Source organism: Adiantum capillus-veneris, chromosome 17, assembly GCF_014529385.1.
Source record: "Adiantum capillus-veneris isolate H3 chromosome 17, ASM1452938v2, whole genome shotgun sequence".
Lineage (NCBI taxonomy): Eukaryota > Viridiplantae > Streptophyta > Polypodiopsida > Polypodiales > Pteridaceae > Adiantum > Adiantum capillus-veneris.
This window is the reverse complement of record NC_140947.1, coordinates 152,542,143-152,614,231: the sequence shown is the minus strand read 5'-3', so window position 1 is coordinate 152,614,231 and position 72,089 is coordinate 152,542,143.

Genomic DNA, 72,089 nt, shown 5'->3' with positions numbered 1-72,089 from the left:
GGTGATGGTTCTAAACTCGTATAATTCCCATCATAAATTGGCTTCAAAAGAGGGAATTGATACAATATAGTTTATTTATATAGATGAAAAGGAGTGTTCAATTAGCAATTGCAATGGCCAAGAAGATTTGTCAATAAAATCTAGCACAGAGAATTCTTACGATCTAATATGTTTAAGTTCTGCTAATCTAGCTAATGGCTTTGATACCAAACGAAGCTATGTTGGATACATTAGTGATTATTCATAACTTACACATAGTTAATATAGAGATAATCTAGTGACTCATTGAGAGCTCAATATAAAAAGAGGATGGTTTCAAAAATAGACTTGATTTATGATGCAAAAAGTTGTACAAGAATTGTCTGTTTTGTAGAGCTAGATACGATCTCTAGGTAAGCCCAAAGTGAGATCATAATATACTTATCTACCACATGGGATGTTGATTAGGATTCATATATCTTTCACATGGGTTTTACACATATGGCTAGGATGATGATAAGGAGAGAAGGTTCACACATCAGTTGAAGGTGCAAAAAAGCTCACACCCTATTATCATTACCTTGAATAGCTTTGAGGACATCGGTTACTTGGCTGGAGATTTGTGTTCATCAACAATGATCACCAAAGCATAGAAATGGATTACAACCCAAGGTTGCAATATGAGGCAAAGATATGGAGGTCACTTTGAAAGAATATAATTTTGAGAGCAAGTAAAGAAAAGGAAGAGATAATGAAGTGGCAAACATCCTAAGTAGGAAATCCGTTCTTTGGATTGTCTCCATGCCAAGCAAATCTCTATCCAACTCCCAATGGATGAATTCTTACAATGGATCATCCAAATTATGTCCTCAAAAAGATGTTCAAAAAAGGAGAAGAGGATTGTACATGGATATTATTATCAGTCTTGGATGCATACTTACTTTGCTGACTTTAAATTTATATTTTCAATCACAAGGAAATCATAGAGTTTTTTTTTCAATGCAATATATATATTGAAATTTTTGGAAATAACTCAAAATTGTCTCTCTAAGGTGATCCATGCATTGTAGTGTATGGAGTGGTGCAATTATCATGATATTGCGCAAATTTATCATAGAGTGAAGTGAACAAGACACCAAGCTTGCTCATCTTTAGCTGTATATTGTATCAAGCTTTGCCTTGTTTGTACTCTTCGCCCTTGTCCAGTGGCTTAACGATAGACCACAACTCTTTCGCATTAAGTAAACCTTTAGTTTTTTCTGCCAAGTGTGAAATCCTTGGCCGTTGAATTCTGGATATTTTTATCCCCCCCCCCAAATGATGGTGTTCCTTTGCACGTAGAGAGAGAGAGAGAGAGAGAGAGAGAGAGAGAGAGAGAGAGAGAGAGGTCTTGCCAATTTGATTAACACTGTCTAATTTTCATGTGCAAGTTACATCAAGCTAAAAGTATCACCATTTGCGATAGATATAGCATATATTATTTGAAAGTTCAAGAGAAATGAACCTAAATTTTATGATGGTAAATACTTATTTAAAGCTCTTATTGCTTGATGTTCAAAGTTTATCCCCTTCTTGGCTGCCATAAAGAATTCACATTCAAATATCTGATAGTTTAATCAATGGTAGTGTGGAAATAGGCGCTTGGACTAAGTGCTTATGTGTTGTTTTACAAAGAAGTGGAAAGTTTGCATTTTGAGAAGGAGGGCCTCGATGATATATTTATAAAAGCAAGCAAGGTGGAAAATTACCTTTACCAAGTAGAATGTATCTCTAGATGTAGTAATAAAAACAAGAATTAAAGATCCTTTTCACTAGATGATGTGGCTATAAGGACATACCATTTAAGAGATTGTCAGACATGGTAGGTGGAAGCTAGCCATGGATTGCACGTGGCATGGAGTATGAAAGAGGTTGATTATGTTGGGAAACTAGCAAGTAATCTAGTCAAAACAATTACGTGCATGTTGGGAGTCAAGGTGGGCTGCATGCAAGGTTTTGAGCTAGTTGCTAAGATTGGTAGCATAAGTAATAGATGGAGAGCTGGGACAATGCTATAGATCTTTTGGAGCAAGAGTTGCAGTACACAAAAAGAACAATTGGAGTGGGACTCAATGGTCAGAGCATCAGGTGTTGTACGTGCTTATTGCAAATAGTGAGGCCGAAGAAACAGAAGGGGAGATAATGCGTATGTCACGATTTGATGCAATGAATGAGGACTATGTGGAGACCAAGCTAGACAACAAACCTTCCATCTTTGATTGGGATGAGTAACTTGGATAATTTTGAAAGCAATTGCTGGTAAATCAAGAGTGTCAAGCTATTGACAACCTGGGCATAGTTAAAGAGCTTGCACATGTATGTGTGTGTGTGTGTGTGTGTGTGTGTGTGTGTGTGTGTGTGAGTGATTGATTGATGACACTATGCTTTGACAAGATATGGTTGTCTTTTAGCCATATTTTTTTCTAAGAGTGGTCTCCTATCACCAAAGTGCCCAAATGATTTTTGGTTCCAATCATCTCCAAAATCTAGAGATTAAGAAATCAATTGAAAGCTATTCTAAAGGGCTTAACGCGCACACAATCACTAATCAAAACATAGATTTTTTGTTTTCTAATGCAGAGAGAGAGAGAGAGAGAGAGAGAGAGAGAGAGAGAGGTCTTACCAATTTAATCGACACTGTCTAATTTTCATGTGCAAGTTCCATCAAGCTAAAGTATCACCATTTGTAATAGATATAGCATATATTTTTTGAAAGCTCAAGAGAAATAAATGTAAATCTTACGATGGTAAACACTTATTTAAAGCTCTTATTGCTTGATGTTCAAAGTTTATCCGCATCTTGGCTGCCATAAAGAATTCACATTCAAATATTTTATGGTTTAATCAATGGTAGTGTGGAAATGGGCGCTTGGACTAAGTGCTTATGTGTTGTTTTACGAGAAAGTGGAAAGTTTGCATTTTGAGAAGGAGGGCCTTGATGATATATTTATAAAAGCAAGCAAGGTGAAAAATTAGCCTTACCAAGTAGAAATGTGTCACTAGATGTAGTAATAGGAACAAGGATCAAAGAGTCTTTTCACTAGATGATGTGGCTATAAGGACATACCATTTAAGAGATGGTGAGACATGGCAGGTGCGAGCTAGTCAAGTATTGCACGTGGCATGGAGTATGAAAGAGGTTGATTATGTTGGGCAACTAGCTCGTAATCTAGTCAAAATAATTACGTGCATGTTGGGAGTCACGCAAGGCTTTGAGCTGGTTCCTAAATTGGTAGCATAAGTAATACATGGAGAGCTGGGAAACTGCTATAGAGCTTGTGGAGCAAGAGTTGTAGTACACAAAAAGAACAATTGGAGTGGGACCCAATGGCCAAAGCGTCAGGTGTTGTGCGTGCTTATTGCAAATAGCAAGGCCAAATAAATACAATGGGATATAGTGCACACGTCACGATTTGATGCAATCAATGAGGACTATGGTGGAGCCCTATCTAGACAGCAAAACTTCCAAGTTAAATTGGGGTGAGGCACTTGGGTAAGTTTTCATAGCAATTGATGGTAAATCAAGAGTGTCAAGCTATTGACAACCTGGGCATAGTTAAAGAGCTTGCACATGTGTGTGTGTGTGTGTGTGTGTGTGTGTGTGTGTGTGTGTGTGTGTGAATATTAATTGATGAAGCTATGCTTTGACAAGATATGGTTTTCTTTTAGTCAATTTCTTTCCCTAAGAGTGGTCACCCATTAGCAATATGCCCAAGTGTACACACACACACACACACACACACACACACACACACACACACATCAATGTATGAGAAAATGATTTTTGGTTCCAATCATCTCTAAAAACTAGAGATTAATATATCAGTTGAAGGCTATTCCAAAGGGCTAAACATACACACAATCACTAATTGAAACAAAGTTTTTTTTTATTTTCTTATGCAAACAAGCAAAATTCACCCCAAAATTGATCTCATTAATGAGCGAGAAATACTTAATTGCTCTCTCAAGAACGTGTAAATATATGACATTAATGCAATTTCATCTTCTTAATCAATCTTTTGTGGGTCATGGTTCTAAACTCTTACATATCCCATTCATAAATCCGCTTCAAAAGAAGGAAATTATACAATATAGTTTAATTATATAGATGCAAAAGAGTGTTGAATTAGCAATTGCAATGGCCAAGAAGATTTGTCAACAAAATCTTCCACAGAGAATTTTTAGAATCTAATTAGATTAAGGTGTGCTAATCTAGCCAATGGCTTTCATACCAAATGAAGGTATGGTGGATACATTAGTGATTTTTCATAATTTACACAGAGTTAATGTATAGATAATCTAGTGACTCATTGAGAGCTCAATATACAAAGAGGATGGTTTCAAAAATAGACTTAATTTATGATGCAAAATGTTCTACAACAAATATCTATTTTGTAGAGCTAGATACGATCTCTAGTTAAGCACGAGTGACATCATAATATTCTTATCTGCCACATGCGATGTTGACTAGGATTCGTATATCTTTCACATGGGTTTTACACACATGGCTAGGATGATGATATGGAGAGAAGGTTCATACATGAATTGAAGGTGCAACAAAGCTCAGACCCTATTATCATTACCTTGAGTAGCTTTGGGGACACCGGTTACTTGGCTGGAGATTTGTGCTCGTCAACAATGATCACCAAAGCATAAAAATGCATTATAACCCAAGGTGACCTTAACATGAGGCAAAGGATATAGAGGTAACTTTGAAAGAATACAATTTTGAGAGCACGTAAATAAAAGGAAAAGATAATGTAGTGGCAAACATCCTAAGTAAGAAATCCATTCTTGGGATTGTCTCCATGCCAAGCAAACCTCTAGCCAACTCCCAATGCATGAATTCTTACAATGGACCATCCAAATTATGTCCTTAGAAAGATGTTCCAAAAAGGAAAAGAGGATTGTACATGGGTATTATTATCACTCTTGGATACATGCCTACTTTACCGACTTTGAATTTTTCATTTCAAACACAAGGAAATCATAGAGTTTTATATTCAATGCTATATATTTATTTATTTATTTATTTACTTTTTTGGAATTCTCGTAAATAACTCAAAAATGCCTCTCTCAGGTGATACATACATTGTAGTGTATGCAGTGGTGCAATTGTCATGATATTGCAAAAATTTATCGTGGAGTGAAGTAAACAAGACACCGAGCTTGCTCATCTTTAGCTGCATGTTGTATCCAGCTTTGCCTTGTTTGTACTCTTCACCCTGATCTAGTGGCTTAACGATAGACGAGAACTCCTTTTGCATTAAGTAAACCTTTAGTTTTTCTACCAAGTGAGAAACCCTTGGCCATTGAATTTTGGATATTTTTATCTCCCCCCCCCCCCCCCCCCCCCCCCCCCCCCCCCCCCCCCCCCTTGCCCCTCCCAATGATGGTGTTTCTTTGTATGTAGAGAGAGAGAGAGAGAGAGAGAGAGAGAGAGAGAGAGAGAGAGAGAGGTCTTGCCAATTTGATTGACACTGTCTAATTTTCATGTGCAAGTTACATCAAGCTAAAAGTATCACCATGTGTGATGGATATAGCATATATTTTTTCAAAGCTCAAGAGAAATGAACACAAATTTTACGATGGTAAACACTTATTTGAAGCTCTTATTGCTTGATGTTCAAAGTTTATCCCCTTCTTGGCTGCCATAAAGAATTCACATTCAAATATTTGATGGTTTAGTCAATGGTAGTGTGGAAATGAGCGCTTGGATTAAGTGCTTATATGTTGTTTTACGAGGAGGTGGAAAGTTTGCATTTTGAGAAGGAGGGCCTTGATGATATATTTATAAAAGCAAGCAAGGTGAAAAATTAGCCTTACCAAGTAGAAATGTGTCACTAGATGTAGTAATATGAGCAAGGATCAAAGAGCCTTTTCACTAGATGATGTGGCTATAAGGACATACCAGTTAAGAGATGGTCAGGACATGGTAGGTGCAAGCTAGCCATGGATTGCACATGGCATGGAGTATGAAAGAGGTTGATTATGTTGGGCAACTAGCAAGTAATCTAGTCAAAACAATTACGTGCATGTTGGGAGTCAAGGTGCGCTGCACACAAGGCTTTATCTGGTTGCTAATTGAATGATTGGAGTGGGACCCAATGGTCAGAGCATCAAGTGTTGTGCGTGCTTATTGCAATTAGCTAGGCCAAATAAGTACAAGGGGAGATAATGCGCATGTCACGATTTGATGCAATCAATGAGGACTATGGGGGAGCCTAAGCTAGACAACAAAACTTCATGTTTGATAGGGGTGAGTAACTTGGGTAAGTTTGCATAGCAATCGCTGGTAAATCAAGAGTGTCAAGCTATTGACAACTTGGGTATAGTTAAAGAGCTGGCACATGTGTGTGTGTGTGTGTGTGAGTAAGTGATTTATGAGGCTATGCTTTGACAAGATATGGTTATCTTTTAGCCAATTTTTTTTCTAAGAGTGGTCTCCCATCACCAAAGTGCTTAAGTGCAGCCACACACACACACAGATCAATGTATGAGAAAATGATTTTTGGTTCGAATCATCTCCAAAAACTAGAGCTCAATAAATTAGTTGAAAGCTATTTCAAAGGGCTAAAGCGCACACAATCACTAATTGAAACAAAGATTTTTGATTTTCTAATGCAATCAAGAAAATTCATCCCAAATTTGATCTTATTAATGAGCGAGAAATACTTATTTGCTCTCTTAAGAACGTGTAAATCTAAGCAATTAATGCAATTTCATCTTCTTAATCAATCATTTGTGGGTGGGTTCTAAACTCGTACATATCCCATCATAAATTGGCTTCAAAAGAGGAAAATTTTATAATGTAGTTTATTATATAGATGCAAAGGAGTGTTGAATTATCAATTGCAATGCCAAGAAGATTTGTCAATGAAATCTAGCACAAAGAATTCTTAGGATCTAATTAGATTAAGGTGTGCTAATCCAGCTAATGCCTTTGATACTGAATGAATCTATGGTGGATACATTAGTGATTTTTCATAACTTACACATAGTTAATGTAGACATCACCAAAGCATAAAAATGGATTATAACCCAAGGTGACCTCAACATGAGGCAAAGGATATGGAGGTCACTTTGAAAGACACAATTTTAAGAGGAAGTAAATAAAAGAAAAAGATAATGTAGTGGCAAACATCCTAAGTAGGAAATCCGTTCTTGGGATAGTCTCCATACCAAGCAAACCTCTAGGCAACTCCCAATGGATGAATTCTTATAATGGATCATCCACATTATGTCCTCAGAAAGATGTTCAGAAAAGGAGAAGAGAATTGTACATGGATATTATTATCACTCTTGGATACATGCCTACTTTACCGACTTTGAATTTATCTTTTCAATCGCAAGGAAATTATAGAGATTTATTTTCAATGCTATATATATATTGAAATTCTCAGAAATAACTCAAAAATGCCTCTCTAAGGTGATGCATGCATTGTAGTGTATGCAGTGGTGCAATTGTCATGATATTGCACAAATTTATCATGGAGTGAAGTGAACAAGACACCGAGCTTGCTCATCTTTAGCTACATGTTGTATCAAGCATTGCCATATTTGTACTCTTCGCTCTTATCTAGCAGCTTAATGATAGACCATAACTCCTTTTGCATTAAGTAAACCTTTAGTTTTTCTGCCAAGTGTGAAACCCTTGGCCGTTGAATTGTGGATATTTTTATCTCTCCCCCCCGCCCCCCCCCAACCGCCAAATGATGGTGTTCCTTCGTATATAGAAAGAGCAAGAGAGAGAGAGAGAGAGAGAGAGAGAGAGAGAGAGAGAGAGAGAGAGAGAGAGAGAGAGAGAGAGGAAGGGCTTGCCAATTTGATTGACACTATCTAATTTTTATGTGCAAGTTACATCAAGCTAAAAGTATAAGATAAATCATTTATTTTTTGAAAGCTCAAGAGAAATGAACATAAATTTTACGATGGTAAACACTTATTTGAAGCTCTTATTGCTTGATGTTCAAAGTTTATCCCCTTCTTGGCCGCCTTAAAGATTCACATTCAAATATTTGATGGCTTAATCAATGGTAGTGTGGAAATGGGCGCTTGGACTAAGTGCTTATGTGTTGTTTTATGAGGAAGTGGAAAGTTTGCATTTTGAGAAGGAGGGACTAGATGATATATTTATAAAAGCAAGCGAGGTGGAAAATTAGCCTTACCAAGTAGAAATGTGTCGCTAGATGTAGTAATAGGAACAAAGGTCAAAGAGCCTTTTCACTAGATGATGTGGCTATAAGCACATACCAGTTAAGAGATGGTCAGACATGGCAGGTACAAGCTAACCATGGATTGCACGTGGCATGGAGTGTGAAAGAGGTTGATTATATTGGGCAACTATCAAGTAATCTAGTTAAAACAATTAAGTGCATATTGGGAGTCAAGGTGGGTGCGCAAGGCTTTGAGTTGGTTGCTAAATGGTAGCATAAGTAATAGATGGAGAGCTAGGACAATGCTATACAGCTTGTGGAGCAAGAGTTGCCATCCACAAAAAGAACGATTGGAGTGGGACCCAATGGTCAAAGCATCAGGTGTTGTGCGTGCTTATTGCAAATAGTGAGGCCAAATAAAGACAATGAGAGATAGTGCGCCTGTCATGATTTGATGCAATTAATGAGGACTATGGTGGAGCTCAAGTAAGACAACAAAACTTCCAAGCTAAATTGGGGTGAGGCACTTGGGTAAGTTCGCATAGCAATGGCTGGTAAATCAAGAGCTTAAAGAGCTTGCACATGTGTGTGTGTGTGTGTGTGTGTGTATGTGATTGATTGATGAGGCTATGCTTTGACAAGATATGGTTGTCTTTTAGCCAATATCCCCCCCTAAGAGTAGTCTCCCATTACCAAAGTGCCCAAGTGCAGACACACACACACACACACATCAATGTATGAGATGGTTCCAATCATCTCCAAAAACTAGAGATTAAGAAATCAGTATAACATTATCCAAAGGGGTAAACTCACACATAGTCACTAATTGAAACAAAGATTTTTTATTTTCTAGTGAAATCAAGCAAAATTTACCCCAAATTGATCTTATTAATGAGCAAAAACTACTTAATTACTCTCTCAAGAACGTGTAAATATATGACATTAATGCAATTTCATCTTCTTAATCAATCGTTTGTGGGCGATGGTTCTAAACTCCTACATATCCCATCATAAATCGGCTTCAAAAGAGGGAAATTATACAATATAGTTTAATTATATAGATGCAAAGGAGTGTTGAAATAGCAATTGCAATGGCCAAGAAGATTTGTCAATGAAATCTAGCACAGTTTATTCTTAGGATCTAATTAGATTAAAGTGTGCTAATCTAGCTAGTCGAGCTTTGATACCAAATGAAACTATGGTGGATACATTAGTGATTTTTCATAACTTACACATAGTTAATGTAGAGATAATCTAATGACTCATTGAGAGTCCAATATACAAAGAGAATGGTTTCAAAAATATACTTGATTTACGATGCAAAAAGTTGTACATCAAATGTCTGTTTTGTAGAGATAGATACGATCTCTAGGTAAGCACAAACTGACATCATAATATTCTTATCTGCCACATGGGATGTTGACTAGGATTCGTATATCTTTCACATGGGTTTTACACACATGGTTAGGATGATGATATGGAGAGAAGGTTCATCATGAGTTGAAGGTGCAACAAAGCTCCCAACCTCTTCTCATTACCTTGAATAGCTTTAGAGACACCTGTTACTTGGCTGGAGATTTGTGCTCATCAACAATGATCAGCAAAGCATAAAAATGGATTATAATCCAAGGTGACCTCAACATGAGGCAAAGGTTATGAAGGTCACTTTGAAAGAATACAATTTTGAGAGCAAGTAAATAAAAGGAAAAGATAATGTAGTGGCAAACATCCTAAGTAGGAAATCCGTTCTTGGGATTGTCTCCCTGCCAAGAAAACCTCTAGCCAACTCCCAATTGATGAATTCTTACACTCGATCATCCAAATTATGTCCTAAGAAAGATGCTCAAAAAAGGAGAAGAGGATTGTACATGGATATTATTATCACTCTTGGATACATGCCTATCTTTACCAACTTTGAATTTATCTTTTCAATCACAAGGAAATCATAGAGTTTTATTTTCAATGCAATATATATATATTGAAATTCTTGAAAATAACTCAAAAATGTCTCTCTAAGGTAATCCATCATTGTAGTTTTAGCTAGAGAGAGTAATCACCAACATTATCATAGTGGTAGTGTGTGTGTGTGTGTGTGTGTGTGTTTGTGTGTGTGTGTGTAGGATGAAATCAACCAACAAAGCATAAAAAAGAAAATCGTCCGTAGGTTAAAATAGTGCAAAAAATGTATATTCATTATGTATAACTTGGGCAATGTAGAATCAAGGAAGAAAAAACTCCCATTAAACCACTTGCATGCAAGATATGGTAAGTCCGCCAAATGTTACCTTCCACCATAATAGCCAACAATAGAAAGAGAGTTAGAAATGGTAGGTAGGTGTCATCAATGAAGGAAACTTGTTATCGATGTCCACCATAGCTTAAGGCAAGCAATTTAAAGAGGAGGTAGTCCTATGGTGAAGGCCCAGACCTGATTGGAAAGCTCCATATTGAGCTGGTTAGGGAAGGCCCAGACCTGATTGGGGAGCTCCATATTGAGCTGGTTAGGGAAGTATGGTCCAATCAAAAAGTCTTGCAAGCTCAAGCTCTCAATATCCCACATTGCAACCTTCATATATATCAGTAGATTTTCCATTTTAAAAAAGTAGGTGAGAGTGGTTTACTCATGCAAAGTGGGGTGGTGGGAGTATGGGGCGACGTGGGAGAGGTGGTAGGGTCTCCTTCTTTGATATAGCCTTGACTCAATACCCGCCATGCAAGGATGTATGCCAACGTAGTGGTCTAGGGGAAGTGTGTGGAGGTGATTTGTAGTACTTCCTACCTTGGCGGACAAGTATCACCCTTATGATGTCAAAGCCACTCACTTTAGCCTTAGATTTTGAACGAAAACAAATCCAATGTAATTAGGTATGTGTAGGAAAAACCCTCCCCTTTTCACTTGGTCAATTATGTTTGTAGGAGAGTCCACTAATGGGGGCACTAGGCCCCCATTAGGGACCGAGTGCCCACCTTTTGAGGCATAAGTTGACCTTTTTTAAGTTTATACATGATTGAAGGTTTTCTGTGGCTTTGAAGTATTTGTAGATGATTCTCCATAATATAATTCTGTCAAAGCCATTCTAACAAAAGGCTTGTACAAGGCTTTTTCTATCAAAGCAGGCTTGTTCTACAGAGTGGTTACAAAAGATAATGGGTTTGATTTGGGATAATATGACTTTGTGAGACCAGTTAGAAGGTCTATTGCTGCCTCTGTGGATAAATTTTAGAACATGGGAAGGCACCACCATACTTTTGTCTATCCTCAATCTATGCAGTTCCCCATGATGTATATCAACCTTCATGCTGAAAAAAGTTGTGCTGATACCTTTGTCTTCGTTAAAAATGGTGTTGCTATCATCTATGGAGAGGCAAGGAGGATAAATGGGGTTGGTGATAGTGAAATACCTAGGCTGCTCATTGTTAACCCAAAAAATATCATCAAAGAACCTGAAGGGAGTTTTGAGTTGGAGAAGGTGATGCCAATGAAGAGGGTATTTTAGGATTGAGTTGATGTAGTTGTATTTCAATACATGTAGGTAGAGGTTACACCAAATGGGAGAGCATGCAAGTCCCATGGGGATCCCATTAATCTGCCTGTAGACCTTCCCATTACATTGGATGTACATATTGTTTATCAGCTAGGAGTTCAGTTGTAGGACCCTTCTCTTGTCGAAGGATAACTGGGTTTTGTAAGGTTGTTGCACCAATTTCCACTTGCACACTTACTTGGGAAATTTTTAAATGAGATGAAGGGTACCTGCTGATCAAAGAAATAGCTAATGAGGGAGTTTTCATGATGGTAATGATTCCAATATTACCCTGATGGGGAATGTTTCCATAGCATTCCTTTACATCATCCGAAGATATAGAGGTTACTTCTCTTCGTAGATTTAAGATAACCTCATATAGTGAGTCTACAACCCACCAAGATTGTAGCTTGATATTGCAACATAACAGGGCTTTTTGTTTAAGTGAGTGTGCCCTATATTCTAGGCATGGGATACATGTTTTGAGAATACATGCTAAGAGTGACAAAACCTTCGAAAAACAACAATTAGACCCACATGTGATCCACCTAAAGGCTTTTAATGGGCTTTATAAATAGCCATTAGGTAGGGTAAAGGAGAGAGGTTTTTTAATTGAGATTTGGTGAGGAAATCACCAATTGTTTGCAAAATGTCATTTTTGGGTATATTAATGGGCATAAAATCTGATTTTGCTAGCCTCTTCTTGGCTTCTTGAGTCATGAATGCTTTTTAGGGCCTCAATACGTTGATCCATAGGGGCAATCATTTTTGTAGAGTGTTTAGATGGCAGTGTGGTTTCACAATATGCCTAAAATAGGTTTTTAACCCTATCCTCCTGAAGATGGGGAGGTAGGGATAAACTGCCACTCTTAATTATGTTGGAAAAACACATCTAGAGTTCACTTATGGTATTATGTTTGCACAAAGGTTGGGAAGGGATATGATTAAACCCTTTCATGAGAATGTTTCTCATATTCTGATCATCAATGTACTTGAGATCAAAAAAATAGTACATGCTTTAGACTGATCAAATAATCAGGGGTAGCCTCATTGGACTGACATGGAGGTAGTTTAGTATTAGAAAAGTTTAGTATTAGAAAAAACTTCCTTAGCATTGCATATGTGTAGTTTAATAGAGTCCATAAAGGACCAAAGAAAACATAGGTTGTCCCATAGCTCATTAGTTGGAATATCTAATCCATACAAAAAAGGCAAGGATAGACCTTACATCCATAAAGGCGTTTCTATAGGTAAGATGCCTGAAGTCACGACCCTTGGAGGGCTGATTTGATACTAGACAAAATCTACTAACTTTATCCTCGGTAACATCTTGCAATCATTAGAAATACATCAAATTCTTGACACTAGAAACACATCCTGGGGTAATAGCAGAGCAAGCACGAAAAGTAGCAGTAGGGGTAGGGGTAAAACAAGGAGGTGTAGGGGATGGTCTGGTAGCTTGTGCTACAGGGTGGCTTAGAGTCAGAACTGGCAGAGGATTAAGGTGAGAACACTGAGTTACAAGGAGGGGTAATGGGTGGCTGGGTTAAGTATCTAGGGTTTTGACCCTTCCTTGATCTTCCTCTCCCTTGGTCAACCCATCCTGTCTTGCCATGCCTAGAGTCAGAACTAGACTCTCTGGCAAGTAACACCGCTTTTTGAAGGAAGGCTTCTATCTCATTATTCGGAGCATCAAGTGGGGCTTGTTGGGATAAGGTAGCTTGTTTGATGTATACTTTAAGCCTTTCCCTGTACATATGGTGAATGAGAAGTGCTTTGATTCCTTCTTGTCCTTCAGTAGACACCCATTTGAGGAATTTTAGGGTGGACTTCTTCAAAGAGTCAGCTAGAAAAAATGAAGTAACTTTAAACGTTATTAGCCATAGACCATGATCAAACCAAAGAACGTTGTCGTCTCTGCATTGATCTCCTTCACCATTGAGATCACAACCACATTTGATGAAGGGGTGGTGAATGTTCCATAGCTGCGTAGTATAGCTACGATCCCTCCCGGTTAGGGATATTACACCTTTAACTCCTAAGACAAACCCAAGATTGATGGAGCATTGTTGTGTCTCAAAATGCGCCATGGTAAAGGGACATCCAATAAGATAGGGCTCAATGATATTTGAAGAATTCGTCATGAGGATTTGCTGCAGGCCAATTCTTGTTGCCTCTTTATCTTTATCATTGAGAAGGGTAAGTAGGAATTTCTCATTGATCGGGGCAAGTAGGGCATAATTGCCAAAACCCCAAACTTTTTGATGATTTCCATGTAGCATAGGTTCCAACCGTCAATTTGGAATGAAAGGGTCAGTATATGTTTCCATAGGTTTTGAAGATTTTTCCAAGGCTTCCCCTGCTACAATGAATTCCTCCTTGCTGCTACTTGCCTCTCCTTATCCAATTTGTCAGGTATTAGGTTGCTCATGGGGTTAGAGGGTGGTGAGAGGGTGAACATGGGGGCACTCTGCAACATGCCTTTCTTCCTTTGTCTTACCAAAGGGTCATTCCTAAGCTTCTTCCCATGCATCTCCATAAATCTTCTCATGATAGAAGGTGATCCTTCCCACCATTCCCTCCTTTCTCTGGTATCCTCATTAATGATGTTGGGAATAATGGCGCTAATTTCTCTGACTTTATCAATAGCCAGTGTCGGGTTCTCCTTGGATAATGCATAGATACAAAGACAGGCGGGTACGTCAAGAGTAGAGAGAAGCATACTCTCAAAACCTGCACACCAGTAGTGAGACATGCCAAATCATGCTCAATGATACTAGTGTGGAAGAGAGGGTCTCTGATACAGAGAAGAAGGCCTTATATGAAGGATGCAACAATCAATAATTGCTCAGAATAGCCCTGTCTTATAAGATCCCCATGCCAAGAAGTAGCTACATCTTGTAATAGGAAAATTAAAGGTTATGCAAGCTCAAAATTTTAACAAAGGATCTTGGTCAGCTTTGAAGGCTGCCAAGATCATTAGTGTGTGTAGGATGAATTCAACCATCAGAGCATAAAAAGACAATCATCCATATGTTAAAAGAGTCCAGAAAATGTATATTCATCATGTATAACTTGGGCAATGTACAATCAAGGAAGAAAAAACTCCCATTAAACCACTTGCATGCAAGATCTGGTAAGTCCTCCAAATGTTACCTGCCATCATCACATCCGACAACAGAAAGAGCGTTAGAAGTGGTAGGAAAGTGTCATCAATGAAGGTCACTTGTTATTGATGTCCACCATAGCTTAAGGCAAGAAATTTAAAGAGGAGGTAGTCCTATGATGAAGGCCCAGGCCTGATTGGGGACCTCCATATTAAGCTCGTTAGGGAAGTACGGTCCAATAAAAAAGTCTTGCAAACTCAAGCTCTCAATATCCCACACTGTCACCTTCATATGGATCTGTAGATTTTCCATTTTGAAAAAGTAGACGAGAGTGGTTTACTCACACAGAGTGGGGTGGTGGGAGTATGGGGCGATGTGGGAGAGGTGGTAGGATCTCCTTCTTTGTTATAGCCCTGACTCAATACCCGCCATGCAAGGATGTATGCCAATGTAGTGGTCTAGTGGAAGTGTGTGGAGGTGATTTGTAGTACTTCCCACCTGGCGGACAAGTATCACCCTTATGATGTCAAAGCCACTCACTTTAGCTTTAGATTTTATAGGAAAAAAAATCCAATGTAATTAGGTATGTGTAGGAAAACCCTCCTCTTTTCACTAGGTCAATTATGTTTGTAGGAGAGTCCACTAATGTGTTTGTGTGTGTGTATGTGTGCGTGCGCGCGTGCACACACACCCAATCCCATGCACCATCCTCGATGTAGACAATAGGCCCACACTCAATGGGCCTTCTATCTCATCAAGCTAATGAGAGAACCACAATTGATCCTAATTCTTGGCTAATTATTATGCTTGATTACAAGAGTGATAGTGTGAAAGAGATCGAATCTATTCAATCCATTACGGTAGTATTTAGTGATCAACTGATGAATCTCTTAAAGATGTCAAATGAAGAGTATAAAATGAGATGAAGCATTTCCAAAGAACTATTGTTGGTTCCTTTTTGTTTGGACAAATTTTGCAGAAAAGAAGTTTAACTTATCTCATGTCTAAATAAGTATGAGGTTAAAATCCCAAGAGAAGGGACAATAGTTAGATAGATAGAAAAATTAAGAATTAAAATACTCCCCAAGGCAATTTTTAATACATGGGTGGATTCAGTTTTTAGATGTCATGCTAGATATGGGTAGGTTCAATTTATAGCATGTCATGCTAGATATGAGGAAACTCATTTTGGAAGGTTCTCAAATTGAGAAGGAGCAGTAGATTTCTGGGTATCCTTGCAAGCCATTTTTTTAGGAACCTTTTATATTCTAAAAACCTAGATACAAGCTGCACATGATAGGTGAGGGAGAGAAACCCATCAAGATTCCTTTACATTGTTTAAAGCAATGTCCTCCAAAATGAATGAAGCAGTTTTCTAGAATCCAAGAGATGGTTTTTCCTAATTCGACTTCATCAAAGTGTTTTGGTGGTTAAGCACTTGGTTTTTTAACCCATTTAGGTTTTTCTACCAGTGAGATTTAAAAATATTCTATCTTCTTTCTCTTGTCAAAGTGGAATTTACACATCTCAAGCAGAATGTTGATAATACCAAATTTCTCAATTAAAGGGATGTTTCCATAGCAAATTAACTAGCATCCAAGTCAATTATCAAGGCATAAATATATGAAAGATTTTTTATACCAAGTTTGAAAATAATCTTGATATAATTCTTAACAATCTAGAAAGAAATTGTAAAAATTCTTCATAGTTTATTTTTCTTACACAAATGAGTTCTCAGAGAGAATTAGATTGAGAGTGTTTGTAATATGACCAATCATAGTAGTATAGATGCCATTGAATGCATTTAAAATCCATCTAAATTTGTGTTTATGACATTTGTACATTAAAAAGGACTAATAACATAGTGGTTTCCAGAGACCATCCTATATTGCTTCAGCATTCTTGAATGGAAGAAGAGATGATAATAGGGGATAGTTCATAAGGAACAAATTCATTCCTAATGCATCTATTATGTGCTACTTATTGAGTAATTCTGTTTATAAATAATGGTAGCATTATTAGAAACTTTGTCAAGGCCTCCAATAAACCATTCTTGTGAAATTTTTTGAAGTTATCCTCCAATCTCTTGATTAATCCAGGAGCTAATAGATGAGAGCCATTAGGGAAGTAAGTGCATAACCTTGTTAAAGAAGCACTCTCTTAAAACTCTGTAAAGGTTCATTGTAACATAAGATTGTGGTTGGAGTGAGCTGACCAGGTCAATCAAACAACTTAACAAGGCCTATAGGATATACAAGATGAGGATTCCTTGGATAAATTGGTATATGATTTATGTCTTTGGCTAAAAGTCTCCTTGCTTCAAGGTTATATATTATTTTCAAATCACAAGTAAGCACATGTTTTCCAAAGTCATTACAAGTCCACAAAATTTTGTAAATGTACTCTAAGTGCAATAGAACCCAGAATCATTTCTACAAAAATATATTCATTACATTGTCAAGGTGTTCATGTTGAACAAAAACAACATCAAAACATTCACTCAAAATAGTTTTGGGAGGAAGCCAATCAAAAAGGTTCTTATTCAAAAGACAATGGACAAAATTCATATCATTGTGTCGCATTTCACTAAATATTTATCTTCCTTCCATGTGGCTCCAAAACTACATACAATCAAACATCGCTCCCCATACCTATAGTAAAACTTCTTGTGTTCTCTCTACTATTACTAGTAGAAGATCTAAGAGTCAAGAAGGAAGTAAAGAACCATTGGGAGATGTAAGATAAATGAATCTTTTCAATGAGAGTGTTGCTTCTTCATCAAAAAAATGGTTTAAGCATACTAGTAGCCATCTTGATGCCTTTGTCATTGAATCCCCTATATGTGGTGAGATTAGTTCTAGGCTTATCAGACTTGACTTTCTTAGGAATGTTCAGCATGATGTTTATGAAGCTATATGTAGTGAGATCAGTTCTAGGCTTATTAGACTTGAGTTTCTTAGGAATGTCCTGCATGAGGTTTCTAAAGCTATTGAATGCTTACCTAAGTAATAATTAGAAATTGAGCTTTGACCTCCAAATGGTCAAAAGCATACAATATTGCATGGTCAAACCTTATGATACTAGACTCAAATGAAGCTTTGGGGTCCAAAAGTATATATGCATACTTAAGGTAAGGTGTATAGACATTCCACATAGACTTAGTGTGATAATATGGTTGTCCTTGAAAAATTCCATAGCACCTTTCGTTCTACTGTAAACCGCAACCAAATTAAATAGGGTCTAGAAATTTTAGATTTAATAGGGCTTTGATGAGTTCTCCTTTATCAAGGAAATGAACTCCTTTGAGTACTTTGAGCCTACAATCTTCCACCATAGAGACAGGTAAGTTAGCTTAAAAATCCAAGTCTCACTCAGAATGGTAGTAGACACTAAAATTTGACCTTATTCTATCTAAAAGATAGAAACGAACACCTCGAAAACCTTACGGACCATTTGCAAAAAGGTAGCTTCAGTTAAAATGCAAAGGCTATCTTAGAATTCTTTCACTGCTTCAAGGATACTTTTTCCTCTATAAAAGAGTCCACTCTTTTGGCTTTAATGTTTCATCAAATTTTAGTAGGAAAAAATATTCAGTAAATGACAAAAGAAGGCCACAACAACATAGTGAGACTATCAAGACACAAAGTCTTTAATTGAAAGAAATTCCTGTACAACCAAAATTTCAATTTTATAGGTCATATAGGTCAAATATTTGCAGCAAGAAATCAATACAATAGAGCTAAGAATTTATCTAACCATAATCACAACAATCCTAAGTATAAAAATTAGCCATCTTTTTAGAAATATGAAAAATTCTCTCACTGCCAAAACCAACGACTTAATTAAGATGTAAAGGAACCAAGAACAAAGAGGACAACATTCCAAGGCTAGAATCCATGTTACATAACCAAATGATTGGTGATATTTGGCATGAAAAAAAACAAGGACGTGGCAAAGAAAATCCACAAAAATTCATCTTGATCGTGATATGGAACACTTATCGGGACAAATGGTCTAGAATTCAAGGCTATTCATTAGGTTTAGTGTGAAGTCAAGAGGGAACTAGAGGCAACAATTGCAAAAACGAGAGATTCAATTCTAAGATCCCATCAACAATAAGCCCCCAAGAGTTAACGTAGCCACATACCAAAATATTTTCATTTAAATAGAATTTAACATCTATGCATAGCCATGATGACTTATCAATAATGGAGCATCATGGGCTTCAAAGTGGAGTTTTTACATGATCTTCTTGCGATTAGAAAGATTGAAAGTTAGTAAAGTAGGCACGTATCCAAGAGTGATAATAATATTCGTGTACATCTTTCTTAGGCAATAATCAGGATGATCCATTGTAAGAATTCATCCATTGGGAGTTGGCTAGAGGTTTTTAATGAAGGGTTAAGTCTCATAGTGGAGGCTCAAATACTTTGAAGCTCTCTTTTTTTAATAGGTCAAGAACTAATTAAGTAACCCAGTGTGTGTGTGTTTATCATTGCCATAAAAAACCACCCCCACAGGTCCCGATCCAAGGGGTAGGTCTATGTGTGGTCCCCTTTTTTTAATTTAAGCTAAAAGAAAACCAAGAGTACTAAAGTAACACCGTGTGTGTGTGTGTGTGTGTGTGTGTGTGTGTGTGTGTGTGTGTGTACCCTCTCTAACCTAGGCGCCATACACAATGGGTTGGTAGTAGGCCCATTGTATGGGCCTACTACCTTATTAGAGAAATGAGATTCTCTTGTTTAAAGTGTAACCCATGCAAACTATGTGGGTAAGAGCCTGTGTAATAGTGTTGCAGATCTGGTTTCTATTAACTCGTTAAGGCAATGCTTTTTGATTAGTAGATTAACCTCCCTCCAGGCAAGAAAAGAGTTAGAGGAAGAATAGAAAATTAAGTGTAGCAGGCTGACACATGAGCTAATAGCAGCTTTGTGAGGTCTATTGCTATTCTGGTGAATTTCACAAGTGGTAGTTTCAGGAGATCCCTTTTCCAAACAAACCGTCATACCCACCGACAGATATGATATGAAGGAAGATAGAAAGTTTAAGGAATTGGTTTAATGTGCAAAAGGCCCCATGAAGTGTGATGATCTTATGGAGAGATGTGGGTTCAATTTTAAGGCAGTGAGGTATGTCATCCATATATCTATAGGTATGTATGAACTGTGAAAGCTTATTTTTGTATGATTCCATGGTTTTGAGACACCACTTGTATTCAAAGAAAGCAATGTAAATATTACACATAAGTGGAGAGCATGAGAATCCTATGGGGATGCCTAGGCATTAGTTAAAGCATAGACCGCTGAAAACTATAGTGCAGTTACAAAGCAACAAGGAGATGTAAAAGCAAAGCTTAGCTTCATTAAAATGTAAGGAGTGTGAGTTACTTTTATCCACCTGGGTTTTTTGGAAAGAGAGATGTAAAAAAGTTTCTTCTTTCTAGCATTGGAGAAAGCCATTTTAATCACTTTGGCAAGAATAGTCTTAGGACCAAGATCCCCTTCCAGGGGAACGTTTTTGTAACATTGTGTAATGTTTGCAGTAAAAATTGTGGAAGATTTACTGAGGAAAGAGAGACTTCTATAGAGTTTTTTGCACGCCAAAAGGGATTGTACTGAATATGTAAGAAGTCCTGACATATTTTTTGTTTAGTGGCACAAATAAGCTCAAATTCGGTTAGTATAAGGTCAAGTCATAACGTAATATCCTTGGTGATATCAGTAAAAATACTATTGGAGGCATCAGATATCCATTTGAACTTATGGATATGAATTTTATAAGTGGAAAATAATACATGTAACTTAGTGTTCAGAATGGGGTAGCTAGATTCCCTAAGTGTTTTGCAATATTATTGGTAACTGTTTGTAGTGGAGATTTAATACTATAGAATTCCTTTCCAGATACTCAATTGCGAGCGGCCTTCCACGCAAGATATTTGCATAAAATAGTGGGATAATTAGAGCTTTTGTCAAGCTCGACAACAAACCATTTATTAGAGAATTTTAGAAAACCAAAAGCTAGCTAAGATGTAAGCCAGGATTCATCAGAGGATAACCTTTTTTTAGGTAGTTGTGATACTTTTTGAAGGAAGCATTCCTTCACAACTTCCCTTAAGTCCTGTAGGACTGTCATCTCTAGTTGGAGAGCACTGACAAGGTCAGTGAGGCAACTTAGTAAAGCTGATAGAGCAAGGTAGGGGTTTTTGGAAAAGTTAGGTATATGATTGAATCTTTTGGCCAAAATTCTACGTATTTTAGTATTTTCAATAATGCTAAGATCACAAGTACAAATATGGTTACCATAAGCCTCAAAATTCTTGCAAAAGGTGATAAATTAAAAGCATGTACAATGGGAAACAAAATCCTACTGAAGAAAGTCATTACTGTAAATTAACTTCTTTATGGCTTGTTGATACTTCCAATCCTATACGTATATTGATTGCCAAAAAACAGATCAAATCACTCACAAAAAAGAGTTTTTGGTTGGTTTCAATCGAGGAGTACATTGTGAAAGAGACAGTATAGTGTATGTAGATGAATCCATTGTCCTGATCCACTTTGTCGAGAGTTCTTCTTCCGCAAGGACTTGTAGTAATCTACAATATCACCAAGGTTTAAATTTCAGGGAATTTTTTGATGGAGAAAAACTTGCCTCTACCCCTTGTGTAGCTACGAACTTTCCCCCGGTTAGAGGATGAGCTAGGTGTTAGAAAGGAAGTGAAGGAGTTGGGGGCAATCAAAGTGTTGGATCTTTTGAGAGTAGGGGAGTCATCCTCATCAATACAGGTTTTTAACTACTGATGATCTTAACACCTTTAAAGTAAATTTCAGGTTCATCAGAGCTAAAGGCAATCTGTGCAATTACAATTTGCTTAGCAAGAGCAAATGAGGGAGAGGTAAAAATCCACAGGTTTTTCTTGGAAGAGTAAGTCCAGATGGTTGAGAATAAACCAAATGGTATGATCTAACCACATGATACTGGATTCACAAGAGGCTTTAGGGTCAAGAAATCTGCAGCACATTAACATAAGATCGAAAGACATTCCAAATGGATTCAGTATAAAAATTCAGATTACTCTTGACAAATTCCATGTTTCCTTTAGTACGGATGTAGAGGTCAGTATTGGAGGGGCATTTGAAGTGGTCAATGAGATTGAGATTGAAGGGCGCTTTGATAAGCTCCCCTTTGTCCAAAAATTGCCGTCCTTTTAGAATCTTGAGTCTGGAATCTTCCAGTAGAGGCAGGGAGGTTAGCAAGGTAAACCCAAGTTTCACTCAAAATGGGCGCTAAGAAAGCTTTTTTGGGCAAGTTCCACCGCTGATGGTCAACCCCAAGGAATTCAATTTCAATTTGTCTAACAAATAAGATAAGAAAAACTTTGGATATTTTAGGCACCATCTCTAGGAGGTTAGAGTCATTGAGGGAGCAAAAATCACTCTGAAATTTCTTAACTGTTTCAAGGACTGCACTATCCAGACAAAAGATTCCATCAGTTTGTGGAATAGTTGGAGTAGCCGGTGTATAGACAAAGAGAGATTAAGACCACATAACTTCCTTAGAAGGTTAGATAGATTAGCACCAAAGGAAGAAAATAGAGCAAGCTCTTGCTGGTATTGTGAGGAGAGTAGGAGAAGTTAGGCTATGTATTGGGGAATTAAATTCACCCCTTCCAATGGAGTCTTTATCCAGAGTAGCCAAAATTTTGACCCAATCATTAAAAGACTGCATATGTAAGACATATAATTTTTTGTCAGAGGAAAGAGCCGAATCATATATTAGTTGAAAAGCATCCAAACTACTAAAATATCTGAGTACAAGAGATGTGGCCACTGAGAGGGGCTTGTGAGAGAGCAAGAGTCTGCAATTTTTCAAAAAAGTGTGGTGAGGTTCACTTATACTTACCATAGTAAGTAATACAATCTTTGGCCTTCGTAAAGAGGAAGGGTCTAGTTCTAACTGCCAAAGGATTCTTTGGTTTACGGTCCTTAGGGTATAGCTTAATATGTTCAAGGATCTTTGCATGATTCTCAGGGTTGTGTATAGTGCTTATGCAGGTTGTTTTTCTATAGGGTATATGCAGTCCTGAAAAAAGAACAATATAAACATAAATAAAAGTAGAAACAATAACTGTAGTTTTTGGACGTGCAAGCCTTAAACCAGCAAAGTCAAAGACTATAGTAGCCGTGAGCAGGGGACTAGAAATAGAGTCTACAAAGGACCACCTAACACCAGTTAAGGGATTACAGACTGTGGGTCCAACTAGAACTCAACTTTGAAAAAAATTTAGGTCTGGGCCTTCACCATAGGACTACCTCCTCTTTAAATTGCTTGCCTTAAGCTATGGTGGACATCGATAACAAGTTTCCTTCATTGATGACACCTACCTACCATTTCTAACTCTCTTTCTATTGTTGGCTATTATGGTGGAAGGTAACATTTGGCGGACTTACCATATCTTGCATGCAAGTGGTTTAATGGGAGTTTTTTTCCTTCTTGATTCTACATTGCCCAAGTTATACATAATGAATATACATTTTTTGCACTATTTTAACCTACGGACGATTTTCTTTTTTATGCTTTGTTGGTTGATTTCATCCTACACACACACACACAAACACACACACACACCACACACCACACTACCACTATGATAATGTTGGTGATTACTCTCTCTAGCTAAAACTACAATGATGGATTACCTTAGAGAGACATTTTTGAGTTATTTTCAAGAATTTCAATATATATATATTGCATTGAAAATAAAACTCTATGATTTCCTTGTGATTGAAAAGATAAATTCAAAGTTGGTAAAGATAGGCATGTATCCAAGAGTGATAATAATATCCATGTACAATCCTCTTCTCCTTTTTTGAGCATCTTTCTTAGGACATAATTTGGATGATCGAGTGTAAGAATTCATCAATTGGGAGTTGGCTAGAGGTTTTCTTGGCAGGGAGACAATCCCAAGAACGGATTTCCTACTTAGGATGTTTGCCACTACATTATCTTTTCCTTTTATTTACTTGCTCTCAAAATTGTATTCTTTCAAAGTGACCTTCATAACCTTTGCCTCATGTTGAGGTCACCTTGGATTATAATCCATTTTTATGCTTTGCTGATCATTGTTGATGAGCACAAATCTCCAGCCAAGTAACAGGTGTCTCTAAAGCTATTCAAGGTAATGAGAAGAGGTTGGGAGCTTTGTTGCACCTTCAACTCATGATGAACCTTCTCTCCATATCATCATCCTAACCATGTGTGTAAAACCCATGTGAAAGATATACGAATCCTAGTCAACATCCCATGTGGCAGATAAGAATATTATGATGTCAGTTTGTGCTTACCTAGAGATCGTATCTATCTCTACAAAACAGACATTTGATGTACAACTTTTTGCATCGTAAATCAAGTATATTTTTGAAACCATTCTCTTTGTATATTGGACTCTCAATGAGTCATTAGATTATCTCTACATTAACTATGTGTAAGTTATGAAAAATCACTAATGTATCCACCATAGTTTCATTTGGTATCAAAGCTCGACTAGCTAGATTAGCACACTTTAATCTAATTAGATCCTAAGAATAAACTGTGCTAGATTTCATTGACAAATCTTCTTGGCCATTGCAATTGCTATTTCAACACTCCTTTGCATCTATATAATTAAACTATATTGTATAATTTCCCTCTTTTGAAGCCGATTTATGATGGGATATGTAGGAGTTTAGAACCATCGCCCACAAACGATTGATTAAGAAGATGAAATTGCATTAATGTCATATATTTACACGTTCTTGAGAGAGTAATTAATAGTAGTTTTTGCTCATTAATAAGATCAATTTGGGGTAAATTTTGCTTGATTTCACTAGAAAATAAAAAATCTTTGTTTCAATTAGTGACTATGTGTGAGTTTACCCCTTTGGATAATGTTATACTGATTTCTTAATCTCTAGTTTTTGGAGATGATTGGAACCATCTCATACATTGATGTGTGTGTGTGTGTGTGTCTGCACTTGGGCACTTTGGTAATGGGAGACTACTCTTAGGGGGGGATATTGGCTAAAAGACAACCATATCTTGTCAAAGCATAGCCTCATCAATCAATCACATACACACACACACACACACACACACATGTGCAAGCTCTTTAAGCTCTTGATTTACCAGCCATTGCTATGCGAACTTACCCAAGTGCCTCACCCCAATTTAGCTTGGAAGTTTTGTTGTCTTACTTGAGCTCCACCATAGTCCTCATTAATTGCATCAAATCATGACAGGCGCACTATCTCTCATTGTCTTTATTTGGCCTCACTATTTGCAATAAGCACGCACAACACCTGATGCTTTGACCATTGGGTCCCACTCCAATCGTTCTTTTTGTGGATGGCAACTCTTGCTCCACAAGCTGTATAGCATTGTCCTAGCTCTCCATCTATTACTTATGCTACCATTTAGCAACCAACTCAAAGCCTTGCGCACCCACCTTGACTCCCAATATGCACTTAATTGTTTTAACTAGATTACTTGATAGTTGCCCATATAATCAACCTCTTTCACACTCCATGCCACGTGCAATCCATGGTTAGCTTGTACCTGCCATGTCTGACCATCTCTTAACTGGTATGTGCTTATAGCCACATCATCTAGTGAAAAGGCTCTTTGACCTTTGTTCCTATTACTACATCTAGCGACACATTTCTACTTGGTAAGGCTAATTTTCCACCTCGCTTGCTTTTATAAATATATCATCTAGTCCCTCCTTCTCAAAATGCAAACTTTCCACTTCCTCATAAAACAACACATAAGCACTTAGTCCAAGCGCCCATTTCCACACTACCATTGATTAAGCCATCAAATATTTGAATGTGAATCTTTAAGGCGGCCAAGAAGGGGATAAACTTTGAACATCAAGCAATAAGAGCTTCAAATAAGTGTTTACCATCGTAAAATTTATGTTCATTTCTCTTGAGCTTTCAAAAAATAAATGATTTATCTTATACTTTTAGCTTGATGTAACTTGCACATAAAAATTAGATAGTGTCAATCAAATTGGCAAGCCCTTCCTCTCTCTCTCTCTCTCTCTCTCTCTCTCTCTCTCTCTCTTCTCTCTCTCTCTCTCTCTCTCTTGCTCTTTCTATATACGAAGGAACACCATCATTTGGCGGTTGGGGGGGGCGGGGGGGAGAGATAAAAATATCCACAATTCAACGGGCAAGGGTTTCACACTTGGCAGAAAAACTAAAGGTTTACTTAATGCAAAAGGAGTTATGGTCTATCATTAAGCTGCTAGATAAGAGCGAAGAGTACAAATATGGCAATGCTTGATACAACATGTAGCTAAAGATGAGCAAGCTCGGTGTCTTGTTCACTTCACTCCATGATAAATTTGTGCAATATCATGACAATTGCACCACTGCATACACTACAATGCATGCATCACCTTAGAGAGGCATTTTTGAGTTATTTCTGAGAATTTCAATATATATATAGCATTGAAAATAAATCTCTATAATTTCCTTGCGATTGAAAAGATAAATTCAAAGTCGGTAAAGTAGGCATGTACCAAGAGTGATAATAATATCCATGTACAATTCTCTTCTCCTTTTCTGAACATCTTTCTGAGGACATAATGTGGATGATCCATTATAAGAATTCATCCATTGGGAGTTGCCTAGAGGTTTGCTTGGTATGGAGACTATCCCAAGAACGGATTTCCTACTTAGGATGTTTGCCACTACATTATCTTTTTCTTTTATTTACTTCCTCTTAAAATTGTGTCTTTCAAAGTGACCTCCATATCCTTTGCCTCATGTTGAGGTCACCTTGGGTTATAATCCATTTTTATGCTTTGGTGATGTCTACATTAACTATGTGTAAGTTATGAAAAATCACTAATGTATCCACCATAGATTCATTCAGTATCAAAGGCATTAGCTGGATTAGCACACCTTAATCTAATTAGATCCTAAGAATTCTTTGTGCTAGATTTCATTGACAAATCTTCTTGGCATTGCAATTGATAATTCAACACTCCTTTGCATCTATATAATAAACTACATTATAAAATTTTCCTCTTTTGAAGCCAATTTATGATGGGATATGTACGAGTTTAGAACCCACCCACAAATGATTGATTAAGAAGATGAAATTGCATTAATTGCTTAGATTTACACGTTCTTAAGAGAGCAAATAAGTATTTCTCGCTCATTAATAAGATCAAATTTGGGATGAATTTTCTTGATTGCATTAGAAAATCAAAAATCTTTGTTTCAATTAGTGATTGTGTGCGCTTTAGCCCTTTGAAATAGCTTTCAACTAATTTATTGAGCTCTAGTTTTTGGAGATGATTCGAACCAAAAATCATTTTCTCATACATTGATCTGTGTGTGTGTGTGGCTGCACTTAAGCACTTTGGTGATGGGAGACCACTCTTAGAAAAAAAAATTGGCTAAAAGATAACCATATCTTGTCAAAGCATAGCCTCATAAATCACTTACTCACACACACACACACACACATGTGCCAGCTCTTTAACTATACCCAAGTTGTCAATAGCTTGACACTCTTGATTTACCAGCGATTGCTATGCAAACTTACCCAAGTTACTCACCCTATCAAACATGAAGTTTTGTTGTCTAGCTTAGGCTCCCCATAGTCCTCATTGATTGCATCAAATCGTGACATGCGCATTATCCCCTTGTACTTATTTGGCCTAGCTAATTGCAATAAGCACGCACAACACTTGATGCTCTGACCATTGGGTCCCACTCCAATCATTCAATTAGCAACCAGATAAAGCCTTGTGTGCAGCGCACCTTGACTCCCAACATGCACGTAATTGTTTTGACTAGATTACTTGCTAGTTGCCCAACATAATCAACCTCTTTCATACTCCATGCCATGTGCAATCCATGGCTAGCTTGCACCTACCATGTCCTGACCATCTCTTAACTGGTATGTCCTTATAGCCACATCATCTAGTGAAAAGGCTCTTTGATCCTTGCTCATATTACTACATCTAGTGACACATTTCTACTTGGTAAGGCTAATTTTTCACCTTGCTTGCTTTTATAAATATATCATCAAGGCCCTCCTTCTCAAAATGCAAACTTTCCACCTCCTCGTTAAAACAACATATAAGCACTTAATCCAAGCGCTCATTTCCACACTACCATTGACTAAACCATCAAATATTTGAATGTGAATTCTTTATGGCAGCCAAGAAGGGGATAAACTTTGAACATCAAGCAATAAGAGCTTCAAATAAGTGTTTACCATCGTAAAATTTGTGTTCATTTCTCTTGAGCTTTGAAAAAATATATGCTATATCCATCACACATGGTGATACTTTTAGCTTGATGTAACTTGCACATGAAAATTAGACAGTGTCAATCAAATTGGCAAGACCTCTCTCTCTCTCTCTCTCTCTCTCTCTCTCCTCTCTCTCTCTCTCTACATACAAAGAAACACCATCATTGGGAGGGGCAAGGGGGGGGGGGGGGGGGGGGGGGGGGGGGGGGGGGGGGGGGGGGGGTGGGAGATAAAAATATCCAAAATTCAATGGCCAAGGGTTTCTCACTTGGTAGAAAAAACTAAAGGTTTACTTAATGCAAAAGGAGTTCTCGTCTATCGTTAAGCCACTAGATCAGGGTGAAGAGTACAAACAAGGCAAAGCTGGATACAACATGCAGCTAAAGATGAGCAAGCTCGGTGTCTTGTTTACTTCACTCCACGATAAATTTTTGCAATATCATGACAATTGCACCACTGCATACACTACAATGTATGTATCACCTGAGAGAGGCATTTTTGAGTTATTTACGAGAATTCCAAAAAAGTAAATAAATAAATAAATAAATATATAGCATTGAATATAAAACTCTATGATTTCCTTGTGTTTGAAATGAAAAATTCAAAGTCGGTAAAGTAGGCATGTATCCAAGAGTGATAATAATACCATGTACAATCCTCTTTTCCTTTTTGGAACATCTTTCTAAGGACATAATTTGGATGGTCCATTGTAAGAATTCATGCATTGGGAGTTGGCTAGAGGTTTGCTTGGCATGGAGACAATCCCAAGAATGGATTTCTTACTTAGGATGTTTGCCACTACATTATCTTTTCCTTTTATTTACGTGCTCTCAAAATTGTATTCTTTCAAAGTTACCTCTATATCCTTTGCCTCATGTTAAGGTCACCTTGGGTTATAATGCATTTTTATGCTTTGGTGATCATTGTTGACGAGCACAAATCTCCAGCCAAGTAACCGGTGTCCCCAAAGCTACTCAGGGTAATGATAATAGGGTCTGAGCTTTGTTGCACCTTCAATTCATGTATGAACCTTCTCTCCATATCATCATCCTAGCCATGTGTGTAAAAACCATGTGAAAGATATACGAATCCTAGTCAACATCGCATGTGGCAGATAAGAATATTATGATGTCACTCGTGCTTAACTAGAGATCGTATCTAGCTCTACAAAATAGATATTTGTTGTAGAACATTTTGCATCATAAATTAAGTCTATTTTTGAACCATCCTCTTTGTATATTGAGCTCTCAATGAGTCACTAGATTATCTATACATTAACTCTGTGTAAATTATGAAAAATCACTAATGTATCCACCATACCTTCATTTGGTATGAAAGCCATTGGCTAGATTAGCACACCTTAATCTAATTAGATTCTAAAAATTCTCTGTGGAAGATTTTGTTGACAAATCTTCTTGGCCATTGCAATTGCTAATTCAACACTCTTTTGCATCTATATAATTAAACTATATTGTATAATTTCCTTCTTTTGAAGCGGATTTATGAATGGGATATGTAAGAGTTTAGAACCATGACCCACAAAAGATTGATTAAGAAGATGAAATTGCATTAATGTCATATATTTACACGTTCTTGAGAGAGCAATTAAGTATTTCTCGCTCATTAATGAGATCAATTTTGGGGTGAATTTTGCTTGTTTGCATAAGAAAATAAAAAAAAACTTTGTTTCAATTAGTGATTGTGTGTATGTTTAGCCCTTTGGAATAGCCTTCAACTGATATATTAATCTCTAGTTTTTAGAGATGATTGGAACAAAAATCATTTTCTCATACATTGATGTGTGTGTGTGTGTGTGTGTGTGTGTGTGTGTGTGTGTGTGTTACACTTGGGCATATTGCTAATGGGTGACCACTCTTAGGGAAAGAAATTGACTAAAAGAAAACCATATCTTGTCAAAGCATAGCTTCATCAATTTATATTTCACACACACACACACACACACACACACACACACACACACACACACATGTGCAAGCTCTTTAACTATGCCCAGGTTGTCAATAGCTTGACACTCTTGATTTACCATCAATTGCTATGAAAACTTACCCAAGTGCCTCACCCAATTTAACTTGGAAGTTTTGCTGTCTAGATAGGGCTCCACCATAGTCCTCATTGATTGCATCAAATCGTGACGTGTGCACTATATCCCATTGTATTTATTTGGCCTTGCTATTTGCAATAAGCACGCACAACACCTGACGCTTTGGCCATTGGGTCCCACTCCAATTGTTCTTTTTGTGTACTAAACTCTTGCTCCACAAGCTCTATAGCAGTTTCCCAGCTCTCCATGTATTACTTATGCTACCAATTTAGGAACCAGCTCAAAGCCTTGCGTGACTCCCAACATGCACGTAATTATTTTGACTAGATTACGAGCTAGTTGCCCAACATAATCAACCTCTTTCATACTCCATGCCACGTGCAATACTTGACTAGCTCGCACCTGCCATGTCTCACCATCTCTTAAATGGTATGTCCTTATAGCCACATCATCTAGTGAAAAGACTCTTTGATCTTGTTCCTATTACTACATCTAGTGACACATTTCTACTTGGTAAGGCTAATTTTTCACCTTGCTTGCTTTTATAAATATATCATCAAGGCCCTCCTTCTCAAAATGCAAACTTTCCACTTTCTCGTAAAACAACACATAAGCACTTAGTCCAAGCGCCCATTTCCACACTACCATTGATTAAACCATAAAATATTTGAATGTGAATTCTTTATGGCAGCCAAGATGCGGATAAACTTTGAACATCAAGCAATAAGAGCTTTAAATAAGTGTTTACCATCGTAAGATTTACATTTATTTCTCTTGAGCTTTCAAAAAATATATGCTATATCTATTACAAATGGTGATACTTTAGCTTGGATGGAACTTGCACATGAAAATTAGACAGTGTCGATTAAATTGGTAAGACCTCTCTATCTCTCTCTCTCTCTCTCTCTCTCTCTCTCTCTGCATTAGAAAAAAAAAATCTATGTTTTGATTAGTGATTGTGTGCGCGTTTAAGCCCTTTAGAATAGCTTTCAATTGATTTCTTAATCTCTAGATTTTGGAGATGATTGGAACCAAAAATCATTTGGGCACTTTGGTGATAGGAGACCACTCTTAGAAAAAAATATGGCTAAAAGACAACCATATCTTGTCAAAGCATAGTGTCATCAATCAATCACTCACACACACACACACACACACACACACACACACACACCACACATACATGTGCAAGCTCTTTAACTATGCCCAGGTTGTCAATAGCTTGACACTCTTGATTTACCAGCAATTGCTTTCAAAATTATCCAAGTTACTCATCCCAATCAAAGATGGAAGGTTTGTTGTCTAGCTTGGTCTCCACATAGTCCTCATTCATTGCATCAAATCGTGACATACGCATTATCTCCCCTTCTGTTTCTTCGGCCTCACTATTTGCAATAAGCACGTACAACACCTGATGCTCTGACATTGAGTCCCACTCCAATTGTTCTTTTTGTGTACTGCAACTCTTGCTCCAAAAGATCTATAGCATTGTCCCAGCTCTCCATCTATTACTTATGCTACCAATCTTAGCAACTAGCTCAAAACCTTGCATGCAGCCACCTTGACTCCCAACATGCACGTAATTGTTTTGACTAGATTACTTGCTAGTTTCCCAACATAATCAACCTCTTTCATACTCCATGCCACGTGCAATCCATGGCTAGCTTCCACCTACCATGTCTGACAATCTCTTAAATGGTATGTCCTTATAGCCACATCATCTAGTGAAAAGGATCTTTAATTCTTGTTTTTATTACTACATCTAGAGATACATTCTACTTGGTAAAGGTAATTTTCCACCTTGCTTGCTTTTATAAATATATCATCGAGGCCCTCCTTCTCAAAATGCAAACTTTCCACTTCTTTGTAAAACAACACATAAGCACTTAGTCCAAGCGCCTATTTCCACACTACCATTGATTAAACTATCAGATATTTGAATGTGAATTCTTTATGGCAGCCAAGAAGGGGATAAACTTTGAACATCAAGCAATAAGAGCTTTAAATAAGTATTTACCATCATAAAATTTAGGTTCATTTCTCTTGAACTTTCAAATAATATATGCTATATCTATCGCAAATGGTGATACTTTTAGCTTGATGTAACTTGCACATGAAAATTAGACAGTGTTAATCAAATTGGCAAGACCTCTCTCTCTCTCTCTCTCTCTCTCTCTCTCTCTCTCTCTCTCTCTCTACGTGCAAAGGAACACCATCATTTGGGGGGGGGGATAAAAATATCCAGAATTCAACGGCCAAGGATTTCACACTTGGCAGAAAAAAACTAAAGGTTTACTTAATGCGAAAGAGTTGTGGTCTATCGTTAAGCCACTGGACAAGGGCGAAGAGTACAAACAAGGCAAAGCTTGATACAATATACAGCTAAAGATGAGCAAGCTTGGTGTCTTGTTCACTTCACTCTATGATAAATTTGCGCAATATCATGATAATTGCACCACTCCATACACTACAATGCATGGATCACCTTAGAGAGACAATTTTGAGTTATTTCCAAAAATTTCAATATATATATTGCATTGAAAAAAAAAACTCTATGATTTCCTTGTGATTGAAAATATAAATTTAAAGTCAGCAAAGTAAGTATGCATCCAAGACTGATAATAATATCCATGTACAATCCTCTTCTCCTTTTTTGAACATCTTTTTGAGGACATTATTTGGATGATCCATTGTAAGAATTCATCCATTGGGAGTTGGATAGAGATTTGCTTGGCATGGAGACAATCCAAAGAACGGATTTCCTACTTAGGATGTTTGCCACTTCATTATCTCTTCCTTTTCTTTACTTGCTCTCAAAATTATATTCTTTCAAAGTGACCTCCATATCTTTGCCTCATATTGCAACCTTGGGTTGTAATCCATTTCTATGCTTTGGTGATCATTGTTGATGAACACAAATCTCCAGCCAAGTAACGATGTGTCTCAAAGCTATTCAGGTAATGATAATAGGGTGTGAGCTTTTTTGCACCTTCAACTGATGTGTGAACCTTCTCTCCTTATCATCATCCTAGCCATATGTGTAAAACCCTGTGAAAGATATATGAATCCTAATCAACATCCCATGTGGTAGATAAGTATATTATGATCTCACTTTGGGCTTACCTAGAGATCGTATCTAGCTCTACAAAACAGACAATTCTTGTACAACTTTTTGCATCATAAATCAAGTCTATTTTTGAAACCATCCTCTTTTTATATTGAGCTCTCAATGAGTCACTAGATTATCTCTATATTAACTATGTGTAAGTTATGAATAATCACTAATGTATCCACATAGCTTCGTTTGGTATCAAAGCCATTAGCTAGATTAGCAGAACTTAAACATATTAGATCGTAAGAATTCTCTGTGCTAGATTTTATTGACAAATCTTCTTGGCCATTGCAATTGCTAATTGAACACTCCTTTTCATCTATATAAATAAACTATATTGTATCAATTCCCTCTTTTGAAGCCAATTTATGATGGGAATTATACGAGTTTAGAACATCACACAAAAGATTGTTTATAAAGATGAAATTGCATTAATTGCACACATTTACACGTTCTTGAGAGAAAAATTAAGTATTTTCTCTCATTAATAAGATCAATTTTGGGGTGAATTTTGCTTGATTGCATTAGAAAATAAAAAATCTTTGTTTCAATTAGTGGATTGTGTGTGCATTTAGCCTTTGGAATAGCTTTCAACTGATTTCTTAATCTCTAGATTTTGAAAGGTTCAATCATTTTCTCATACATTGATGTGTGTGTGTGTGGTGTGTGTGTGCACTTGGGCACTTTGGTGATGGGAGACCACTCTTAGGGAAAAAATTGGCTAAAAGACAACCATATCTTGTCAAAGCATAGCCTCATCAATTAATCACTCACACACACACGCGCGCACACCACACACACACACACGCACACACACACTGTGCAAGCTCTTTAATTATACCCACATTGTCAATAGCTTGTCACTCTTTATTTACTAGCCATTGTGATGCAAACTTACCAAGTGCCTCACCCTAATTTAACTTGGAAGTTTTGCTGTCTATCTTGGCCTTCACCATAGTCCTCATTGATTGCATCAAATCGTGATATGTGCACTATCTCCCGTTATATTCATTTGGCCTCACTATTTGCAATAAGCACGCACAACACCTGATGCTCTGACCATTGGGTCCCACTCCAATCATTCTTTTTGTGTATTGCAACTCTTGTTCACAAGCTCTATAGCATTGTCCCATCTCTCCATGTATTACTTATGCTACCAATTTAGCAATCAACTCAAAGCCTTGCATGCATCCACCTTGATTCCCAACATGCACCTAATTATTTTGACTAGATTACTTGCTAGTTGCTCAACACAATCAACCTCTTTCATACTCCATGCCACATGCAATCCTTGGCTAGCTTGCACTGCCATGTCTGACCATCTCTTAAATGGTATGTCCTTATTGCCACATCATCTAGTGAAAAGACTCTTTGATCCTTGTTTCTATTACTACATTTAGTGACACATTTCTACTTGGTAAGGCTAATTTTCCAACTCGCTTGCTTTTATAACTATATCATCGAGGCCCTCCTTCTCAAAAATGCAAACTTTCCACTTCATCATTAAACAATGCATAAGCACTTAGTTCAAGCACCCATTTCACACTACTATTGATTAACCATCAAATAATTGAATGTGAATTCTTTATGGCAACCAAGAAGGGGATAAACTTTGAACACAAGCAATAAGAGCTTTAAATAAGTATTTACTATTATAAAATTTACATTCATTTCTCTTGAACTTTCAAATATTATATGCTATATCTATGACACATGGTGATAATTTTAGCTCGATGTAACTTGCACATGAAAATTAGATAGCGTCAATCAAATTGGTAAGACCTTCTCTCTCTCTCTCTCTCTCTCTCTCTCTCTCTCTCTCTCTTCTCTCTACACATGCAAAGGAACACCATCATTGGGGGGGGGGGGGATAAAAATATCCACAATTCAATGGCCAAGGATTTCACACTTGGAGAAAAGACTAAAGGTTTACTTAATGCGAAACAGTTGTGGTCTATTCGTTAAGCGCTAGACAAGGGCGAAGAGTACAAACAAGGCAAAAAAGCTTGATACAATATATAGCTAAAGATGAGCAAGCTCGGTGTGTTGTTCACTTCACTCCATGATAAATTTGTGCAATATCATGAAATTGCACCACTCCATACACTAGAAGCATGGATCACCTTAGACACTACAATGCATGGATCACCTTAGAGAGGCATTTTTGAGTTATTTCTGAGAACTTCAATATATGTATTGCATTGAAAAAACAACTCCATTATTTCCTTGCAATTGAAAATATAAATTTAAAGTCAGTAAAGTAGGCATGTATCCAAGAGTGATAATAATATCCATCTACAATCCTCTTCTCTTTTTCGAACATATTTCTGAGGACATAATTGGATGATCCATTGTCAGAATTCATCCATTGGGAGTTGGCTAGAGGTTTTCTTGGCATGAAGACAATCCCAAGAATGGATTTCCTACTTAGGATGTTTGCCACTCATTATCTTTTCCTTTTATTTACTTGCTCTCAAAATGGTATTCTTTTAGTGACCTCTATATCATTTGCCTCATGTTGCGGTCACTAGCATCCGGCCAACCTGGGCCTCCTTTCCCCTTGCACCTTGCATGGAGCAGGCCTTCGAGCAGAGCGCTCCCTCGTAGTTCTTGCTTATTTGATAACAAGGCGGACAGTGAAGGTCTAAAATGGCCTCCTTATACATGTGGGCCTCAAGGATAATAAATAGCAAATCTATACCAAATAAATAGAAAAGGCACATCTTATATATCTATATTAAAATGAGAGGATATGTTGCCATGTGGCTGCAACTCCTTGCAAGATCTGCAACCATCTCTCGACAGTCACAAAGGTGGAATCAAGTGAGCAACTGACATGGAATTCAGTGAGCATTGCTTGGGCAGCGATCGTGTCAGACTGCAGGCAAGAAGAACACTATGAGGACACTCGCAAATGGGCAAATGGCTTGCCACGTGGGCATTGGCATGTAACAACGGCAAGCTTTCTTGAGGTAATATTTCTTAAATTACGGGTGCGCACATGTTAGTCAGGAGTGAACCCCCACAGCCCAAGAGCTCGGATGCTTCAAATTCCTCCAAATCCCTTTGTTTCGTTTAGGATCTCTTCAAGCAATTGGTGCTCCAACCCATGGCTTGCAAACACTCAAGCCTCTCAAGCTACAAGGAATGCAACCTATAACACCTTTCTCCATGTTGCTTGTTTCTTAGACGCGGCCAATGAAGCCTGTCACAATGCCCAAGACATCCCTGATGATGGCTAGCACACAAAAAGTGGGCCAACAATCACATTTCACCATGCCCACTATCTGAGCCGCTCAGCTCGCTGCCATGGAACCTACTGGCAATTGACAGCAAGTGCATCAAGTTATCCATGGACGCTTTCCAAGTGTACTAATTGCTAAGCAGACCCTGAGCCTGATTACTAAAAAGTGAGTGTGTGTGATCAAGCTTGCAGTTCCACCTACTCTCTCAGCTAGGTCCCTTTTTCTAACAATGTTGCAGGCTATACTCGCAATGCTGCTCAGCCAAGTCGACAGCAAGCAATCAGGAGAGAGAAGTGATCAAGCCTTAGGTTTTCACCCTTAGCCAACTCCCTTTCTCTAACAACATCGTGGGATGTAATGATGGTGCTGCTCAGCCAGGTCGACAACAACTAGGTGATCATCCTCCTTCGGTGCCCACTCTTACAAAACCCTAATGGGACGAAGGGTACAATCTTCTTCTTCTTCTCCCTTCTCTCTCTCTCTCTCTCTCTCTCTCTCTCTCTCTCTCTCTCTCTCTCTCTCAGTCAAAAAGAGAGAGAGAGAGAGAGAGAGAGAGAGAGAGAGAGGTCCAGAGTGGTACTTTGAAATTTCCATGATGCTATCAGGCTGTTAGCAATGCAGATGACTGAGAGAGAGAGAGAGAGAGAGAGAGAGAGAGAGAGGTCCAGAGTGGTACTGTGAAATTTCCATGATGCTATCAGGCTGTTAGCAATGCAGATGATATAGGGTAAATAAATAAATGTCGAAGTGGACATGAGGATAGAAAAGCTTATGATGGTGCAGCTGCGGGCAACCCACCTCCCCAGCACTTTGACATGGAAGCCAGCATTTGAGAAGATTGGAGTGTACAGGGGAGGCATCATACCTGTGGAGTACCGTCGGGTGCCCTGTGCCAAGAAGGGTGGCATCCACTTCACCATGAATGGTCATGCCTACTTTAATATGGTGCTCAGTACAAATGTGGGAGGAGTGGATGATGTTCACTCCATCTCTGTCAAGGGCTTGCGCACGGGATGGAAAGCCATGACCAAAAACTAAGGCCAGAATTGGCAGAGCAATGTGCAGCTGGACGGCTAGAGCCTCTCCTTCTAGATCACCACCAGTGACGGCTGCACCCTCATCTCCTACGACGTGGCACCCGCGGATGGCTCTTTGGCCAAACCTTTAGCGGCGAGCAATTCTAGCTTTAATATTTGGTCACCCAAATTAGTAGGCTAGCTACTTCATTTTGGATTGGGAGCACAACAATATTCTACACTACACTCTATATATATACTGCTAGGGGACCTGTGCTAACATCTCATCCCCATCTGGCAAGCTGAGGTTGCACCCAATTATGTTTACCCAAGGGCTGCCCACAAGCCAGATTGTTGATAAAGCCATCCCCCCAAGCAGACAGCTCAATGTCAAGGGAAAGGCATTGGGGAATATTGCCACGAGTGCAAGTCATGGTTTGATGAGCCTTTGGCTTCAATCACACTCCTCATCTAGCTCTGTTGATAACCTATTTGAAAATTTGATGAGGCAAGCATTTCGGAACGATCTGCAAATAAATATAGATATCTCTCATGACCAATGCAATGCAGAATACGATGTCTACAAGAGTTGGTTAATGTGACGTAGCTCCAAGGAGATGTAGTAGCATTGCAGCAGAAGTCAAGTAGTAAATCATGCAGGTGCAATTAGGAAGCTAATCATTGCACTACAAAATTGCAAAAACTTTCTTCTAAAAGATCTTCTCACAATCAATCCACCATAGAACGTATGATAAGGCCTACGATAGAATTGAAGGGGAGTTCATACTTCAAAGTCTATATGATATGGGTTTGGACAGATTCTTTTTTACTTTTTTTTTTGGAATACATCAGCTAGAATTTCATTTAATGGTACTCTTACAGATGTTATTCCATTGCATAAATCCATAAGACAAGGGTTCCCACTTTCTCCTTTGCTCTATGCTATCTCATCTAATGCCTTGGATTGGCTTGTTAAAGATGTTATGCAGTAGGGCAAACTCACTGCCATAGACGTACTAGGCTCTATGAAGCAAATGTGCCTCCAAAAGTTTGTTGATCATACCAATGCATTTTTGTGAGGAATGATGTACATGCAATGGAGAATTCTAGGGCTTGTCTCATTGTCTTGCAAGTGCCTCGATTATTTACCATGCTAAAAGTCTGGTTTGATGGAGCTCTCTTCTAAAATATCTTCTCACAAACAATCGGCCACATAACGTATGATAAGGCCTATGATAGAATTGAGTGGAAGTTCATACTTCAAAGTCTATATGATATGGGCTTGGACAGATTCTTTTTCACATTCTTTTTGAGAATGCATTAGCTAGAATTTCAGGTAATGGTACTCTTGCAGATGTTATTCCATTGCATAAATCCATAAGACAAGGGTTCCCACTTTCTCCTATGCTCTATGCTATCAAAGATGTTATGCATTAGGGCCAACTCACTGCCATAGACGTACTTGGCTCTATGAAGCAAATGTGCCTCCAAAATTTTGTTGATCATACTAATGCAATTGTGAGAAATGATGTACATGTAGTGGAGAATTTTAGGGCTTGCCTCCCTTTCTTGCAAGTGGCTCGATTATTAACCATGCTCAAAGTTTGGCTGGGGCTGTCTGCTTTGTCTAAGCCAGTTTTCACCAAAAGACTTAAACTGTTGCGTTGGGAAGAAAAAACATACCCATGCTACCTGCTGACTGGTGTTTTAGGTCAAGCAATTATTTGATAGTTTATAATCTAGGTTCTTTTTCATGTGCCATATCCGTACGACAGGCTAGTCATCAGCATTGATAGAGTCATGCTGTTAATATCCACTTTCTAGCAAGACAATTTGAATGATTTGAAGATCCAGACCAATTAAAATTGTTCGGAGAGGTCTAAAGATTAAAATAGGTAAGAGGAGTTTTGGTTACGACTTGAAAAGTAATAATGGTCTTCCAAGGATCTCCTATCCTGTTCTGTGTGTGTGTGTGTGTGTGTGTGTGTGTGTGTGTGTGTGTGTGTGTGTGTGTGTGTGTGTGTGTGTGCACGAGAGAGAGAGAGAGAGAGAGAGAGAGAGAGAGAGAGAGAGAGAGAGAGAGAGGATCCTGCAAGGAAGTGTTCACCAAAACCTTTTGTAGGAACAAAATGAAAAAAAGAACATTGAATATCTTAACAAAAAAATTGGATTTTTACCGAGTTTTATACTAAAATCCTCCAAATTTAGCAAGTTTCCTTCAGTGCCACCCTCAAAACTAGCCTGGAATTTTTAATTTTAGCCCTTTAAAATACAATTAAGGCCATGTTTTTAATGAATTTTTTGCCAATGAGAGTGATATTCTTTCTCATTTGAGAGAGAGAGAGAGAGAGAGAGAGAGATCTAAGCATCTTCTCTCACTTAGCAATGTTCTTTCTGATGGATACCATGTTATCTTGAGCAGACACAAGCTTAAAATGGACTAAATTTGCTGCAAGCATATTAGTATGTAAAGTCACTGCAGCGACCTTCCCTCTTGTTGACACTATCATTCCTGATTCAAGAGAACCTCTAGCCAACTCCCAATGGATGAATTCTTACAATGGATCATCCAAATTATCTCCTCAAAAAGATGTTCAAAAAAGGAGAAAAGGATTGTACATGGATATTATTATCACTCTTGGATACATACCTACTTAATTGACTTTGAATTTATCTTTTTAATGGCAAGGAAATCATAGAGTTTTATTTTCAATGCAATATATATATTGAAATTATTGGAAATAACTCAAAAATGCCTCTGTAAGGTGATCCATGCATTGTAGTGTATGCAGTGGTGCAATTGTAATGATATTGCACAAATTTATCATGGAGTGAAGTGAACAAGACACCGCGCTTGCTCATCTTTAGCTGCATATTGTATCAAGCTTTGTCTTGTTTGTACTCTTCGCCCTTACCATGTGTGATAGATATAGCATATAATATTTGAAAGTTCAAGCGAAACGAACGTAAATTTTACGACAGTAAACACTTATTTGAAGGTCTTATTGCTTGATGTTCAAAGTTTATCTCCTTCTTGACTGTCATAAAGAATTCACATTCAAATATTTGATGGTTGAATCAGTGGTAGTGTGGAAATGGGCGCTTGGACTAAGTGGTTATGTTGTTTTACGAGGAAATGCAAAGTTTGCGTTTTGAGAAGAAGGGCCTTGATGATATATTAGCCTTACCAAGTAGAAATGTGTCAGTAGATATAGGAATAGGAACAAGGATCAAAGAGCCTTTTCACTAGATGATCTGGCTATATAAGGACATACCATTTAAGAGATGGTCAGACCTGGCAGGTGCAAGCTAGCCATGGATTGCACGTGGTGCATGGAGTATGAAAGAGGTTGATTATGTTGGACAACTAGCAAGTAATCTAGTCAAAACAATTACGCACATATTGGGAGTCAAGGTGGGTTGCACGCAAGGCTTTGAGCTGATTGCTAAATTGCTAGCATAAGTAATACATGGAGAGCTGGGACAATGCTATAGAGCATGTGGAGCAAGAGTTGCAGTACACAAAAAGAACAATTCGAGTGGGACCCAATGGTCAGACCATCAGGTGTTGTGCGTGGTTATTGCAAATAGCAAGACCAAATAAATACAAGCGGAGATAGTGCGCATGTCACGATTCGATGCAATCAATGAGGACTATGGTGGAGCCCAAGCTAGATACCAAAATTTAAAGTTAAATTGGTGTGAGTAACTTGGGTAAGTTTGCATAGCAATGGCTGGTAAATCAAGAGTGTCAAGATATTGACAACCTAGGTATAATTAAAGAGCTTCCACATGTATGTGTGTTTGTGTGTGTGTGTGTGTGATTGATTGATTGATGAGGCTATGCTTTGACAAGATATGGTTGTCTTTTAGCCAATTTTTTTTCCCTAAGAGTGGTCTCCCATCACCAAAGTGCCCAAGTGCAGACACATAGACACACACATCAATGCATGAGAAAATAATTTTTGGTTCCAATTATCTTCAAAAACTAGAGATTTAGAAATTAGTTTGAAAGCTATTCCTAAGAGCTAAACGCACACACAATCACTAATTGAAACAAAGATTGTTTATTTACTAATGCAATCAAGCAAAATTCACCCCAAAATTGATCTTATTAATGAGTGAAAAAGAGTTTATTGATCTCTCAAAACGTGCAAATGTGTGCAATTAATGCAATTTCATCTTCTTAATCAATGTTTTGTGGGTGATGGTTCCAATCTCCTACATATCCCATCATAGACTGGCTTTAAAAGAGAGAAATTATACAAGGTAGTTTAATTATATAGATGCAAAGAGTTGTTGAATTAGAAATTGCAATGGCCAAGAAGATTTATCAATGAAATCTAGCACAGAGAATTCTTAGGATCTAATTAGACTAAGGTGTGATAATCTAGCTAATGGCTTTGATACTAAATGACTCATTGAGAGTTCAATATACAAAGAGGAAGGTTTCAAAAATAGACTTGATTTACGATGCAAAAAGTTGTACAACAAATGTTTGATTTGTAGAGCTAGATACGATCTCTAGGTAAGCACAAAGTGAGATCATAATATTCTTTTCTGTCACATGGGATGTTGACTAGGATTTGTATATCTTTCACATGGGTTTTACACGCATCGCTAGGATGATAATATGGAGAGAAGGTTCACACATGAGTTGAAGGTGCAACAAAGCTCACACCCTATTATCATTACCTTGAATAGATTTGGAGACACCGGTTACTTGTGGCTGGAGATTTCTGCTCATCAAAAATGATCACCAAGTAAGGATATGGAGGTCACTTTGAAAGGACATGGATGGTTTCAAAAATAGACTTGATTTACAATGCAAAAAGTTGTACAATAAATGTCTGTTTTGTAGAGCTAGCTAGTGCTTATCTCTAGATAAGCACAAAGTGACATCATAATATTTTTATCTGCCACATGGATGTTGACTAGGATTCTTATATCTTTCACATGGTTTTTACACACATGGCTAGGATGATGATATGGAGAGAAGGTTCACACATGAGTTGGAGCTGTAACAAAGCTGACACCCTATTATCATTACCTTGAATAGCTTTGGAGACACCGGTTACTTGGCTGGAGATTTGTGCTCATCGACAATGATCACCAAAGCATCAAAATGGATTATAACCCAAGGTGACCTCAACATGAGGCAAAGGATATGGAGGTCACTTTGAAAGAATACAATTTTGAAACCAAGTAAATAAAAGGAAAAGATAATGTAGTGGAAAACATCTTAAGTAGGAAATCATTTCTTAGGATTGTCTCCATTCCAAGCAAACCTCTAGCCAACTCCCAATGGATGAAAATTCTTACAATGGATCATACAAATTATGTCCTCAGAAAGATGTTCAAAAAAGGAGAAGAGGATTAGTACATGGATATTATTATCACTCTTGGATACATGCCTGCTTTATCAACTTTAAATTTATCTTTTCAATCGCAAGGAAATCATAGAGTTTTATATTCAATGCAATATTAAAATTCTTGGGAATAACTCAAAAATGCCTCTCTAAGGTGATCCATGCATTGTAGTGTATGTAGTGGTGCAATTGTCATGATATTGCACAAATTTGTCATGGAGTGAAGTGAACAAGACACTAAGCTTGCTCATCTTTAGCTGCATATTGTATCAAGCTTTGCCTTGTTTGTACTCTTCACCCTTAGATTAGCACACCTTAATCTAATTAGATCCTACGAATTCTCTGTGCTAGATTTCATCGTCGACAAGTCTTGTTGGCCATTGCAATTGCTAATTCAGCACCCCTTTGCATCTATATAATTAAACTACATTGTATAATTTCCCTCTTTTCAAGCCAATTTAGGATGGGATATGTAGGAGTTTAGAAGCACCACCCACAAAAGATTGATTAAGAAGATGAAATTGCATTAATTGCACACATTTACACATTCTTGAGAGAGCAATTAAGTATGTTTTGCTCATTAATAAGATCAATTTTGGGGTGAATTTTTCTTGATTGCATTAGAAAATCAAAAATCTTTGTTTCAATTAATGATTGTGTATGCGTTTAGCCCTTTGCAATAGCTTTTTACTGATTTCTTAATCTCTAGTTTTTGGAGATGATTGGAACCAAAATTCATTTTCTCATACATTGATGTGTGTGTGTGTGTGTGTGTGTGTGTGTGTGCACTTGGACACTTTGGTGATGGGAGAGCACTCTTAGGGTTAAAAAATGGCTAAAAGACAACCATATCTCATCAATCAATCACTCACACTCACACACACACACACACACACCCATAAACATACATGTGCAATCAATTACTCACACACACACACACACACACACACACACACACACACACACACACACCCATAGACATACATGTGCAAGGTCTTTAGCTGCACCAAGGTTGTCAATAGCTTGACACTCTTGATGTACCAGCCATCACTATGCAGGCTTACCAAAGTTACTTACCCCAATTTAACTTGGAAGTTTTGCTATCTAGCTTGGGCTCCACCATAGTCCTCATTGATTGCATCAAATAGTGACTTGCGCACTATCTCCCCTTGTATTTATTTGGCCTTGCTATTTGCAATAAGCATGCACAACACTTGATGCTCTGGCCATTGAGTCCCACTCCAATTGTTCTTTTTGTGAACTGCAACTCTTGCTCCACAAGCTCTATACCAATGTCCCAGCTCTCCATGTATTACTTATGCTACCAATTTAGCAACCAGCTCAAAGCCTTGCGTGCAGCCCACCTTTACTCCCAACATGCACGTAATTGTTTTAACTAGATTACTTGCTAGTTACCCAACATAATCAATCTCTTTCATACGCCATGCCACGTGCAGTCCATGGCTAGCTTGCACCTACCATGTTTGACCATCTCTTAAATGGTATGTCCTTATAGCCACATCATCTAGTCAAAAGGCTCTTTGATCCTTGTTCCTATTACTACATCTAGTGACACATTTCTACTTGGTAGGCTAATTTTCCACCTCGCGTTTATAATATATCATCAACGTCCTCCTTCTCAAAATGCAAACTTTGCACTTACTCGTAAAACAAGACATAAGCGCTTAGTCCAAGCACCCATTTCCTCACTCCATTCATTAAACCATCAATCATTTGAATGTGAATTCTTTATGGCAACCAAGAAAGCGATAAACTTTGAACGTCAAGCAATAAGAGCTTCAAATAAGTGTTTATCATCATAAAATTTACGTTCATTTCTCTTGAACTTTCAAAAAATATATGCTATATCTATGACACATGATGATACTTTTAACTTGATGTAACTTGCACATGAAAATTAGATAGTGTCAATGTCAAATTGGCAAGACCTTCCTCTCTCTCTCTCTCTCTCTCTCTCTCTCTCTCTCTCTCTCTACATGCAAAGGAACACCATCATTATGGGGTCGGGGGATAAAAATATCCACAATTCAACGGCCAAGGGTTTGATACTTGGGAGAAAAAACTAAAGGTTTACTCAATGCAAAAGGAGTTGTGGTCTATTGTGAAGCCCCTAGATAAGAGCAAAGAGTACAAACAAGGCAAAGCTTGATACAATATGCAGCTAAGATGAGCAAGCTTGGTGTCTTGTTCACTTCAAGTGGCAAAAAAAACTAAAGTTTACTTAATGCAAAAGGAGTTGTGGTCTATCGTTAAGCCGCTAGATAAGGGTGAAGAGTACAAACAAAGCAAAGCTTGATACAATATGCACCTAAAGATGCTCGAGCGAGCTCGTTGTTTTGTTCACTTCAGTCCATGATAAATTTGTGCAATATCATGACAATTGCACCATTGCATACACTACAATGCATGGATCACCTTAGAGAGGCATTTTTGAGTTATTTCCGAGAATTTCAATATTGCATTGAATATAAGACTCTATGATTTCCTTGTGATTGAAAAGATAAATTCAAAGTCGCTAAAGTAGGCATGTATCCAAGAGTGATAATAATATCCATGTACAAATTTGGATGATCCATTGTAAGAATTCATCCATTGAAAGTTGTCTAGAGGTTTGCTTGTCATGGGAGACAATCCTAAGAATAGATTTCCTACTTAGCATGTTTGCCTTGGGATCCATTTTTATGCTTTGGTGATCATTGTTGATGAGCACAAATCTCCAGCCCAGTAACCGGTGTCTCCAAATCTATTCAAGGTAATGATAATAGCGTGTAAGCTTTGTTGCACATTCAACTCATGTGTGAACCTTCTCTCCATATCATCATCCTAGCCATGTGTGTAAAAACCCTTGTGAAAGATATATGAATCCTAGTCAACATTCCATGTGGTAGAAAAGAATATTATGATCTCACTTTGTGCTTACCTAGAGATCATATCTAGCTCTACAAAACAGACATTTGTTGTACAAATTTTTGCATCGTAAATCAAGTCTATTTTTGAAACCATTCTCTTTGTATATTGAGCTCTCAATGAGTCACTAGATTATCTCTACATAAACTATGTGTAAGTTATGAAAAATCACTAATGTATCCACCATAGCTTCATTTGGTATCAAAGCCATTAGCTAGATTAGCACACCTTAATCTAATTAGATCCTAAGAATTTTCTGTGCTAGATTTCATTGACAAATCTTGTTGGCCATTGCAATTGCTGATTCAACACCCCTTTGCATCTATATAATTAAACTACATTGTATAATTTTCCTCTTTGCAAGCCAATTTATGATGGGATATGTAGAAGTTTAGAACCACCACCCACAAAAGATTGATTAAGAAGGTGAAATTGCATCAATTGCACACATTTACACATTCTTGAGAGAGCAATTAAGTATGTTTCACTCATTAATAAGATCAATTTTGGGGAGACTTTTGCTTGATTGCATTAGAAAATAAAAAAATCTTTGTTCAATTAATGATTGTGTGTGCGTTTAGTTAGCCCTTTGCAATAGCTTTCAACTGATTTCTTAATCTCTAGTTTTTGGAGATGATTGAAACCAAAAATCATTTTCTCATACATTGATGTGTGTGTGTGTGTGTTTGTGTGTGTGTGTGTGTGTGTCTCCACTTGGACACTTTGGTGATGGGAGAGTACTCTCAGGAGAAAAAGATTGGCTAAAAGACAACCATATCTTGTCAAAGCATAGCCTCATCAATCAATCACTCACACACACACACACACACACATACACACACATACATGTGCAAGCTCTTTAACTATACCCAGGTTTTCAATAGCTTGACACTCGTGATTTACCAGCCATCACTATGCACGCTTTGGAAGTTACTCACCCCAATTTAACTTGGAAGTTTTGCTATCTAGCTTGGGCTCCACCATAGTCCTCATTGATTCCATCAAATAGTGACTTGTGCACTATCTCCCCTTGTATTTATTTGGCCTTGCTATTTGCAATAAGCACGCACAACACTTGATGCTCTGGCTATTGAGTCCCACTCTAATTGTTCTTTTTGTGTACTGTAACTCTTGCTCCACAAGCTCTGTAGCAATGTCCTACCAATTTAGCAACTAGCTCAAAGCCTTGCATGCGGCCCACCTTTACTCCCAACATGCACTAATTGTTTTGACTAGATTTATTGCTAGTTGGCCAACATAATCAATCTGTTTCATACTCCATTGCATGTGTAATCCATGGCTAGCTTGCACCTGCCATGTTTGACCATCTCTTAAATGGTATGTCCTTATAGCCACATCATCTAGTGAAAAGGCTCTTTGATCGTTGTTTCTATTACTACATCTAGTGACGCATTTCTACTTGGTAGGCTAATTTTCCACTACATCATCAAGGTCCTCCTCCTCAAAATGCAAACTTTGCACTTCCTCATAAAACAAGCACCCATTTCCACACTACCGTTGATTAAACCATCAATCATTTGAATCTTTATGGCAGCCAAGAAGGGGACAAACTTTGAACATCAAGCAATAAGAGCTTCAAATAAGTGTTTATCATTGTAACATTAACATTCATTTCTCTGGAACTTTCAAATAAATATATGTTGTATCTATCACACATGATGATAATTTTAGCTTGATGTAACTTGCACATGAAAATTAGATAGTGTCAATCTCAAATTGGCAAGACTTTCCTCTCTCTCTCTCTCTCTCTCTCTCTCTCTCTCTCTCTCTCTCTCCATCCATCCAAAGAAACACCATCATTGGGGGTTCGGGGGGGGGAATTTAAAATATCCACAATTCAACGGCCAAGGGTTTGACACTTAGCAGAAAAAACTAAAGGTTTACTTAATGCGAAAGGAGTTGTAGTCTATTTTGAAGCCGCTAGATAACATCAAAGAGTACAAACAAGGCAAAGCTTGATACAATATGCAGCTAAAGATGAGCAAGCTCGGTGTCTTGTTCGATTCACTCCATGATTAATTTGTGCAATATCATGACAATTGCACCACTGCATACACTACAATGCATGGATCACCCTAAGCATTTTGGAGTTATTTTCGAGAATTTCATTATTGCATTGAATACAAAACTCTATGGTTTCCTTGCGATTGAAAAGATGAATTCAAAATCGGTAAAGTAGGCATGTATCCAAGAGTGATAATAATATCCATGTACAATTCCTTGTCCTTTTTTGAACATCTTTCTGGGGACATTATTTGGATGACACATTGTAAGAATCTATCCATGGGGAGTTGGCTATAGGTTTGCTTGGGATAGAGACAATCCCAAGAACAGATTTCGTACTTAGGATATTTGCCACTACATTATCTTTTCCTTTTATCAAAATTGTATTCTTTCAAAGTGATCTCCATATCCTTTGCTTCATGTTGAGGTCACCTTGGGTTATAATCCATTTTGATGCTTTGGTGATCATTGTTAATGAGAACAAATCTCCAGCCAAGTAACCGGTGTCTCCAAAGCTATTCAAGGTAATGATAATAGGGTGTCAGCTTTGTTACACCTCCAACTCATGTGTGAACCTTCTCTCCATATCATCATCCTAGCCATGTGTGTAAAACCCATGTGAAAGATATAAGAATCTTAGTCAACATCCATGTGGCAGATAAAAATATTATGATCTCACTTTGTGCTTATCTAGAGATAAGCACTAGCTCTACAAAACAGACATTTATTGTATAACTTTTTGCATTGTAAATCAAGTCTATTTTTGAAACAGCTATTTTTGTAAATCAAGTCTATTTTTGCATTTAGTGGTTAATGTGAAAGGAGTTTTTGTCTATTGTTAAGCCGCTAGATAAGACCAAAGAGTACAAACAAGGCAAAGCTTGATACAATATGCAGCTAAAGATGAGCAAGCTCGGTGTCTTGTTCACTTCACTCCATGATAAATTTGTGCAATATCACAACAATTACACCATTGCATACACTACAATGCATGGATCACCTTAGAGAGACATTTTTGAGTTATTTTAGAGAATTTCATTATTGCATTAAATACAAAACTCTATGGTTTCCTTGCGACTGGAAAGATAAGGCGGTAAAGTAAGCATGTATCCAAGAGTGATATTAATATCCATGTACAATCCTCTTCTCCTTTTTTGAACATCTTTCTAAGGACATAATTTGGATGATCCATTTAGGAATTCATCCATTGCGAGTTGGCTAGAGGTTTGGTTGGCATGGAGACAATCCCAAGAATGGATTTCCTACTCTTAGTTGGATAGTCTTACCACCTCTTAGTACCTTGTCTTCATGTTGGAGAATGGACTCTACCTGCAGCACCTCTTCTTGGTTCTCGATCTAGGGTGGGTCTTCAATACTTGGTTCTTGAGGTGGCTCTCCCTTGTAAGGCTTTAGTAGGGTCACATGGAAAGCATTGTGTATGTGCCAATGGCTGAGCAACTTGAGTTGATAGGCCATCTCATTCATTCGCATAAGAATCTGGAAGGGACCATAGTACCTTTTTGCTAACTTAGCATAGTACTTTTGGTGTCCCGTAGGATTCTTGCCCGTCGTGTGCCAATCTGAGTAAGACCCAATCATATTCTTTAAAGGCTTGGGTTGTTCTGTGCTTGTCAGTAGCAACATTTTGCCTTTGCTGTGAGAGAGAGATAGCATCCTTAATCTTTTCAAAAGATTCTTGTAGGTCTCGGCTATACTCATCTGCAGCAAAGATTTTTCCCGTGTACCTTAAGTAGCAAGGGACTTTTTGATCATTCCTCTATTATCTCAAAAGGTGTTTTTTCCGTGGAAGTATGTACAATGTTACTGTAGGCGTACTCCACTTAGGGTAAGTACTTCTCCCATTGGGATCTTTGATCTACTTCCGTTACATAGGCTTTTAGTAGATCGAGAATTGTTAGGTTAGCTATTTCACTTTGGCCATCCATTTACGGGTGATAGGTCAAAGAGAAGTTTATCCTTGTTCCTAAATTCTCAAAGAGACCCTTCCAAAAATTATTGGTCATTCTAGGATCTCTATCCGACACTATGGACATTGGCAAAGCCATGGTACTTGAAGATTTGTGAAATGAAGAGGGTTGCTCATTTGATGGGCTTTGATAGTCTTTTTGATAGGTATATAATGAGCTTGTTTATTGAACCTATACTACTATCGTCCATATTCCCGTAATCCCATGGATAGACTTAGGCAATCCAAAGATAAAATCCATGGATATGCTCTCCCATGTTGAATTAGGGATTGGCAAAGGTTGAAGCAATCCGGGTTGCTTCTCTGCATCAAACTTTGTCTTTTGGCATACCACACATTTAAAAACATACTCTTCTATGTTTGCTTTCATGGTAGGCCAATAGAAATATGTTTGAGTCCCCTTTAGGGTAGACTGAATCCCTGTATGCCCCACATAAGGAGGAGCATGAGATTCATACATTACTTTCTCACGTAGTGAGTTAGTAACGCATAGTCTATTGCCATAGAGAAGATAACCATCTTGTAAGGTAAATGGTTCCTCTTTATTCCCTAATGCAAGGTCTGAAATCACATCTCTAAAACCAGGATCAATAGCATACTCATCTATCACAGAAGATAGATCGTTGTGAGTTGCTATGGAAACCGCATTCACTCTCGACCGTCTTGAGAGTACATCGGCTACTTGATTATACTTGTAATATGAAAATGAAATTATGAAAGAAAATTTTCCCACATCATTTGTTTGTCGGAGAGCAAACTTGGTCTACGTCATGAAGTACTTAAGATTTTCATGATCCGTTCTTAGAATGAAGGGAGTCCCCAATAAAGAGTGCTTCCATGAGTCTAAGGCATGTAGAGTTCCTTTTCACATATGCCTAGAGATTGCTCAACAAGGTCAAGTCTTTGACTTTCATAGCCTATGGCGTGTCCTTCTTGGAGTAAAACAGCTCAAATGGCTTTGAGAGACCCGGTAGTGTAAGCACACATTGAGAGATAAGATTTTCTTTAAGCTTTTTGAAACCATTGTTCTCCTTGGCAATCCACGTATACCTAACATTTTTCTTTCTTAGGTCATGTAATGGTCTTGCTATTAGTGAGAACTTTTCTATGAAGCGTCTATAGTATGCACACATACCTATAAAGCTTCTTAGTTCATGAAGACTCCTTGGTTTAGGCCATCCTTTTATTACCTCTAATTTTGATGGATCCATTTGGATTCCATTTTGAGAGATAATGTGACTTAAATACTGAATCTCTTATAAGAAAAATTCTCTTTTTTTTTATTAACATAAAATTTATTCTCTCTTAGAACTTGAAATATTACCTAGAGGTGTTGCTTGTGTTCGTCGAGTGAATTAGAGTAGATGATGATATCATCGAAGAAAACTCTAGTAAAGGTTCAGTGAGGCCCGAATAGCTTCTCCATCAAGCGATTGAATGTGGCTGGTGTATTACTCAAGCCAAAAGACATGAAATGTATTCATAAAGACCAATGTAGTCCGAAATGCGTTCTTTACAATGTCTTGATCAACTATCCTTGTTTGATGATAGCCACTTTTTAGGCCAATCCTACTCTACAATCCTACTGAAGTAGGTGGATCCTTGTAGCTTATCAAATAGGTCCTCTACTCATACGGGAAACCTACTTTTGATAGTGATTCTATTAGGTGCTTTATAGTCGACACACATACAATATGTGCCATCTTTCTTTTGCACTAGTAGCACAGGAGAAAAAAATGCAGATGAGTTAGGCCTAACCATGCCCGTCTCAACTAACTCATACACTTGCCGAATAATCTGCTCTTGTTGAGCTTGAGAAACTCTATAAGGAGGTTTATTAGGTGGTGAACTTCTTGGAAGAAGTTCAATAGCATGGTCATCATTGCCTCGTTTAGGAGGTAGCTCACAGCGGATGTCATCAATAAAGACATCTTGAAACTCTTGAGAAAATAGGATAACTCTAATTCTTTTTGATTGTGTATATTTTCTTTTGCTAAAACATTAGGTTTATTTTGAGAGTCTTTAACAAAAATCATGTATACGGAAATAGAGCTCTTTTTTGACTTATTAAAAGCTTGCATATGTACAATGGGTATGGATTACCCATTTGCTTGGCATCTATGTACATATCTTTTTCCCTAAACTCCTTTCAGGAAATTTAACATTGGCAATTATGTGATCAAACCATGGTGCCCCTAGGATTACATCCTCATGCTTGAGAGGAGAGATAAAGAAGTCCTCTTTGTCCACATAGCTTTGGACATGGAGTCTCAATTTCCCAATTAATGGAGTGACTAAAGCTTCTTGCCCCTTGAAAGCACCGTCTGCGACGTGTAGGACATCTCCCATCTCGTAAGCTTGTATGCCTAGCTTGGTGGCCATCTCTGTGGATATAAAATTATGAGTAGAACCAGTGTTAAAAGGAATAAAAGCATCATATTCTCTTACCTTTCCCCAAGCATGACATAGAGGAGATCCTTTGTGGTGAGTTTTCTCCTCTTGGATTTCGACCAAGGTAGCTCTAGGAGGTTCATGGCAGGTATTCATTTGGGATAAGCGTGGTGCACATGCTCTTGCTCGTCGCACTTGAAACAACGGTTATCCTTGCGATAACACTCAAGCTCTTCAAGAGAGAGTTTATTTTTGCCTTTGTAAACTCCCTTCTCTTTAGCTTTTTTGGAATTGCCCTTAGGGAGACTTTTGGACATTGTCCTTCCCCTTAGGCTCATTGGAACCTTTGTTGTCCATGGGCTTAGAATTTCTTTTAGCCCCCATTTAAAAATTGTTCAAGAAGCCACCATAGTATGGTGTATAACCGCCGATATGGTGCATGGACTTTGGGAGTTGATATACTCTGCCATTTTTTCAGTTAAGCCCGCACAAAATTGTTGCTTTTGCTCCCCAAAATCCAACTTTTTGAAGACAGTGGCTTTGAGTTGTAAGTCCCAAAACTTGTCTACATATTTGTGAATGGATTTGTAAGGAGAAAGCTTCAAGCTTTGCCATTCAGTGAGTACTTTGTCTTTGACATCAGTGGCCAAAAAGTGCTTCATAATGGAAGTCTTAAAGCTTTCCATGTTCGTGGAGCTTCATAGTTGTCTGACAGACTTTTGAAAGTGCATAGCTACATCGTGTAGCTTAGAGGACTCCATGAAGTCCCCATCTCCAAACGCCACATCAAACAATTGGATAAAGGCCAAGACTTTGTCCGTAGCACCAAAGGTGCCATCATAGGGAAGGAAAGAGATGCTCTTCCCTCCCTATTTGAAGTTCTTGAGCTTGGATGACCTCTTCCACACGGCATAGGATTTCCTATGGCCTCTTTTTTTTTATGGTTCAAAGGTTGCACCATCACTTTCTTCAAAAGATGAAGAATTTGAGGAAGATGGAGAAGAGGGTGACCTCTTTCTCGCCTTTTTCTTGCCTTGGTTTTCTTTGTCTTCACCATCGCTTTCATAATAGGAAGAGGATGAAGAAGATGGAGAAGAGGATGTCCTCTTTCTCACCTTTTTCTTCTCTTGCTTTTTGTCATCCCTCTTTGAATTATGGTGTGGAGAAGTATGTGATGGTCTTCTTGGTTTTGGTGGAGATGAAGAGCGTTTAGCCCGCCGTCTTTATGGAGCCATCTCCGCCGAGGTGGCGGAGACTCACTTCTTTCTCGTTTCTTCGGTGGGGGCTCTTGAATCCTCCTTTGAGAAGGAGATGCGTCATCAAGGAGAAAATTTTTGGGCCCTTCATATGGGATCCTCTTCTTCTTCCCGACTCGGAGAGAAGTCTCTTTTGGAAGTCTTGCAAGGAGGCTTCCTAGGTGCTCTCTTGTCATGGTGGGGAGGTTGGAGAATCCCATGAGCACGAAGCTGCCGTTGCACTTCACTTTGGAGGGATGGATTGCGTATGGCTTGTTGAAGTCTAGAAACAAGATAGTTAACATGCATCAGCATCATTAGTAGCCTGCTCATTAGCAAAATCAAAGTTATCAACATTAATTTCACTCTCTTTACTATTGTAAGTCATTCTAACAAATTTTAGGTGTAAACTATTTAGGTGTACTTTGGCACTTCAAGCCCTAGTTGCTACTCCTCTATACCCTGTTAGAAAAAGCACTCAACTATTGTACCCGTGGCTTGAATACCTTTAATTGCAAGGAATAGAAGAGAGAGTCGTTCAACAACAAAACAACACCGGCTCCTGTCAAGCTTCTAATAGCTCAATAGTGGTTAAGCCGTAGGCAAGTCCTGTAGGACTACACTATCAAGACCATAGCTCTTGACGGTGATGCTCCGTTAAATGCACAAAGACAGGCGCACTGCAAGGCTGAAAAATCCCTATTTTACTTACTCACATGCAATTAATAATACCAACAATATATAGCTAGCTTGAGGACCTCCCTTCTTGAGTAAGAAAAGAGAAACCATGTGCTCTCATACCAATGTAACATTTAATGGTCTAGTAACTTGTGTGTAGCGGAAAATAGCATGAACATAGTGAGCATTTCATTAGAATAGATTCCTAATGAGAATGACAAGAGTGCTTGGGTGGAGAGAGCAACAAAAAGTATAACATCTAGTTAGATAGCATGAACAATACTTCAAAAGAGAGAGAAATTAAGCAATTAATAATAGTTGAGGGCCGAATTTGCATGGAGCCAATCCCCCCTCCAAAAGGCTTTGTATTATGGTTTCTCCCATCAAGAGAGACATCTTACAATACAATTCTTTGTGTTCCTTCAATACTAGCTAGTGCAATGAAGATGGAAACTTCAAACACTAAGAAAAACACTTATCAAATACAACATCAATTCCCTCACAGTCTCAAATCCAAGACCTCACACACCTTCAAAGATGGTGAGAGCTAACAAGGTATAAGAGTAGATTGAGAGAAAGAAGCAGTAGTCTACGAGAAAGATGTACATCTCCTCACATAATCACTAATATTAGTATAGCTTACCTTAGTAATAGAATGGTAGAGGAGATGAGCATGCATTGAAGCTTGGCTCTTGGTTGGATTTGCATCACAAAGCCAAGAGTTTGTTGGTGTAGGCCTCCCTTCTCACAAGCTTGGAGTAGGTGGTAAGCTTTCCATTAAAGCTTGAGAAGGAGAGAAAGATTCTTCTTGCTTCACACATAGATTGTGTGAGTGTGTAAGTCAATAATGCCTTTGAAAAATCATCCCCGTCTCTCTCTTGGTCGACCCCTCTTGCTAGCACCTCATTGGACCTCCCCAAGCTTAGCCAATAGGATTTCAGGAGCATAAGTGATAGCCTTCTGACATGTGTCCCTCTTTCCCCTTTTGTGAGAGCTTTAGGTAATTAATAAATTCAATTAAACTCTCATTGGATCCCTTTGTCTCTTGGCCAATAAGAATCAGGCAAGCCATTGGGCTACTGAATGCTCATTGGACCCCTTGGGAGACTGTTCAATAGTCTTCTAGAGAGCTTAATTCCTATCGGTTCTTTTATTAAGTGTTTTTAAATCATTGAACCCTTGGGAGACTATTCAATAGGCTTCTAGAGAGCTTAATTCCTATCGGTTCTTTTATTAAGTGTTTTTAAATTAATTAAACTAGATTTACTCTAGTGTAATTCTCATTGGTCCACCTCATGGCCATCCAATAGGATTTGAGTACACCTTGTGGACATCTGGCCTATGGAGCTGCCACGTGTCACTCTTTCCCCTTGTGTACAAAGAAAGCTTGTGAGTGTGTGTATGTGTTTCTCTCTCATCCCCTACTTCTTGGGCTCCCCCCTTTCTATGTAGGAGTTTGTGAAGATTTTTTGGGACACACACAAAGCATCCAATTTCCTAAGCCTTTGGCCATTGAACACAACTTTGATTTTTGGAACCTTAGCATTTTGGAAGTCTTAATGGGATGAACCTTAGGGTCTGTTAAGCCCATTGTTGCACCTTACACTTTTACAGATGGCCCCCCCTTTGGATCCCTATTTTCCCTCCTTTAGATCTCTACTATGGCTGGTTTGCCAGCTTAACCGATATTCTAGCCTTTTCTCCCCTGGCACTTCCCCATATTAAATTATCAGTTTAACTTGAGAAAATTATTTAGGAGAATTAGATATTAGTTCTTATAACAAAATCTAATGTTTAATACTAAGAAAATGTGTTGAATATTGTGCTACCAATCACTATTAAAGTAGACAAACATGGATGCTAAAAAAGAAGACAAGAAGCAATGGTAATGGACAAGACACATGTTTGTGCTGATGATCACGCTCGACTCAAAGAGTGAACTATTGAAAATCTAGGTACAAAATTGAATTTCTCTTCAACCTATTACCCACAAACGGATGGCCAAAGTGAGATAGTCTACTAAAGAATTATGTTACAAAAGTAGACCAACACTCACAATGGGAAAAGTAGTTACCCCTTGTAGAGTATGCGTACAAGAATACTATCCATACTACTATAGGAAAGGCATCTTTTGAGATCATCGAGGGAAGACCTTAAATTTCCTTGCTACTCAAAGTACATGGGAAGATATTTGCTGGTGATGAGTATAGCTGTGACCTACAAGAATATTTCCAAAAGATTAAGGAGTCTATATCCATCTCTCAACAAAGGCAAAAGGCTGCTGTTGATAAGCATGGAATGGCCTTAACATTCAAAGAAAATGATTGGGTCTTACTCAAGTTTCCTAAGGCTTTATTAAGGCAAACAATGTGTAGCATTCCTACTGTTATGCATGGAAGGGCCTTAACATTGAAGGAAAATGATTGGGTCTTACTTAAGATTCTTAATGCTTGATTGAGGCAAACAATGTGCAGAAATCCTAAGGGCCATCAAAAGTATTATGCTAAAGTAGGAAAAAAAATAGTACGATCCTTTTCAAATCTTGAAGCCAATTAATGAGATAGCTTATCAACTCAAATTACCCAATGATTGGCTCATACACAATGCTTTTCATGTGATTCTACTTAACGCTACAAAGGAGGGCCACCAAGACAACCAATTATTAAAGACCCTCCAGAAAATAAAGACCAAGAAGAGGTGGTACAACCCAAAGCTATCCTTTGTCATGGTAAGATTATCCGATGCTATCTTATTAAGTTCAAAAATTATCCTTTTGAAGATGTAGATGGATGCAAGGAATACAACTTAAGGATAGTATGAACCTTGTCAATGCTTACAATGCTACAACCATAGCTTCATTTGGTATCAAAGCCATTAGCTAGATTAGTGCACCTTAATCTAATTAGATCCTAAGAATTCTATGTGCTAGATTTCATTGACAAATCTTCTTGGCCATTGCAATTGCTAATTCAACACCCCTTTGTATCTATATAATTAAACTACATTGTATAATTTCCCTCTTTTGAAGCCAATTTATGATAGGATATGCAGGAGTTTAGAACCGTCACCCACAAAAGATTGATTAAGAAGATGAAATTGCATTAATTGCACACATTTACACGTTCTTGAGAGAGAAATTAACTATTTTTTGCTCATTAATAAGATCAATTTTGCTTGATTGCATTAGAAAATCAAAAATCTTTGTTTCAATTAGTGATTATGTGTGCGTTTAGCCCTTTGGAATAGCTTTCAACCGATTTCTTAATTTCTAGTTTTTGGAGATGATTGGAACCAAAATTAATTTTCTCATACATTGATGTGTGTGTGTGTGTGTGTGTGTGTGTGTGTGTGTGCTTGGACACTTTGATGATGCGAGAGCACTCTTAGGGAAAAAAATTGGCTAAAAGCAACCATACCTTTTCAAAGCATAGCCTCATCAAGCAACCACTCTCTCTCTCTCTCTCTCTCTCTCTCTCTCTCTCTCTCTCTCTCTCTCTCTCACACACACACACACACACACACACACACACACACACACATACATGTGCAAGCTCTTTAACTATACCTAGGCTGTCAATAGCTTGACAGTCTTGATTTAGCAACCATTACTATGCAAACTTACCCAAGTTACTCACCCCAATTTAACTTGGAAGTTTTTCTATCTAGCTTGGGCTCCACCATAGTCCTCATTGATTGCATCAAATCATGCCATGTGCACTATCCCCTTTGTATTTATTTGGCCTTGCTATTTGCAATAAGCACACACAACACCTGATGCTCTGGCCATTGAGTCCCACTTCAATTGTTCTTTTTGTGTGCAGCCCACCTTTTACTCCCAACATTCACGTAATTGCTTTGACTAGATTACTTGCTAGTTGCACAACATAATCAATCTCTTTCATACTCCATTGCACATGCAATCTATGGCTAGCTTGCACCTGGCATGTCTGACCATCTTTTAAATGGTATGTCCTTATGGCCACATCATCTAGTAAAAAGGCACTTTGATCCTTGTTCCTATTACTACATCTAGTGACATATTTCTACTTGGTATAACAAGACATAAGCACTTAGTCTAAGTGCCCATTTCCACACTACCATTGATTAAACCATCAAATATTTGAATGTGAATTTTTTAAGGCAGCCAAGAAGGGGATAAACTTTGAGCATCAAGCAATAAGAGCTTCAAAAAAAGTGTTTATCATCATAAAATTTACATTCATTTCTCTTGAACTTTCAAATAATATATGCTATATCTATCACACATGGTGATACTTTTAGCTTGATGTAACTTGCACATGAAAATTAGAGAGTGTCAATCAAATTGGCAAGATCTCTCTCTCTCTCTCTCTCTCTCTCTCTCTCTCTCTCTCTCTCTCTCTCTCTACATGGAAAGGAACACCATCATGGCGGGGGGGGGGGGTAGAAGGGGGTGATAAAAATATCCACAATTCAACGGCCAAGGATTTCACACTTGGCAAAAAGAACTAAAGGTTTACTCAATGCAAAAGGAGTTGTGGTCTATCGTTAAGCCAGTAGATAAGAGCAAAGAGTAAAAACAATGCAAAGCTTGATACAATATGCAGCTAAAGATGAGCAAGCTCGGTGTCTTGTTCACTTCACTCTATGATAAATTTGTGCAATATCATGACAATTGCACCATTGCATACACTACAATGCGTGGATCACCTTAGAGAGGCATTTTTGAGTTATTTCATTATTGTATTGAAAATAAAACTCTATGATTTCCTTGCGATTGAAAAGATAAATTCAAAGTCGGTAAAGTAGGCATGTATTCAAGAGTGATAATAATATCCATGTACAATAATCCTCTTCTCCTTTTTTGAACATCTTTTTGAGGACATAATTTGGATGACACATTGGGAGTTGACTAGAGGTTTGCTTGGAATAGAGACAATCCCAAGAACGGATTTCCTACTTAGGATGTTTGCCACTACATTATCTTTTCTTTTTATTTACTTAGTCTCAAAATTGTATTTTTTCAAAGTGACCTTTATATCCTTTGCCTCTTGTTGAGGTCACCTTGGATTATAATCCATTTTTATGCAATGGTGATCATTGTTGATGAACACAAATCTCCAGCCAAGTAACCGGTGTCTCCAAATCTATTCAAGGTAATGATAATAGGGTGTGAGATTTGTTGCACCTTCAACTCATGTGTGAACCTTCTCTCCGTATCATCATCCTAGCCATGTGTGTAAAACCTAGGTGAAAGATATATGAATCCTAGTCAACATACCATGTGGCTGATAAGAATATTATGATCTCACTTTGTATTAACCTAGAGATCATATCTAGCTCTACAAAACAGACATTTATTGTCTAATTGTCCTGAAGAGTTCAATTTTTTACGAAGAGAAGGAACATGCCTAACATCTTTAAGCTTGTATTCATTTCTGTTAGCAATTCTGACATAAACTATATCTTTTAGACAATTTCACAAGCTTCATAATCTACCAGATATACATACCCAAAATTGCCTTTGGTGTAATCTTGAAAATGTTGCTTGTGTGATGTCGCATGGAATGAAGCCCCGAAATCTACTATCCAGGAATTAAACACATTGTCTAATGAGAGAATTTGAGTAGCCTGTTCTACTTTACTTGCCACATTTGCTTCCGATGTTGTTGTTGTCTTGAGACTCCGACTACTTCTTCTTCTTGGACTAGCAATCCTTCTTGACGTGACCCTTCTTGCCGTAGTTCCAACATTCAAGAACTAACTTTTTGCGTGACTTGCTCCACCTTGAGAGATTATGACCCTTTTGATTTTTACATTTCTTCTTAGGCGTTCCTCTTATTTTCACCAATAGTGCAACACTTGATGATTCTCCTGTGCTTCTCCTTCGCATTTCCTTGCTAAGAAGAACACCCACAATATCATTAAACTTAAGAGTATTTGTGCCAGAGATAGAATTACTTACAACCATCACAAGGCTATCCCAACAATTCGGTAGAGACGATATCATAAGGAGAACTCACAATTCATCACAATAGTAAACTCCCTTTATAATACTTAAGCTAAAGGTCAAGAAAGTACTATTACATTGCACACAATGCTTCATAATATCGGATTAAGAACCTAAAGTAACCATTGACAATTAAGAAAACATTTCCATGGTATTAAGAAGAGATCTCTAATGTCTATCTTGGTCAAAGTAGCTTAGCCAGACTTCTTGATTCACTAAACCTGGACAAGAAACTATGACATAAAATTATATTAAACCTAATGTTTAATACGAAACAAATGTGTTGAATATTGTGCTACCAATCACCATTAAAGCAGACAAACATGGATGCTAAAAAAGACAAGAAGCAATGATAATGGACAAGATACATGTTCGTGCTGATGATCACGCTCAAAGAGTGAACTATTGAAAATCTAAGTACAAAATTGAATTTCTCTTCGGCCTTCACCTACAAACGGATGGCCAAAGTGAGATAACCAATCTTAGGATACTGGATCCACTAAAGAATTATGTTACAGAAGTAGATCTACACTCACAATGGGAAAAGTAGTCACCCCTTGTAAAGTATGCGTACGATAATACTATCCATACTACTATAGGAAAGGCACTGTTTGAGATCATCAAGGAAAGACCTAAAATTTTCTTACTAATCAAAGTAAATGGAAGATCTTTGCTGTGACCTACAAGAATATTTTCAAAAGATTAAGGAGGCTACATCCATCTCTCAACAAATGCAAAAGGCTGTTGCTCATAAACACGGAATGGCCTTAACATTTAAGGAAAATGATTGGGTCTTACTCAAGTTTCCTAAGGCTTTATTGAGACAAACAACGTGCAGCATTGCTACTGTTAAGCATAGAAGGGCCTTAACATTGAGGGAAAATGATTGGATCTTACTCAAGTTTCGTAAGTCTTGATTGAAGCAAAGAATGCGCAGAAATCCTAAGGGCATCGAAAGTATTATTTTAAACTAGCAAAAAGTTACTATGGTGCTTTTCGAATCTTGAAGCCAATCAATGAGATGGCTTATCAACTCAAGTTACCCAACCATTGGCTCATACACAATGCTTTTCATGTGATCCTACTTAAGCCCTACAAAGAAGGGCCACCCAGTCAACCATTTATTAAAGACCCTCCAGAAATTGAAGATCAACAAGAGGTGCTACAACCCAAAGCTATCCTTTGTCATGAAGACATGATACTACAACATGGTAGGATTATCCGATGCTATCTTATTAAGTTCAAAAATAAAGATGCTAGATGGATGCAAGAAAGACAACAACTTAAGGATAGTATGAACTTTGTCGATGCTTATAGTGCTACAACCATAGCTTCATTTGGTATCAAAGCTATTAGCTACATCAGGAAACCTTATTCTAATTAGATCCTAAGAATTCTCTGTGTTAGATTTCATTGACAAATTTTCTTGGCCATTGCAATTGCTAATTCAACACCCCTTTGCATCTATATAATTAAACTACACTGTATAATTTTCCTCTTTTGAAGCCAATTTATGATAGGATATGTAGGAGTTTAGAACCCTCACCCACAAAAGATCGATTAAGAATATGAAATTGCATTAATTGCACACAATTACACGTTCTTGAGAGCAATTGACTGTTTTTTGCTCATTAATAAGATCAATTTTGGGGTGAATTTTGCTTGATTGCATTAGAAAATAAAAAATCTTTGTTTCAATTAGTGATTATGTGTGCGTTTAGCCCTTTGGAATAGCTTTCAACTGATTTCTTAATCTCTAGTTTTTGGAGATGATTGGAACCAAAATTAATTTTCTCATACATTGATGTGTGTGTGTGTGTGTGTGTGTGTGTGTGTGTGTGCACTTGGACACTTTGGTGATGGGAGAGCACTCTTAGGAAAATAAACTTGACTAAAAGACAACCATATATTGTCACAGCATAGCGTCATCAATCAATCACTCACACACACACACCTACACATACATGTGCAAGCTCTTTAACTATACCCAGGTTTGTTAATATCTTGACACTGTTGATTTACCAGCCATTACTATGCAAAATAACCCAAGTTACTCACCCCAATTTAACTTGGAAGTTTTGCTATCTAGCTTGGGCTCCACCATAGTCCTCATTGATTGCGTCAAATCGTGGCATGCGCACTTTCTCCCCTTGTATTTATTTAGCCTTGCTATTTACAATAAGCATGCAGAGCACCTGATGCTTTGGCGATTGGGTCCCACTCCAATGGTTCTTTTTGTGTACCGCAACTCTTGCTCCACAAGCTCTATAGCATTGTCCCATCTCTCCATGTATTACTTATGCTACCAGTTTAGCAACCAGCTCAAAGCCTAGCGTGCAGCACACATTTACTCCCAACATGCACGTAATTGTTTTGACTAGATTACTTGCTAGTTGCCCAACTCAATCAATCTCTTTGATACTCCATTGCACATGCAATCCATGTCTAGCTTGCACCTGCCATGTCTGACCATTTCTTAAATGGTATGTCCTTATAGACATATCATCTAGTGAAAAGGCTCTTTGATCCTTGTTCTATTACTACATCTAGTGACAGATTTCTACTTGGTAAGGCTAAATTTTCACCTCGCTTGCTTTTATAAATATGTCATCAAGGCTCTCCTTCTCAAAATGCAAACTTTGCACTTCCTCGTAAAACAAGACATAAGCACTTGGTTCAAACGCCCATTTCCATACTACCATTAATTAAACCATCAAATATTTGAATGTAAATTCTTTATGGCAGCTAAGAAGGGAATAAACTTTAAACATCAAGCAATAAGAGCTTCAAATAAGTGTTTATCATCGTAAAATTTACGTTCATTTCTCTTGAACTTTCAAATAATATATGCTATATCTATCACGCATGGTGATACTTTTAGCTTGATGTAACTAGCACATGAAAATTAGACAGTGTCAATCAATTTGGCAAACCTTCCTCTCTCTCTCTCTCTCTCTCTCTCTCTCTCTCTCTCTCTCTTTACATACAAAGAAACGCCATCATTGGGAGGGGGGCAGGGGGAGATAAATATCTACAATTCAACGGCCAAGGGTTTCACACTTGGGAGAAAAAACTGAAGGTTTGCTTAATGCGAAAGGAGTTGTGGTCTATCGCTAAGCCGCTAGATAAGGGTGAAGAGTATAAACAATGCAAAGCTTGATACAGTATGCAGCTAAAGTTGAGCAAGCTACCGCGGTGTCTTTTTTCCTTTACTCCATGATAAATTTGTGCAATGTCATTAGAATTGCACCACTGCATACACTACAATGCATGGATCACCTTAGAGAGATATTTTGAGTTATTTCCAAGCATTTCAATATTGCATTGAAAATACAACTCTATGATTTTCCTTGTGATTGAAAAGATAATTTCAAAGTCGGTAAAGTAGGCATGTATCCAAGAGTGATAATAATATCCATGTACAATCCTCTTCTCCTATTTTGAACATCTTTCTGAGGACATAATTTGGATGATCCATTGTAAAAACTCATCCATTGGGAGTTGTCTAGAGGTTTGCTTGGCACATGGAGACAATCTCAAGAACGGATTTCCTACTTAAGATGTTTGCCACTACATTATCTTTTCCTTTTATTTACTTGCTCTCAAAATTGCAATCTTTCAAAGTGACCTCCATATACTTTGCCTCATGTTGAGGTGACCTTGGGTTATATATAAACCATTTTTATGCTATGCTGATTATTGTGGATGAGCACAAATCTGCAGCCAAGTAACTGGTGTCTCCAGAGCTATTTAAGGTAATGATAATAGGGTGTGAGCTTTGTTGCACCTTCAACTCATTCGTGAACCTTTTCTCCATATCATCATCCTAGCCAATCGTGTAAAACCCATGTGAAAGATATATAAATCCTAGTCAATATAACTTTTTTCATCATAAATCAAGTCTATTTTTGAAACCATCCTCTTTGTATATTGAGCTCTCAATGAGTCACTATGTCATAAAATCTAATATCTAACCAACCCAAATGATTTTCTCATATTAAATTGATCACTTAATGTGGGAGATAATGGGAACAAGTGTTAAGATATAGATATGTGCTTATAGATCTATCTCAACACGGGGCCAATGGTAAAGGGGCCCAAAAGGGAGATGGTCTATCAAAGAGCAAGGCTAACCAATGGAGCATAAGACCTTAGGGTTAGCTTCATTGAAGACCTCCAATAAATGTGTGTAAAAGTCCTTTGACCTTAGGTAAGCTAGGGCTGAGCTTGAGGTGGGAACCTGGCCCAAGCTCGAGGTGCTTGTCCTGCTTGAGGTGCTTGTCGTGCTTGAGGTGTTTGTCATGCTTGAGGTGCTTGATTAAGATGCTTGAGGTGCTTGACTGGCTCCATGCTTGAGGTGCTTGACTTGCTGCATGATTAAAGTACTTGAGGTGCCTTGAGAAGCTTGCCTAAGATGCTTGTGGGAACACCCCCTAGTTCAAGTGCTTTGTCATGCTTGGTGAGTAAGGTGCTTGATCACCTAAAGTCAAAAGCATTCTTACAAGAGGGGGGCGAGCCCTTTTCCTAGGGGCTAGAGAGAGAACACCCACTCACACACACAAGGGAAGCCCCAACTTGAAGAGGCAGCAAGGACACATGTCAGGCCCCTACCCATGTTACCTTCATGTGTTGCTTGAAGCCTATTGGATAGGCTTCAAAGGGGTCCAATGATAAATTACATGAATTATCTAATTGTTTTAGCATTTATCAAGTCCTCTCTCTCAAAGGGGAAAGGGGGACACTTGTCCCAAGGCTACCCATGTTGCTTGTAATGGCTCCTGCTTGTGATTGGCTAGGCCTGGAGGGGTCCAATGAGCTTCAAGCATGAGCTACAAGGGGGGGTCGACCCAAGCAAGCTAGGGGGGTGTTTAGGGGGTATACTCACCCACACACACTCACAAGCACTCTCATTATGTACTATGCAAAGTGCAAGAGCTCCCTCTCCTTTTCCAAGCAAGTAGAGGTTGAGAGCCTACACCAACACTCTTGGCCATGGAGTGCAAATCCAACCAAGAGCCATGCTTCAATGCTTAAGCTTGCCATCTCCTTCTTCTTCATTACTATGCTATTATGTATGCTAGCAACAAGAGTATGATAAGTGAGGAACTAATTCTTTCTCCTACGAAATGTTTCTTCTTCCTCTTCCCTACCCTCATTCCCTGCTAGCTCTCTCCACCTTCGAAGGTGTTTGAGGTCTTGGGACTGAGGCTTGGGATTAGTTAAAGCTTTCTTCAAGTTTATGTTATGTTTGTGATGCATGAAGCCTTCCATCTTCATGGCATCACCTAGGTCACAAGGAACACAAAGACTGTATTGTAACAAGTTTCTCTTTATGGGAGAAATCATAATACAAATGTCTATTGGAGGGGGGACTGGCTCCACATAAATCCGGTAAACATAAATTTTGTATTGAATTGTACATGGCTGACAATAATCAAGAGAGTAGAATGAACATTGATAGCTTTGATTTTGCACATGAACGTGCTAATGATGATGCTCCCATGTTTGTGAATTATCTCGTCACTAGGTTGCAACCCTTCATTATACGAGTTTATTAGAGCGGGGTTGTGATGCAGTATGAGTGCCGCGACAGAGTGAAAGAAACCTAGTAAAATCAATCAACTCAAAAGCCGCCCAGGTAAGAGACCAAAGAATGGGTTTTTACTAAAAAGAAAGTACAAAATAACTTAGGGGGTTGTACCCATAAGGTAGCCCTAAAAAATATGCTGGGAGGGTTTGGGATAAGAATATATATAAAAATTTATGGTAAATAGCTCTAATTCAACCAATGTGATCCACATAAAAAAGCTAGCAGCTGTATAGTAAAGCACAAGGTAATCTCCCATAGGGCAACAACTCAATTTTTCCACTTGAGCTCATAAAATTGGACGTTATAGTGATTCAGAGTATAGTCAACAAATTCCTCCAGATGAGGTGCTAGAGCAACCACAGCCCTAAGGTAGTATTTTAATATGTAAAGCATAGGGTAAAACTCCCCTAAGGCCACAACTCAAAAATAGTTTGAGTGCAACAAGTTGGATGTCATATTTTGTAGCTAGAAATAGTGTTTCAAGACATTATCCAAGCCCCATAGATGCTATCCAAGTCAGATGTTGTGACCAAGTGTATGCATATGTGTGTGTGTGTGTGTGTGTGTGTGTGTGTGTGTGTGTGTGTGTGTGTGTGTGTAGCCGCACTATCTCAGGCGCCATACACAATGGGATTAGGCAGTAGGCCCATTGTGTATGGGCCTACTGCCTCGTCAGAAAGATGAGCTTTTGAATTTCATTAGAATAAAAGAGCTAAATAGGAGTGACCCTAAGAAGGGAAGAAATGTCTGTACAATAACAGATAAAGTCTCTAGGAAGACATTACTCTTGTAGGAGTTTTTGAGGCTTTGTCAGCCAGTTTTAAATAAGTATGGTTGTCATTGAGTAGCCGTTGGAAGAAAAACGTAAAGCTAGTCGTCATGTTCTAAAAAGTCAACATTTGAGTAGCATGTACCTGTAATTGTCAAAAATAATTTGCAAAAGCATAGGTAAGTACAATTGGATTAACCTGCTATTTAAAACCGACTGAGCCATAAAGACTACAATAGTCATGAGTAGGAATCCAGTCTATACTCAAGGAGAGACCACGTAACATCTGTCGACCAGTTAAGGATTTATAGATAGTGGGTCACTCAAAGCCTACAAACACAAACATATCTAAAGCCAGCGTCCTGGTCCTCCTAGTTGCTTGGAAGGGCCTGGTGTTAAGGGGTGTGTGTAGTTGTTTAGCTTAAATATATAACACACCAATAAAGAAGATGTTCAAAAAGACTACTGGCTAAAGATGTTGAGGCGGATAAGTACAAAAACAACTCAGTCTTTGAATCATAAATGTACAACATAATAAAAATGAAGTATGAATTTGTATAAAGGTATCGAAACTATCCCAATTGAATCATTAAATGTTTCCAAAGTCGGACTAAAGCAAGCTAAACCTCTTTAAGCCAAGATAGAATTCTTACCTACATCCATATAGTCAAGACAACAGATATGTTAGACTTGGGTACGTACGGCAAGCTTCAAAGAATCTATCAATTGTTATCCATGTCAAACTTTAAAAAAAATAGACTAGCTACTATCCTCCATATTTAAAGTCTCAAGGATTTTTTACCATCATATTTTTGCTAGAGTTACTCATATATTTAGCTTCTCTTTTATTCTATAATATCTATTCATGTAAAAAATGTCGACTAATCCATATCGTTGTATGTAAAAAGCTTGCAAGTAAAGTGTAGTTAAGTAATTTTATCCTTAAAATGTGTTTCGATGTCAAGCCCTTCAAAGCCAAAAACAACTAGGATTATCATTTGACTAAGCTAGCCCTATTAGAGACTAGGTAAAAACCAGAAGAGTGTATTGTAGATCACTTATCCCTCCAGATCTTAGCAGAATCCATAATAGGCATGTTTGTCCAACAACATATACCTAAATATCAAAAATGAAATAATCATCAGTAGCAGTTGGGTTAATTCTCCAAGTTTCCCAACACTATCATTTTTTATTATGATGCTATCCTAAGAAGTAATCTATCAAAGCAAAACAAGCTAGGACCAAACAACTATCATTATCAATTGAGAGCAGCTATATAACAGCTATCTTGAGTCATTTCCCAAAGTAACTCAATTAACTTGGTGTTAATTTAGGAAAAAAATCCACCATAATATTTCGGTAGCATAACCAATATTGCCACCAAGCTTTCAACATCAAATTAACTAGGGTTATGATTCAACCGAACTTAAACCCGATGTTACTAAGTTAATCACTAATATGCAGCAGGTAATGCATTTTTTATATATTACATTCCTATAATGAGTTTCCTTTGAAACTACAGTCAGAGCTAACCGTCAAATCAGAGAAGTGTTAGCTAGAGCCACAGTAACATTATACCCATACTGGTCAAAATCATATTTTATGCCAAATTTCAAGTGAGGTTTTTGAGGCAGTATCATCACCAAGAACTAGATGGTGTAAAAAGACCAGAACTACGCCAGGCAACCAAGCAATAAGCACTTTGGTGATGAGAGAGCACTCTTAGGGAAAAAAATGGCTAAAAGACAACCATATCTTGTCAACGCATAGCCTCATCAATCAATCACTCAGACACACACACACACACACACATGTGATGTTCAAAGTGTATCTCGTGCTTATGTGTTGTTTTATGAGGAAGTGGAAAGTTTGCATTTTGAGAAGCAGGGCCTTGATGATATATTTATAAAAGTAAGCGAGGTTGAAAATTAGTGTTACCAAGTAGAAATGTGTCACTAGATGTAGTACTAGGAACAAGGATCAAAGAGCGCTTTTCACTAGATGATGTGGCTATAAGGACATACGATTTAAGAGATGGTCAGACATGGCAGGTGCAAGCTAGCCATGGATTACACGTACATGTTGGGCAACTAGCAAGAAATCTAGTCAAAACAATTACGAGCATGTTGGGAGTCAAGGTGGGTTGCACGCAAGGCTTTGAGCTGGTTGCTAAATTGGTAGCATAAGTAATACATGGAGAGTTGGGAAAATGCTATAGAGCTTGTGGAGCAAGAGTTGCAGTATACAAAAATAACAATTGGAGTGGGACCCAATGGTCAAAGCATCAAGTGTTGTGCTTGCTTATTGCAAAGAGCGAGGCCAAATAAATACAAGGGGAGATAGTGCGCATGTCATGACTTGATGCAATCAATGAGGACTATGGTGGAGCCCAAGCTAGATTGCAAAACTTCCAAGTTAAATTGGGGTGAGTAAATTAGGTAATTTTGCAAAAAAATGGCTAGTAAATCAAGAGCTTGATGCTGTTAATTATATTAGGGTAAGTGGAATTGGGATCTATTATTGGTTTTGTTGAGGCCACTATGTGGGATATGGTGTACACCTTGCGAGATTTGGACTTAATAATGGAGTCTTTTTAGACTTGCCTACAACTTTACCATTATTGAGCCATAAGAAGTCCAAAAGAAGCTAATCTTCGACAACTCTGCTATGTTAGACCTACTCTTCTACTCTCTATCATTAACCACTTCAAGCCATGGATGTAGATATTTAAGAACTGATTTTCAAAGGCTAAGAGGAGTGACAAATAAGGTTTTGAATTACCAAAGCATACACTAAGTACATACATTACTTTTTTCAACATGGCTGACAATAATCAAGAGAGTAGAATGAACATTGATAGCTTTGATTTTGCACCAGAAGGTGCAATGTAATGGAATTGGCCTTTTAACTTGAGTTAGAGTGAAAAGTGAATAACATATTGAGCATTCCTTTGTGTGTAGATGCACAGTGAGAAAGAAAGTGCTTGGATGGAGAGAGAGCAACACTAACACATTACTTCATTCATTAACATGGCATGAATAATACTTGTAAAAGAGAGTGAGAGTTTAGAGAAATTGACACTACTAGAGGACCGGATTAGTTGGAGTCGGTCCCCCCTCCAAAAAGCATTTGTACTAAAGATTCTTCCATGACGGAAGACTTGTTTACAAGGTCCACCACCTATCCAAGCTAGATGTAATGAAAGAAGATATCTCTATTGTTTGAAGGTCATGTCCACGCTAGATCTATTGAAAGTAGCTATATCTATTGTTTGAAGGTCAATGTGTGAATGGAGTGTCTACTATGTTTACTACCAGGGATGGTTTGGGACAGAGGTTCACCAACTTGTCTAACCTACTGACCATTGTGTTATGTAGGTTTTAGCCCAAGGTTGTTTAAAGGTCCACCACCTGTACAAGCTAGCTCTTTTAAAGAAGTTATCTCTATTGTTTGAAGATCAATGTGTGCATGGAGTGTAGCTACTATGTTTACTACCATGGATGGTTTGGGACATAAGTCCATCGCTTGTCCAACCTACTAACCATTGTGTTATGGAGGTTTTAGCCCAAAGTGATTTGAAGGTTTACCACCTATCCAAGCTATCTCTATTGAATAGTCCTATCTCTACTCTGATAGCGTGGATGGTTTGGGATAGAGGTCACTGGTCCAATCCACTATCCATTGTGTTATGGAGGGTTTAGAACAAGGTGGTTTGAAGGTCCATCACCTGTCAAAGGTAGATCTACTTAAAAAGAATCTATCTTTATTGTTTGAAGATCAATGCGTGAATGGAGTGTAGCTACTATGTTTACTACCATGGCTAGTCTACGACAGAGGTCCACCACTTGTCCAACCTACTATCCCTTGTGTTATAAAGTTTTTAGCCCAAGGTGGTTTGAAGGCCCACCACCTGTCCAAGCTAAACCCTAATGAAAAAGCTATCTCTATTGTTCTAAGGTCAATGTGTGAATGGAGTGTATCAACTATGTGTACTACCATGGATGGTTTAGGGTAGAGGTCCACCGCTTGTCCAACCTACTATCCATTGTGGTATGGAAGTTTTAGCCCTAGGTAGTTTGAAGGTCAATCTGTCAATGGAGTGTAACTACTATGTTTACTACCATGGATGGTTTGGGAGAGAGGTCCACAAATTGTTCAACCTACTAACCATTTCTTTATGGAAGTTTTAGCCCAAAGTGGTTTGAAGGTCCACCACCTATCCAAGCTAGCTCTATTGAATAGTCCTATCTCTAGTCTGATCATATTGATGGTTTGGGATAGAGGTCCAGTACTTTTCCAACCTACTAATCCATTGTGTTATTGAGGTTTTAGCCCAAGGTGGTTTGAAGGTTCACCACCTGTTTAAGTTTGATCTATTAAAAGAAGCTATCTCTTTTGTTTGAAGATCAATGTGTGCATGGAGTGTAGCTACTATGTTTACTACCATGGAGGGTTGGGACAGAGGTCCATCACTTGTCCAACCTACTAACCATTGTGTTATGGAGGTTTTAGCCCAAAGTGGTTTTAAGTTCCATCACCCGTCAAAGCTAGCTCTATTGAATAATCCTATCTGTACTCTAATAGCGTGGATGATTCTAGGTAGAGGTCAATCACTTGTCCAATTTACTATTTCTTGTGTTATAAAGGTCTATCACCTGTCCAAGCTAGATGTAATGAAAGAAGCTATCTCTATTTTGTGAAAGTCATGTCCAAGCTAGATCTATTGAAAGTAGCTATCTCTATTGTTTGAAGATCAATGTGTGAATGGAGTGTCTACTATGTTTACTACCAGGGATGGTTTGGGGCAAAGGTCCACCAACTTGTCTAACCTATTGACCATTGTGTTATGTAGGTTTTAGCCCAAGGTTGTTTAAAGGTCCACCACCTGTACAAGCTACCTCTTTTTAAAGAAGCTATCTCTATTGTTTGAAGATCAATGTGTGTATGGAGTGTAGCTACTATGTTTACTGCCATGGATGGTTTGGGACATAGGTTCACGATTTGTTCAATCTACTAACCATTGTGTTATGGAGGTTTTAGACCAAGGTGGTTTGAAGGTCTACTACCTATCCAAGCTATCTCTATTGAATAGTCCTATCTCTACTCTTATAGCATGGATGGTTTGGGGTAGAGGTCCAACACTGGTCCAGCCCACTATCCATTGTGTTATGGAGGGTTTAGAACAAGGTGGTTTGAAGGTCTACCACCTGTCAAAGCTAGATCTACTTAAAGAATCTATCTCTATTGTTTGAAGATCAATGCGTGAATGGAGTGTAGCTACTATGTTTACTACCATGGTTGGTCTGGTGTAGAGGTCCACCACTTGTCCAACCTACTATCCCTTGTGTTTGTTTTAGGACTAACTACTCCCCTGTTCATGCTCACAAGCACGACACAGACAACATACTTATCATCCGGTGACACGACTAACCTGTAGGTGCACGAAGGCAATCTTGTTAGCTTGTCAGGCTGAGACCAACCTACATATGTGCACTTCTATGATGCATCAATCAACAATCCTTGTTAACTCCAACCCACTCCCTAAACGCTCATAACACCGTTTACACATCAAATGAA